This window comes from Astatotilapia calliptera, chromosome 22 (assembly GCF_900246225.1).
Source record: "Astatotilapia calliptera chromosome 22, fAstCal1.2, whole genome shotgun sequence".
NCBI lineage: Eukaryota > Metazoa > Chordata > Actinopteri > Cichliformes > Cichlidae > Astatotilapia > Astatotilapia calliptera.
The window spans coordinates 20,073,350-20,145,438 of record NC_039322.1 but is presented as its reverse complement, the minus strand read 5'-3'; the positions used below and the strand labels follow the sequence as shown (position 1 = coordinate 20,145,438).

The following is a 72,089-nucleotide window of genomic DNA, read 5'->3' as shown; positions in this document are numbered from 1 at the left end:
GTACATGATTTCACAGCGGATCCATATTTATGATGCCTCTGAGGGTCTCTCTGGTGTAACAGTAGGTCATTGTGTTGGTGGAACATTAGCCCAACTGTTTAGCACTGCATTTTTCCCACTGTGACTACTCTATTGTTCCTACTGATTGACAGATGTGACTATGTGTAAGAAAGAGATGCTTCACTTTGAATAAACTGATCAGCTTTACATCTGGTTCTGTTTTGTTGTCCCTGGTTTCCAAAAGAGGATTTCTGCTGCGTCGATGCACATGGAAACACTCTATAAGCATTTCGACTTTGGCCCTGTTTTTGTTTTTGCTGTTTTATTAACTGTTAGCAAGTAGGCATGTACCAATTTGTGCTACAGTCACCATTCCTGGCCCTTATGATGGCTAGACCCGATCAATTTCCCAAAGTTTGTCTAATATATTACTCTTCTACGCTGGCTAACTGTTCAAAGACATCTTTATATTGTTCCCAAAAATAATAACTAAGTGACAATAAAATCAGTGAAACAATCTATGGATCAAGTTCAAACATCTGCTAATGTAAATAATCAATAAACTGAATGATTAAATGCTGTGTTTTGCTGTTGTGTGTCTGCAGGGTGGATTTCTTTATCCCTGATGTGGAGAAGGTTGGAGGCTTCTCCATGTGCTCCAGCCCAGGTCTGCTGCAGAGGGAGGGAGTTGTTGAACTGGCTGTCAAATATGCCAAACACCCACCAGCCCACTGGGTCCACACTACAGTGAGTACAATAATCACGACCTTTATGGTATCCAGATCTCTGGTTTTGTATGAAAATCAAGAAAACTGAAAGGAATATTATAAAACAGCAGAGGTTCAAAAATCATGAGGCTAAGACCAATAATGGATAAGGTGTTACAGCATTACAATCCACATTACGACATAATCACACAAGTGTTGAATGGAACAAGATAAATGAGCTGATATTTTTAGAATTGTTTGATGTGTGTGTGTTTGCATACACCCTATTATCTGCGAACAACCATTAATTGAGCTCTCTTGTATCTTTCCTTTTGTGTCATTTATTTATTATAATGGTGGATTTAATTTTAAACATGGCTCAAAATGTCACACAGTGAGGTCAGCAAACATGAGTCAGAAATTCAGACTGCTCTAAATGCTCAGTGTCAAACAGTTTCTTTGCTCCCAACTCATGGCTCTTCATGATGTCATCAAGAGCAGATGGAGATAATTTTGTCATCTCAAATAAACACCTCTGACTGTATGTACAGGAGGGTTCCCTTAAACAGAATAGAATAGAGTAGCCTTTTATTGTTATTGTACATGCAATGTTCCCTCTAATTTTTCACGTGTCTGAGCGAACACGCAAACTCCCCGAGCGGTCCCTTGGAGCACTGTGAGCGACATCAGACGTGTGCACTGTGGTCACGCCAGCATCAAATCCATCCAAGTTACATGGTTTATTAAAATAATCAAATTACAGCATTTACATTTATGTTAGACTACTTTTAATTAACTGCTTTAGCCCATTTACAATGAAAATTTTTTTAAAAATCTAGTCATTGACCTGTGTAGTATGGTAACACTATTGGAAGTAAAAATAACTTGAACTCCAATTTTGAAAACACAACTTTCTTTCTTTTTAAAAAAAGCTTTGACTTGTATTATGAGTCTGTGGTCTGGTTTTACGTGGCCTATCAACACAATTTAAAAACTGGTATAAGTCCACACTTTTTCCGTCAATTGTTCCGTCTGTCCTGCTCACATCTCCAATGGTTGTACACGTTGTCATTAACGTGGCTTCACTCCACATCAGCCACGCCGCTTTGCTAGCTAAAACACAGGTGTCGGCACATAAGGACGCTGTCATAGCTGTCAGCAACGTTGATTAACTGCGTATATACGAATGTGAATCGCATCATTGGCTGGACTATGGGATATGGTGGCATCGTTCTAATCCCATACTGGAGCAGCCAGTTACTTACTGACTAACACTGCAAAACAGAATTGTTAAAGTATTAATTTTAATTTCAATGCAGGTTAGATTTTTTTCTTTTGTGCGCAACACAGATTTTCTGTGCGCAGAGACCGTGCCAGCAGTGCGCAATTGCGCACGTGCGCAGCTTAGAGGGAACATTGTGTACATGTATAACAAAATTGTCGGTGATCTGCACCAACTCTGTTGGAATAAAATATAAATGGTAGACCGCAGGAATAAATGACAAGGGTGACAATTACTTTTTTTAAAACAGGACCAGATAGGTATGGATAGCTTTTTTCCCTTTTAATATATGAAATCAAATTCTAGAGCAAATATATCACAACAGTGTGTGTGTGTGTGTGTGTGTGTGTGTGTGTGTGTGTGTGTGTGTGTGTGTGTGTGTGTGTGTGTGTGTGTGTGTGTGTGAGAGAGAGACAAACGCATCATTTTTAAACTCCACTGGTGCCAGTAGTTGTATGAATATTAACAGCGTTTTCTTCCAGCTCTGTCTCCCTTTCTGTAGTCTACATGTTTGTTTGCAGCTTCTTTGTTTGATGATGGGCTCAAAAAAATAGCTTTGAGCTACTATGCTGTGTGTAAATAGGAACGAGCGATGTGTGTTTGAGGGTACTGAGACTTACATCTATCAGCTCTGAGATCACTTTATGATCCTTTTGTTTGATATTGTGTTACAGGGATAGTGTAGGGACCATCACAGCAGATTACGACTGCATGCATTATCATGTGGGCGAGTGGTCATGTGTGCTAAAGCAGATAAAGGCATATTTAGTGCTCTCCTCGACTTCAAAAGGCCTTTTGTAACTTGTAATATCGGCTGCACTCGTACAGCAGCAACATCGATTTGTAGTGCGTATGATCTAAAATTGGCTTTTTACACTTGTTGAGGCTGGTTTTAGATGCAGTTTGTCTCTGAAAATTTTTATTTCAGCTTCTTATCACGGATGGATGCGAGTTAGCTGGCTTTGCAGTTTGTTTCAAACTCCTTCCACTTCTCCGTCTCTCCCTCTTCCTCTCAGTGTACAGTGGGCTCCAGAGTGGCCATGCGTGTCGGCGGGGAATTCTTCTTTGACCCATCGCCATCTGAACCCTCTGTGGATTTGCTGCTGGTGGCTGGAGGTGTAGGGATCAATCCCTTGTATTCAATTATGCTGCACACAGCAGATCTGCTGCGTCTCAATCGAGCTTCAGGTGGCCAGGATTACAACATAGGCTCCGCCCACCTCTGTTACAGTGCCAAGAACACCGAAGAGCTGCTGTTCAAGGTATGCTTTAGAAAATTTCCATGTGTGTAAAATCTATGAGAAGGTTTGTTTGTTTGTTTTTATTATTTTAATAAACTTTTATAAATGTACAACATCCTACCTTCTGTGTTCCCAGAATTCTATCATTGAGGTGTGCCAAGAGTTTCCTGACAAGTTCTCCTGTGACTTCCATGTCACGCAGCAGAGCACAGACGTCGACCTACAACTCCTGCCGTTTGTCAACCGTAAATACTGCACTTTCGCTTTTCTTTGTTTGGATGAGATGATTGAGTAACTGTCACATTCAACCACAGCCTGTCTTGGTTGATTTATGTGTGTCATCATAGGCTAAGTCTCCATGTAGGCGACTGAGATGGGATAGGTGCCGCAGCACCGCGTCTTAATTAATTGATTTGCTTCCCTTGTGTCTCATCAGATGGGAGACTCACAGAGGAGGTGTTGCGGAAACACGTGGACCCACAAAAAACTCTGTGTTACTTGTGTGGACCCCCGCCAATGATTGAATCAGTTTCAAAAACCCTCATGGACCTCAGCCTCCCCAAAGATAGGATCTTCTTCGAGAAGTGGTGGTAGGGGCCCTCCTACAGCTCCCAGAAACCAATTCCTGCCTTTTGTTGTCATCAGTGGGGAAGGTGTACATCTGGGAGAATGGAAAGCAAGTGAAATGTTCCAGTGATCTGGATTTCAGTATGAATGTTTGTGTAGATGAGGAAACTCATCCTCTGATCCCTGCCACAGCAACCCGTGCTTGATTTGCGATAGACCGCTGGGACCGCCCACGCCTCAGCTAGCAGCTGACACACAAAGACAATAGAGATTATTTATATTTCCTATAGTATAAACCAGCAAGATGAGTGAAATTCCAGTGTCCTGTACATGTGTGCATCTTCAGATCTGTTCACATTTGCAGACACTTCTGCTGCAATGTCAAATCAGGTTTTCAGCGAAAAACTGTGTTAACAAGGGGACCAAGAACCAATGTAGAGGGGAGAGACTAAAGAAATAACAAAAATGAAGACCGCTGGAAAAATCAGCATGTTTGAAGGGTTTTAATTGTGAAACAGAACTCTTCCTTTGGGAAATAAGCTTTTGGTGTTGTTGAAAAGATTGATCTGTAAAATTTAAAATTAGATTACAAAGTTGGACTGTATGAGTGTGAGGAGATATGTTGCTAACTGAAAAATACTCCAATACAAAACAGTTTGTAAAATAACGACTTTTTTTTCACAGTTTCTGCACCGATGAAACGAGCGCTAGGTAAAGTGTAACCAGAGAGATTTGGAAGTGATAGCAGATGGACTTATTGGGTGCTTAAGTTATTTAAAGGAAATGGAGGGATATTTGAAACATTAGCATTGTGTACTTTTATTTTACGCTGTACATTAGCGTTTTAATGACTCTCTTTTAACGCAGTACCTCACCTATTTGATACAATGTAACTTAGAAGTATTACGGTGTTTATATTCAGTGTACTGACACTTTTTATTTAAAGAGCCGCAGGTTTTAGAGTTGCATCAAAGCATTTGTTTTTCACATATTACTCCTCAGCTTTACACCACTGATCATATTTTTAGATTTAAAACTTCACAGGCTCCCACACATTGGCCAGTATCCCCCCCCCGCTTTACTCACTTACGCTGTTACCACATGCATGCGCAGCGCCCATCCCCTATACAGCCTCTTCTTCAGCCACAGGCATTCACATACCCATAAACGGTTTCTCATCACAGGGTAGAGTAAATATCCCATGGTGCCATGTAATGGAACCTCCAGGTGGTCTGCAATTGGCTCGGATCACTGAACATCCCTCAGAGATGGTTGCAAGCTTCCTGTTGTCATCTCTCAGTGGGGGGTTGTGCCGTTGAGACTCAATTTTGAGTTGTTTGTGCATTTCTTCCTCATATGAGGACAGCTGTTTATGATTTTAAAGGAAATAAAGAAAATTGAGTCAAGTCCGCCTGCAAAGACTTTATTGACTCTTTTTTTTTTTTTTTATATGAAGACCTACATGTTACACTACTTATACACAACACAGGTGGTCCAGGAAATGAGTCGTAAATATCTGATTTTTAAATTACACATTTTCTAAGGTCAAGTTTACCCAAATTACAAAAAAAGTGTTAATTAATCAACAGCCTCTAGTAGTTTCTAGCCCTGTAGACAGTTAATTTGTTTAACACAGGCTTTGTTATCTTTTCCTCTGACAAATTGCAACCAACACCTTATTACAATAATAAAAACAAAACTCAAGACTTCAGTGCACTTCAAATCCCGACCCTTGCTGTTTATCTGAGATTCATACTGATAATGTTGCAGGATAAAGGTTTATAAACCGTTAGTTTTTTCTATATTTCTGCACAAATTAGATCCAAACTGTTACCGGATTTTAACAAAAGTCCTAACTACTGATTAAATTTTTAAAAAAAGATGCTCACTTATTAACTTCATTTAGTTATTGAGGAAAATGATCCATGATTGTATGTCTGTGTGTGGCAAAGGTAGGTGAAATCTGAACCTAAGAATTTCCAGTTTTAATCAGCTAAAACTTGACTGTGTGTGTGCTCTCTGTTTTTATTTATAGAACTATCAAAGTCTATTCTTCATAACTCACATTTAGGGAAGTGAATAATTACCCTTTGTCGCCGTACGTACAAAGGAAGGAAGGAATTTCTAAGGATTTCAGAATAACAATTGTTTACGCTTACCACCCTGAAAAAGGATGCAAACCCACCCACTAGTGTTGCCCTCCCCAGGAGTGGCTGACAAAGAGAAAGGAGTACGAACCCCAAAGAAACCCAGGCTAACTGCTTGGATAATGTTTGTAAGTCTATCATCAGGAGAACACTGAACAATAATGGTGAGCTGCAGAGGAGTGTAAGGCGAAAAGCACTGCTCTCCAAGAACACTGGTGCAATTTACTAAAGATCACATGCACAAGTGAGATTTGTAGCTCAATGAGACTAAAATAAATTGTCTTTTTGAAAGCACCCCATTGAAGGATAAGAACCTCGTCTGATATGTGAAACCTAGTGTTGGTAGACTTATCGTTTGAAGCTTTTTTTGTGGCATCTAGGCCATAATGGCTTACCAGTGGCCCAGTCATACCAGTAAATGGTCACTTTCCTCAATAGAGAGTGTCACATAATATTTTCTACTTTTCACACTAGACAAATTTGATGACAGATCATGTTGTTACAGAAATATGGAAAAAAAACTAACTTTTTCCTGCACCTGTGAGAATTTAAGCCATCTGATAATTATATATGTGCTATTATTATTCATTCTAAACAAATCCTTCAAAATAGGGTAGATTATTAACAATCGTGACCGAGATACGTGAGCAAAAACACACATTTAAGCGCTCACAAACTGGAATCAAAACAACGTATCAAATGATTTAAATACCATCAACATCACTGAGCTGCATCCTTGTTACTCTTCCGCCGTCGCATAAGCGAACACAAACGGATCGATTCAGGCTGTAATGCAGTACTACGCACTTGTTTTTCCTCTTAAATTATACTTTTTTTCATACATATAAAAATACAGTGAGCCCATTGAAATCAAAACTCACAGTCCTATTACAAGAATGTAGTAAAATACAACAGTGTGAAAGAATAATACTTAAGGCTTGGACTGGAGGCTAACTCTAGGTTGTACAGTCTCATTTCATTTAAAGACACATAGCAGCACCAACCCGAAGCAGAAGACTGCACAACACTTTTCCCATTTACAGGAGCTACGACCTCAAAAGGCATTGTGATAATGCCCTAAACAGAGCAGATAGAAGCGTTAGCAACAGAACGCAATATGAATACAGTGGTTATTTCTGGGCTTGTTCACAAAGAACTAAAAAAAATGCAAGTCAACAAAAAGTTGAAAAGCTTTTTTATAGACTAACCAGCTTTTAGTGCCCTTTGCCCGCTTTGTGCCGAATATGTCAACAAACACCAGAAAAGAGCTGTTGTCTGATCCGCTCTTCCACCCTCGCCGCCTCCTTGGGCCCTGCGTTGGCTTCCTGATAGAAATCTGTCCATCTTACTGACTTCTCCTGCTTGGGCAGTGGGATCTTGTCAATGTCAGTTTCCTCTTCCTGGTCTTCAAGAGAAGCTCTGCTCTTCGACAGGAACAAGAAGTCCTTTTGATGTGGTGCATCCTCTTCCCCTTTATCCCCACCTTGCTGCAGGACTGCTCTTTTGCGCTTTCCGCTGTCCCTGCTCTTCCCTCTTCCTCCCGCCTCCTCTTCCTCCTCCTCCTCCTCCTCCTCTTTTGAGTTTCTTCTTAACCTGTCCATCTCTGTCTCTATCAAAGGGGACCTGGTTTCTCTCTCTTCTAGTAATTCTCCAGTAGCACTTTTCTTTGCCTTGCTGCGACCCCTGAGGTTCAGCATCTGAAATCAAATACATGCGTTTGAGACAGTTTTGTGCTTTGTGTCATGTCTTCTTCTTTCTATCTCTCCAGACACCTGACAAAGTACAACAAAGCCTCTTTTATTGATGCCTTCTTCCTGTACAGTTTTAGGCCAACTATTTGCCTATTATTAGACTTTTCCAGAGTGGATTTATATATTCGCTGTACATCCCATATTTAGAAACATGACTTTTTAATGGCACCTTCTGTGACATAAAGTCACGTGCCCTAAAGGCACAACAGAAGAAGAGTGACAGGTTTGTTGCGAAGATTGAAGAAGAAGAAAGGGAGACAAACCTTGAAGTCTTTTCTCTTGCGCTGCAAAACGGGTCTCTGAAGAAAAAGAATTTGCTTCGTCGACAAACTCCCGTCACTGCACAAAGACAGAGAGCTGCACTTTTACTACTGTTAACCTGCTACGCTGTAGTGCGAGAAGCGTGCACGCCACTGTATTTACTGAAATCCAGTTTCTGCATGCTGCAGTTTGTAAAAGTGACAGGTTACAAGACAACAGCAGTTCAATGACAGCGTTACTGCTCGCGAGCCCTGGCTGATTTCAAAAGCGGTTTCATGTTGTGATGAGCATATGATCAAGATTTGTCAGATCTTGGACCATCTGTCCTGCATATCTAAGCCACGCTGTCAGTCCTAATCCTAAAAACAATGAGGCAGGCAACATCTTAGGAGAAAGAATCAGTCTACAAAGCGTAGTCCTTGCTGAGTTTAGGTGATACGATTCAGAGCACGTACTGACTCAGTGGATCTGGGTGCATGGTAGGACAGTTGTGTGTTTTTTCTTGGGTACCTGTTTGTCTTGACAATGGGTGTGGGTAGCACGCACATCAGTCTCCATCCATACGGAGCTAAAGACTGAAGCAGTGGGATGTAGTCTGTCTTCACCATAACACCCTGGACAGAGGAAAGAGTGCTAATGTCTCACATATAAAGAATGCAGTCATACATATATGCATGCAAAATGCAAGCAGGTAGGTAATGGCACAAGCTTAAGGCCAAAATGGTTGCTCAAAAGAGCACATTTTATCTAGAGCTTTAAAAGCCTGAAAAACCTCACGTCAACAACTGTCCACTGCTCAACTACGATAGCATCATAAGAAGTGTTTGCAGTTTCCTCAGCAGAGGTCTGGAGGATGAACACGCTATCCACAGATGAAACCCCATTAGCTGGAGAGAAAAAGGGGACAAATTGGAGACAAGAGTTAGATAAACACAAATGGATAAATGGGATTCAAAGAGGAACTAAAAACTAAATCTCTATTCTCCAATCTCTCATTTTTCATCCCCTGTTCCACTCGACTTAAGCCTGCTTATTCCATGGGTGGCTGAACAGTGACTTATGGCATAAGCCGTGGACTTTCTGCACATAACACCATGCATATCATCCATTACTCAACAGTGAAGCATGGATCTACAGCCTGAGCTCAGGCTGTAGATCCATGCATCCATGAAATGCAGTGTCATAGATTTAGTGGGTGAGGAGTTTGTGCTATTGTATTGGTTATGTTAAAGATGGGTGCTTTCCACACCATGAATCTATGCAAGCATATAGTATGAAAGGATTCATTTAGATTAATTACTGAATTGGATAAAAATTAAGCCAAAATGACTCCATACTTTCAGTTTTGAAACTAAAATCAAACAAGTGAAAACAATCAATTAAAGACATGAAAGGAGTGGAAGCACAACCTTGGTCTGTCAACTTTTATTTTACGTATGACAGTACATGGAAAAATGGTGTTGCATTGCTATGGTTACAGGACTTACCGTTATCATCTCCGAGATGGAAAAACCCATCAATGAGGTGTGCTCCGCTGTTGAAATGCTGGGTCAAGTGGTCGAGCCAGTGTGCATCAACTCCTGTGATTAGCCCTGCCTCCTTTTGCACTTGCAGTGGCACCCTGAGTGAGTAGAACCTCATAGAGCTGTTCAGCTCTTCTGTGTGGTTGTACAGTGCAAAGAGCTGCATTCCTACAGGACATGCAAACAGGTAAAATTCACAAACGGAGAAACAACCCAACGAGTAAACAAGCAAACAGGATCCTGCGTACTTACTGGCCTGCGCCAGTGGCGAGGTTGCCCCCTTGTCTTCTTCGGAACTCTTTAGCCTGATGTGGTTGTTGTTGTGCGTCGTCACTGTGCTCTGCCCACGTGCACGAGCAGACTTTCTTTCACTGTTACGATCCAGCTCTGGAGAGCTGAGCCAGCTGTCTGAGCTTGAACCACGTCTCTCTCTCTGGTCTGGAAGGCTAAAACGTTTTTCTGTGCATCCACTCAAGTTTCCTTTAGCTCCTGGTACACCATGCTCCTGCGGCCTTGTTGAACCTACTGTTTCTGGAAGGGTCGGAGTTAGCCCGTTCCCCTGGGTCTCTGCAGAGCTTTGAACTATGTCTAAACCAGGTTTGACGTGATTTTGAGGTTCATTCGTTGACTCTTTGAAGCTGATCTGTGAGGTAAGAACTTGTTCACTAGACTCTCCTGGGGCGGGGCTAAAGTCTGGTTCTCTTGGGCCCAAAGTGCTGTGCTCCTGTGGATTACATTTAAACTCACAATGATCTAACTCAGAGGAGCACCGATCAGTTTCAGCACCATTTTGACGAGGTTCTGTAGGATCCGTTGGGCTGGTGTTGGCACTGAAGGGGTGTCGATGTATGGGAGAAGGGCTTGAATGTAACGACGACAGCTCGTCGGGATCCCAATTTCCTAAGAAGCAAGGTCCTCCCCCCGGCTGCTGGAGAAAGCCCACAAACATCACACCTTGCTCTGCTACATCCTGAATCTGCAACGGCAATATATGCACACCCATACGCTCTATTATAACAAAGCTGAGCGATGCATACATATAAAGGATGTCTTTCACTGCACCACAAATAAATTTGCAGTCTTTTTTTTTTTTTACTATAGGCAAACAAAGCCTCATTTACACACAAACAAAGGCTGACATACGCAGACTAGATATTCTGCAAAATAACAACCTACCTAATCATCTGCAAAGATCAAATATTCAAATGACAAAAGGACCTCATTATCTCAACGCACCCGTGTGTGTACATGTGTGACAGAGTTTGTGTGTGGGTCTGTGTATGTGTGCGCATGCTGCTCCCTCCCACGGAGCTCTGGTGGTTAATTGTCAGCTGATATTTGGGCTGACAGTTTTAGACAGACTCGACAGGAGAGAAATCAGATCGCAAACTAACACTGAACAATAATGAGACACATCTTCCCCTATTACCCGCTACTTTTGACACTTCACTCGTCCATACATGCATATCACATTTTTAAAAACACTCGCTATTACCAACACACGCGCAAAGTTTACACACAGATTTATCTGATGAGTATGTCCAGAGGGAGACAGAGTGGGTACCCTAGTGGGGCGAGAAAAAAAAAGTATAAAATTTCAAAACTGAACACACACACACACACGCGCACACACACACACACACACATATATATATATTCCATCAGTCTGCCTGCTCGATGCAGCTCCTGGGTTCTTATCTCGAACTCTCTCTGGCAGCTTGTGATCTGATTGGTTATTCATGTCACGCTGCCGAAGCCTATCATATTATACTCAGTGATGTGCATTTCCATCCAATCAGGTTTTCCTTTGTGCTCTCTGGGTGTTCAAATGCCAATCTATTCAATAGTGCACATTTTCATTTCCCAATGTAGAACTGTTGGAGAATTCATGAGCAGAAAGACTAAAAGTGAGTTTAACAGCTGATAAATGCCAACCATGAGGCTCTGTGTTGGCATGCCATCTTTGGGGCTTACTTCTTTCTGTAGTTTACAATGACACTCTCTTCGTTATGTTCCTTCTCCTTTGGTTTCCTTGTTACGGGTTTAGCAAACAGTGTAATTGGAAACTAGTCAAAATCCAGTGTCTTTTGCTGATTTCTTCTCTTCCATCTTTTTTTTTTTTAAACTCCCTCTTGGGTCCTACGTATGACATCTGGGCTTGGGTTTTTGTTCAGCTCCTGTCACAACGCGTTGTTAAAATCTCTTCAGCCAGGTGAATTTGCAAGATTTTAAAATGGAAAAGCCCCATTTGAAATGAAGACGATCTGCATGCTAGTACCAAAGGCAGAGCTACCATATGGCACAGACAGGCAATTATAGGCAGTTGCCTGTGGCCATATGAGCAGGGTAATATTTCCTTTACCGTCACAGTCGTGCTGTGCCAACGTGAAACACACAAACACACAGAGAAACAGTGCAACAGGTATGGAGACAGTGAGCGAGGAGGGTAAGTATGGTAAGGCAACCATGAAAGAAGAAGAATTTTAAATATACTTAATGTCTTCCTGTCTTCTTCTGACCAAGCAGGAAACAACCTGTGTGCATTTTTCACAACAAGGCCTTTCCTCCAAATACTTGTAGAAACATGAGGACCAGCATTCTGCACATGCGGCTTCAATAAAGTAACACTGGATGATGTTTTGGGTATACAAGGTGATGAAAGTGACATACTATTTTACATCTATATGACACAGTGAAGCTTGAGCTGCCTACACTTGCAATTGAACTCACCCTCTTGACGTAGCTCTGGATGACTTCTGGGTCAGCGGCTTGATGACCAGCCACACAGACATCCGTCTCCAGACGATTTCTTGCCCATCTCAGTTGGCTTTTCTCTGAACTAAAGGGTGAGAAATAAATTTAAGGTGAGAAATGTATACTTTAGCTAAATTCTGCTCTTGTGAAGTAGAAAATGCCAGAATACGCTGGCTCTCTAATGACATTGTGCTAGACGGTCTCATTTAGTTTTTTATGTCCTGGTCATTATAGCCACAGCATGACAAAGTAGCATTACATAGTAGCATTAGTCTAAAGGAGCTACAGCTATATAGTATCTGGCAGATGTGCTCCTGTTCACAAGCACTCATTGGCTCAAAATGATTGCAGCAGAAACATAATGTCAAATCTGATACAGGGAGAATTTTCCATTTTAGGAGAACACACATTCATCAAAACCACAAAAGACTTATTAGACAGAAGAAGGACTGAATTTCCTTCTGCTCCCGCTGCAAGACACCATCATAAAAGGAGTATTCAGATACGCCTCTTCAGATTTGGATTGAGGTCAGTGGGAAGGCCGTGGTAATATCTTGCGCTCTGAGGCGTGAGCGACATTCTCAGCTAGATTTGAAACAGTAGATCTGTCATATTTTTTTTCCCTTTCATTTTTAGGGTTTTTGATGAAAGGGGATGGTGGTGATGGGGAGATAAAAGGCAGAGTAAAGGGGACGAAAGGGGGGTGACGAGGACAAAGGAAAAGTGGGGGACGGTCATCACTGAAGAAAGCAGATGAAAGGATGGAGAGATGGTTTCTCTCTTTCAGTGTGCCGTTCCCCTCTGGCGAGTGCTGATGATGCAATCAGCCGTCTCCACGGTGACAGGTGCCAGGAAGCAGCAGGACCACTTGGCAGGAGGGGCATCAAAGGAGCAGCTTGGCACCTGTCGGTACACTACAGAGTGTGTGTGTGTGTGTGTGTGTGTGTGTGTGTGTGTGTGTGTGTGTGTGTGTGTGTGTAAACCATTGCTTGAATTCACACAAGAGGAAGAGAGAAGGCTAGCCAAAAACTGCAGACTAAACAAAGTAATGCCTTTAATTTCATGGTGTATAGATGACAACCAATGGGAGTTTACAAACTATGTAATCAAAGCTCTCTGAATAAAAGACAAAGGAATGATCCTGTCTACATGAGACATCTTTATTCAAATAATTATTTTAAAAAGGTTCTAGTAAGATGATGACTTGTTGGAGAGAGCATGAGCTGTTAAAAGGATCAGATCCTATCCATATATTTTGAAAATGGAAAAACAAATAGTGACAGAAATGGGATGCAATAAACTACCACCATCTAAAAACAATATCCAAAGAGAGAATTTCCTCTTTGTTCAAATACTGGTGGGCTTATAGACTGCAGCTCTGTAGCCATGCTAGTTCCAACATGAGACACGCCATTGTTTTTATGCTAGCACCACTTCCTCATGCTAGCCTGCTAACCATAGACCAGAGGTGTCCCAGGACCAGAATCACCCTGGCAAAGACTCCAGTCCAGCCCACTTGAAGACTTTGGAAAATGTGAACAGTATTTTCACCACTTTAAAGCTTTTCTTAATGATAAAGACCTCCGCCATGGCACTTCATATTACACCAAAGTAATCAAGTAATGGGTAAAAAAAAAATTTATGACAGAAGATATACATTTTTTCCCCACTACAATAGAAATATAACATTTTCACAGTGAAGAAAAAAAAATCTGTCATCAAAAAAAATTGAAATGTAACTTTTTTTTTCTTATATTACAATATTTGAGAGTGAATTTGTGTAGTTTAACTTCTTCACACTGACAGAAAGAGGAGTTTCACTGGTCCGGCCCACTTAAGATCAGAGTGATCTCTACGTGGCTCAAAGTGTAAAATTAGCTTGATATCCCTGCCATAGACAGTAAAAAGCATGAACATAACTTCCAGGTCAGAAAAATAGAAGCCAATGCAGAAGTGCCTTGAATCTGAAGGCCACTAGATGGGAAAGCTGTGGCTACAAAACCCTTGAGGTGTTCCTCACTCACCTCTCTTTCCATCAGTAATGATTAAACTCTGGCTCTCTTTCACTGTTTGTCTTTTGGCCTCTCTCTCCCATCATCCCCAACCTGACGCAGCAGATGGCTGCCCTTCCTTGAGCCTGGTTCTGCTGGAGGTTTCTTCCTGTTAAAAGCGAATTTTTCTTTCCCGCTGCCACCAAGTGCTTGCTCATAGGGGGTCATCTGGCTGTTGGGTTTTTTTCTCTGTTATTGTAGAGTCTTTACCCTACAATATAAAGCACCTTAAGGCAACTGTTTTTGTGATTTGGTGCTATATAAATAAAAATGAATTGAACTGAACTGATGACAGTGCTAAACCTTAGTGAATCCCTGAAACATAAATGTTTCTCTAAATTCAGTCGGGCAGATTTTTAGGTAAGTCACAAAATGGGAGAAACATTTTAAACCTCTTATGGTCAGACTAGCCAACCATTATTCTTCTACTGGGAGCAACTGAAGTCATCATAAAATTTAGTACTCCACAAACTATAAAACTGATCTATCCTCTGGGTCTGAAAAGTAATATGCAGCAGTGCCCTAAACTTATTTTGTTTCTAACAGCCAGTACGGGAAACTCTTGTCCAAAGAAGTTTGATCATATAGAAGACCATGGGAAATGTACCAAACGTCTGGTTCAATATTCCTCAATAATAAGGCCTCATCATATCTTATAGACCTCATAGTACCATCGTATCCCAACAGAGCTCTTCAATCTCAGAGCGCAGAGGCATATTTTCAATTTCCAGAAGAAGAGCCTTCAGTTATCAGTTTGGACTCTGAAGACAGCCACCCTATCTACTTTTAAGATTAGGGCCCAAACTTTCATTTTTGATAAAGCTTAAAATTGGGGCTGGATCACATGACACTGAACCCTTACTTAGTTGTGCTGCTTTAGGCTGGCTGAGCATTCCTCCTCCTTTCACCATTGTTCATTGCCAGCTCGTTTTCATGCCACAGTAGCATTTCATAAACTTTTCTCTTCTGTCTCCTAAAGTTTGTGTTTTGTCTGTGCTCCTTTTTTTTTCCTCGCTCTTTCTCCTCCACCACACAACCAATTGCAGCAGACAGTTCACCCTCCCTGAGCCCAGTTCTGCAGTTTCTTCCTGTTAAAAGAGAGTTCTTCCTTTCTACTCTCACCAAGTGCTTACTCATTGGGGATTGTCTGACTACAGGGGTTCTCTGAATAATATTGTAGTGTCTTTACCTTACAATACAAACAGTCTCAAGACAACTTCCTGTGCCAAAATGGCTAAAAAGCTAGCACAGGCAACTGGAAAAAACAGGAACGTCAACATAGGATAAATGAAAATCAGGAAAACAGACGGAGAACGTTGGGAAAACTTAATATGATGCAAAGATAAAAATGAAACCGAGCCATCAATAAACACATCAACAGGACTACACATATGATGATATATACTCATAAATAATGAACAGTGTTAGGAGAGCTCATGGTTTATATTTGGGTTCATTAACTTCTTTGATGAGACGCTGAAAATGAACTCAGGTTGGAAACATGCAAGAAGTGAAGAAGAACTGGGTTACAGATGAGACAGCTACACGATTTAGTCTCAGTACAGTATATTACATTTATAGTCAAGAGTGAGAGAATTGGGATACAGAGCTAAAGTTAGCCATTTTAAGTGGCTGACTCACCAGCAATTAAAAAAAAAAAAGCAGGTGAGGAAGCTTGTGATAATGAGTCTCAATTGGCTTCCATGTCAAAACAATGAAGTCACATAGGTTGGCAGCTTCAAACGAGTGCCTAAATGAGGCTGCAAATTAATCATCTTAATTATCTTAATCAATCTGGAGTGAATAATCTTACAGGTTACAATTTCTTCCCTAAAGCTGGGTACAGTTGCTCATAGGCATAAGCATGTTTAATAGGTTTACCTCGGTGTCTCTCGGACCAGCACGGCCCGGTGGAGCTGGCGCTGGATGTGTGCTTGGCGGGGCCCGCAGGGGTGAACAAAAGGGTGGACGGCAACCAGGACAAAACCCTGTGTGTAGAGCTCCCTGACTTGAACCGGCAGCTCTCTGACCGAGGACAGACAAAGGACTGATGACACCGGCACCTCTGGAGGGAGGAAAATGGGTGAGAGGAAAGGGAGAACAACAAGGTTATACAAGGATAGGGTAATGGGAAATAAGGAGCAGGTTGTAAAAGGTGGCAGAGAATTACATAGGAGTGGATAAAAGCTGAAACAAAGAGGTGGGGGCAGAAAAAAAAACAGAGAGGTGGGGAAAGAGACAAAGGGACAAAGGGTGTGAAGGAACAAAGATGGAGCATGTTTCATTATGATAATTCACACTGAACAACAACACATGGCATCTTCATGCTAAATCTGAAACTAATTACACCGGAACTATTAGCCTCTGTCCTCACTGTCACCAGCACAGTCTGGCTTTTGGAAAACACACACAAGTGTGCAGGGACACACACTGTTATGGATGGACAGATGCTGGAAAGTGCTTATTAGGAACCACATTCGCCCATATTAACAGAGAGTTTAACACATCTTTCCCCCCGACACAGACACACACACACACACACATCAAAAGGTTTGACAGACAATGCTATCACATCGCCTGTTTGGGCGTACGGTATTAGCAGCAATCGCTAACACAGAGCCGCTTCTCTTATTACCAAACACAATGGAAAGAAAACCCGTTTACTTCAGTGGAAATGGTTAGCAGAGCTTATCGTATGGAGGCAAATCCACCAGGGAGAGCGCAATGTTTGTGAGAGCGACCCTCTTGAGGTCGGTGCATTGTAGTAAGGCTCTCTGCCTGTTTACAGGCTTTTAAGGAAGCATGCACATGGCTGGGTGTTTGAGCGAAGCCAGGTGTGTGAGAGGGAGGAGGGCGGCAGGGAGGGGAATAAAAAAAAGAGAGAAGACAAGTAAAGAAAACAGCAGACAGAAAGAACGAGTCGGTTAGCAGAGCTGGGTTGGAGAAGGAGGAGAGCAGAGAAAGAGAGCGAGAGATGAGGCTGTCTGTTTGTGCCTGAATGCTTGTCATCCTTCCCCATTCAATCTCATTTGCATGGGTCTGGAGAAGAGAAAATAACCTGAATAAATTAACTAGACACACACACAAAACACACAGACATCCACACATGGAGAGAGAGAGGGAAAGAAAATGTGCAAACCATCTCATTTTCAATTTGTTCCTCATCATCTGGCATGTTCACACATACACACACATACAGACACCCAAGAAGCTGGCAAGTATGTTAGGGATACAAGCACATGAGGACACATTCTCCTGACTCCCATCTCAGTGAAACAATAGGAGAAAGAAAGGGGAAAAAAACTCCCAGAGAAAATCCAACCATCACATCATTTTGGCATAAATGCTTGGAACCACAAGAGCCTTTCATCAGGCAAACACTTAAAAGGGTGTCTGTGGGGACTTATCAAAAGCAGTACAGTGATAATAATAATAACAGCTGGAGACTGGGGTAGGGTGGTGGTGGTGTGGGGGGGGATAACAACGATCCTGTCACCGTAAACAGTCATTAGCCGTCATTAGCCCTGCACGGCTGGCACTCACCCACCAACGAGATGCAGGCGAGGCATCGCAGCTAATGCCGACAGGAATACAGAAAGTTATTAGGGTGTTCTGCAAGTGCTTTAGGCTGGGAAGCGACTTCATTTATACCGTCTGCCACTGTGGGATTTAAAAGGGAGGATGCGATTCTGCTCCAGAATGGGAACGGCTCAGGGCCGAAAAGCCGGCTGGAGTTTTGTGGTGCCAGGGAGGTTAGTGTCAGAAGGGTGAAAGAGTCTGATGGGTGCATCAGTATCAAACTGTCTTTTTTTCTGTGACTTTTGGGGTTTGAAACTAAGAGGGCAAAGTGCACATTTAAGTAAGTATGAGTGTTTTTATCAAAATGTCCATCCACACACTACAACTGCTTAAAAGAGAGACTAATCCAAGGATACATTGTTTCACGGGCACAAGAAGCAACTGTGGGACAGTTCTGTGGATCTTCTATTTTTATCTCAGCTTTGACCACATCATTGCCACACTGGGCTAAAGGCAATGTCTCACTTTTTGACCCATGATTTCACAAGCTACATGTAGAGCGTGAGAGTCATCCCCTTCCTGTAGTTGCCTGAAAGGGCTTATTAATTCCTTGTACAAATCCCAGAATTTCAATGTGTGACTGTAAAGCATATTTTGCAGTGTATGTGTGCCACAGCATCACTGTGCGAGCGAATGCGCGTGTGCGTGCGGGCCATCTTTTTGCCTCTGTTGTCTGAGTGTGTGCGTGCGTTAGGAAGAAAGCGCTTGCGCTAAGCCTGCTAGGTGATGCATGCGGATTACTACTTACAGCCACCCTCAAGGCTTATCCCCCTGCTTGCTGGAGGTTCACGTTTATTTAAATAGCCTTCTAATGACTTGCAGAGGTTTTAGGCGAGAATATGTGCCAAAACAGTGACTATAAAATAATCAACTTCCAGGAGCCTGGAGCTCCCCCGCCGTTTGAGGAATGTAGCTCCAAGTTATGAGAGTTGCCGGTCAGTATCTGAGTTTTGACAATGGAGGAACGATGTCCTCAGTACACACACTTTATGAGAAATGTCTCAGAGAAAGCGTCGGGTTCACAAAACATGGCTGACAAGTACAAACCAGAGAGAAAAGGTTTTGCTGTGGTGAGAACACAGTGTGGCGCTTAAGGCACATACAGTGCCCATGTACTTGTGATGCTGTGAATTCCAGTCTGGCTCACTTTTGACACATAGCATCTCTCTGCCATCTTTGCTGGCATTCTCTCAAGGCCTTTTGCCAATAAGACTGAAACTGCAAAAAAAAAAAAGGGACGATTTGAACTACGTCAGGCTGACAAGCTCTCCGTTTTGAAAAATGTTGATATGCTTACCTTGAAAAAAAATGCGTCAGGCAATGTGCAGATGCCACAAGTGATGGATCTGTGGCATGCCAAATGCATCACATGAGATATTCTAATAGCAAGGCCATGTAAGGAAAAATCTGCCATAACGTTGTGGTGTGAGTGAAGTACAAAAAAAATACTTCAATTATACACGCAAAACCATTGCAAAAACTGTGCGCATAACTCTGCTCGAAAATAAACTTGCCCACAGGTATGCAAAAGCACCGCAAACAGCTCCAGCTACACACACACACACACAGGGACACACACAGAGCTGAGCATTAGACACATGTTGTAAGTTTTAATGAGCCGAGTGGGTCTCCATCTCTGCAGGGCAGCAGAAAGTCATCAGCAGAGTTCAGCTCCTCGCTGTCTGCTCCAGAGACCAGCGTTAGTCACACAGCATCACACCTAACTTCCTTCCTCACACGTCGGCAGAGTCCTGGCTCCCGCTCACTCGTTCTCACACCTCTAGCTCTCTCTCTCTCGACTTCTCCTCTCTCCTCACTCACAAGCTGCTCGTTCCCCTCCCCGCACCAGACCCAGCGAGCATTCACCACAACTCTTCTTTTTTTTTGTCCTCTGTTCTCTAATAAACCACCATGACTGCACTCTCCACTCTTTTCTACCTGGTTTTCCATTCTTTTCCATTTCTTCTGTTCATTACTGAGCAGATCTTCCACACCAAAGCCGGCCGGGTTTAAATGCCACACCTGGCTGTTAGATTTCATACATTCACGCTGACAATGTCGAGGTAACCGATCAGTGTTACAGCATCGATAATGAAGATCATCGTACCTTTCGCCAAGCCAAGACGATCTGTCAAGCTACAGCAGACCGGTGATTAGAGAGTAATAAGACCGCTGAATAGAAGGAGACATTAGAATGGAGTCACGTGACGAGACGCGCCTTGACAAACCAAATAAATGGCCATGTGTGAACCGCAGGGCAAATGCCCGAAATGTTGAACATATTTCTCCTCATCCTCCTTGGATTAATCACAGGGTTGCCGTGACCCGGAGCTGGGCTTAGTCACATGGAAAACAAATAATATTTTTCTTTTTTAGCTCAACCACTGCGAGAGCTCAGAAAACAAAGGCTGACACTGTATCATCAGCAACATTGTTTCTGGTGAGTTTCATCACTCAGCGGTCAAAGGTCAAGTTAGAAATCACACTGTGTTCCTCCTCACTCTGAACATTAAGTTCCTCTTCCCGAGAACACAACTTAGTTTAATAAACAGCCATCCAGTCTCCCATATTTCACAGCGGCACCGGGGAAAATATTTGTTTTTCGTTACTGTGGAGGAGTCATCAAGTCACGCTGGCAGGGAAATAATACTATTAATGGAAGCCAAATTGAATTAAAGCACGCATTTGACCGTGGGTTTCCTCAATGACACAGGCTGACATACAGATTCCTCTATCTGCCTCCTACATACACACAAACACATACACGCGTACACACACAAATACAAATAAATCCCTTTGCTGGGAATGAGGTCTCTCAATCTCCACAAACAATCAGATAATCCTCCAGGAATCCTTCAATTCTCTTGGTCTCTCTATCACAAATGGAGAGAGAGGGGCCGGCATATACACTCTCACAGACACACACACACACACACACACAATCAATTCATAGTAGCTGTGTTTATCCTAAAATAGTCTACCAATCTTAAGCAGCTCAGGTGGCGTCAGTGAGTTTACCATATAAATGACCTGCCTGTCTGTTGAACGATAACACTAACTCTGTTGACTAAGTGCTATGAAGTGTTTTTTTGTGTGTGAATGTAGCACCGTGGATGCTTATATGATCACCGTGTAAGAGTGTGTGTGGTCCTCCTGCATCTATATGTGTGTATGCTGCGGCACATGTGATTAGACAATTTATCTGCTACCGCCTTCAGCAACAAGGAAGACAAGCAATCCTCATGTCTATTGTCTGTTTTGGTCACCACCATTTGGGGTTGCCATATTTCTCTCTGCCAACACTAGAGCCTAACCCACTTGCCAAACATAACAGGGCTGGCTGAAAACGAAGCCGACTGGCAACCGGACCAGTGCCACTTGGCTGTGGCTTTGTGCCTGCTGTCTGTTACACTGTTGCATTTGAAACTCGAACAGAAAAAGGATTTCGGTGAGCTGCTCGCACCTGCTTCTCCTTGTCAGGTGATGGGTCTTAGAAACATTAAGCCATAAGGCAAAGAGGCTTCGACGCAACGGTTTCTCCTTCACACCCCTATTTTTCCCCTCACGCCTTCTCTCCACAGACCACACCGGCATAATGGCAGAATTAGTATTTTTAGAAACCAAATGCCTCTTGAGGATTCTCATCAAATGTTCTAAAGACGCAGTCAGCATACACGCCCACGCATTATCATACACACAATTGTTCATATTTGCAAAACGGTGCAAACAAAAACGCGCATTTCCAAAGGCGGCATGTCGCGCACACTCGTCAGCTTTACTACACTGTCACTGTGAGAGGGAGCAGCAAAGGGATGTTAGAGGGCACTGCTGCAGCACAATAACAGCTGAATCTCAGAATTAGAGGCTTTGAACTCACTGCAACAGGAGCTGCACACAGAAACAACTTCAACTTATAAGCCACTTTCTTCCCTCAAGATACTTAATGTAGGAAAAAAAAGACAAGAGCTGCTGACCTAAACATTTCACTTGACTGTTTAAAGTTAGAATAGCTACTGTGGCTATTTTACGAGTAGTACACACACACATGCGTGCGCACAAATCTGTAACCAGAGTTCAGGATGACAAAGCAAAGGAGAGTTCGACATAAAACAGCAAACTACAGCAAACAACCAGGCTCAGTTTAAAGAATTCCTCCGAATCACTTTGGAATGGCCAAATGTGAAGGCACATTCCTAGGAGCCTCCTCCAGACTGGAACTGGGACAAACCAGGAATCAGATCTAAATGAAGCTTGCCTGCTGCATATCAGGGCCAAGATTTATTCTTCTTATTTGAGCTGCGTCTGAAATCTCTATCAGTCATTCATTTAGTCAGTCACTCATTCATTGCTGTCATAACGATTGTTAGCAAGCAGAAGGATTCGGGAACTAAAATTTGTAAAGGCATCTTTAGATTCGCTCTGCCAAGAATCAATTATAAAACCGATCTATCGGTTACAAAGGAAACAAATACTGAGAGAGCTCTTGTTAAAGCCAATAGCTATTAGACTAAGCTGAAACAATATGGAACAGACAGATGATACTGCTAATGGGTGATGACTTAGTTTCTTATTTATGGTTCTGGCACTTAAGAAGGAATAACTCTCATCATCTGTTTTAACTTTTGTTACTGGTTAGCTGGAAAACTGAGTCAAGTATCCTGCAGCTCTTCCTTCCTTCAGTTTTGGCCTCTAGTAACCGTGGACTGTATTTGGCTATTTTAGCTACTAATTACACACCTATGTTTGCCAGCTACTCACTCACTCGCTTTAACGTCAGTTTGGCACTTGGCAGGAGCTCATAGTCAGGTTGTCAGAGCTTTTTTTTCACCGTAGAAAACAGGATGGCATCAAAACCGTAAAGGCATAGGTCGTATAACTAATATAATGAGCTGAAGGATGCTGATAAAAAGCTCCACACAGCTGATGTGACCAGCGATCTTGCCGTATGTGTTTCAGCAAGATTACGCAGGGCCAGCTTGAGCTCTCAGGAAGAACAAAGAAAACACCTGTACACATAAATGGGGATATGTTTCTGTCTGTTAAACAGAGATGACTGACAGGACGTGGAGCTGCACTTCATACCTTCTTTTCCCAACAGGAAATCCAGGAAGTGGTAGGTGTAGGCCACTCCTACTTTGGTCTCCACCTGAGGACGTCGGAGGGTGGAGTAAATGTTTCCTGGGCTGTGCCTCTCTTCGGTCTTGCGCAACTTTGGGAGCCTACACCCCATATCTCTGTGTGAGGAGAGGAGATGGGTGAGATTAGAAAGCTTGTTCAAAAGATCTGCGATGATAAGAAAAACAAACAAACAGAGAAGCATGGAACAAAGACTTGAGTGGGAGACATGGAATCGATTGAGTTTCTAAATATACAAAATGCATTAGCACTTCCAATAAAGTGTGTGATAGTCACACACAAACCTAAATCCATTTTTTGGGGGGGAGGTAATGTGTGTATCTAAGGTTTGCACGTTCATACCTCACACAGACACGTGTGCTGCTGTAGCGCACTGAAATATGAGAGCGTCAGCCATTACCTGTTTGGTGGGGTGTGATACGGGCATCTCCTAATCAAATAGGGCTGATTGAGAGCGACATGTTTGATCAGAACGAATTAAAGGAGAAATGAGACTGATTTCCTGCCCTGTCAAGCAGAGCGACACGAGACTAGATAGAAAGAGGAGAGGAGAGGGCAACCAAGGTATTAGGCATGTTGTACAGCTAACCAATTTATATGTTGATCCAAAGCTTGCCTTGAAGCACAAAGAGATCCGTGTTCTTTTAATAAATGTAAAAAAAAAATTATGTAAGGACACCAGATTGCCTTGAGAACAGGTGATCGGAAAAACAGCTCAGTGTATGGCTTGAAATTTCTCTGGAAAATGCTATAAATAATTGGGAACAGAAAGTAGAATTACAAAAAGAGGGGGGCAGAGAAAGGGGCTAAATGACAAGAGACTGGGGGGCGTGGCCAAAATCAAGCTAATCAGATGTGACAGGGTTGGCACTCTCCAAACATCTCCACAGACAAGCTTAATATTCCCATCTACCACGGCCCGTAAGAGTCACAAGATGAGGCATCTGCATATCTATGGGTGCGAGTGTGTTCTTGTGAGCGTGTATATGTGTTCCCCAGGGCCAGGTCTATATCTGTATCGCCATATCTGTTCAGGGAGCATGGAGAATGACACAGACGCTCCCATTGGGCCAAGTGCATGGACATTAACTCGGCTAACGATCCCAACAGACTACATTAAGCCTGGTTTGCGCATGCATGCATGTGTGTGTCTATGTGTGTGTGCGTTATGTGGGTTTGGGTGACTTACAGTTTTTATCGTATTGTACATGCATTACATGCATACAGGTTAAAAAGTTGCAAAAAATAAAAAGGGAAGCAGCTTTGTTATATTTTTGTAGGTCATCTGTCTTAAAAGAGTACACTCCGTTATAATAAATTTTGCAAAGAGAACATAATTAAAACTCATCATTCTTTCAATAGAACATGCTGCTTCATAATGAGGACAAATGAGGAGAGATGGAGGGATGATGCTTTGGGGGAAGGACAAGGAGAGAGTCAACAGCATATCTTATCAGATTGTCTCCCTTTTCCTCTTGACCCTTCTTAAACTCCCATAAACCATTAGATCTTCGCTGTCTCCTGTTCTTAATTTGCAGAATGCTCGCTCTTACGTCTTCTGTCCACCACCTTTGATTAGGGCCACTCCGTGCACACTGCTGGCACAATGGCCTTGATTATCCTTACAGTAAACTCTTCATTTTTCTCATTCTTGCTTTTTGTGTCCGTCTGATTGCCAGTCTTGCAACATCCTCTTTCTTGTCACCAGTTCTGACCTCTACATTTGCTTCATCCAACCACATTTCTTTTCTTAACATCTCTCCAGTCATGCCATTTCAGTCCTCACCTTGCCCGACCTCGCTTCTCACTGTGTCCCTCATATCACCGTGTGGACCCCAGGAAGAATAGATACTGCTGTGCTTTAGCTGATGGGAATTCCAATAAACTAAACCTTTGCCGCATCTATTGCCATGTGCCACTTCTAATCCTTTCTGTCTTTACAATATAACATTACAGTGTGCCCTTCCACACCCCCTGTCCTCTAGCCATCCATTCCCTTTGTCTGTTGTCTCACGAGTCTTCTCCCCTGCAGAGCCTACTAAGTCCCGTAAAAGTATTACAGTGTCTCCAGACAGGCAAACAGACAGTCGAGTAGGCCCCGAGTTATGACTGAGTTACAGCATGTACATCCACTCCTAAATATTTTCCCTCCTGGGCTCTACTTTAATACACTCTGTCTGCTGACGGGGGTAAAGGTAGGGTAATGTGGGGATGTTTAGCAGACTTCATCCTGGCTGGTTAGGGAATAGGGATTTAGGTTTGGGAGTAGATGGTAGGATCAAATTTAGGAGGGAGGAGGAAAGATGGGGAGTACAATCATATAGAAAGACAACAGTCTTCCATCACTTCCCTTGGATCTGCTCATCATCCGATTCCAAGTTTTGCCCCACTCCATGCAAAATCTTCAGACACATCACATCCATTCAAAGTCTCACTCCATTCACAAGGCACTATGCAACAGTGGGAAACCATCACCACTTGGGATAACACACTTACCGTTTTGATAGTAACAGCTGATTTAGTTGTTCTTAAATAAATTGTGATTGGTCTTGGTCCTGACTGGCCAACTGCTCTATTCTATTTATTCGACACCTCATTATCCCTTTCGTTGTATTCTGTATCTGTAATTGGACGCAACACTGAAATGAAAAACCTAGGTTGTAGTGCAACAGAAACTCGTCTGAGTTGAAGACTTGAGGCCTTTTTCGCTACACGCGAGGCCTTTTTCTCTACATGTCGACTTCAAACAGAATCTCTCGCTTGCTGTCGCGCAAACACACAGGCAAGAAAAGGCCTTGACAGCAAAAAAACATCCATTAAACGGGTAGAGACAGGAGAGGGAGACAGATAAAAGGAGAGAAGAAGAGAGAGAGGAGAGTGAAGAGGGAGACAGACAGGGAGTAGCAGAGGGCTTCTCATTAGAGAATCTCTTGTAACAGAGAGTTTTGAAATGACAGCAGATTTACGCGAGAGCATAATCCGTCTGCACTATGCCACCGCTCTGCTAACTCCTGTGCCACACGGGAAGGGGTGGGAGGGTGGGGGTGTGGGATGCCCGATTTCCAAGTAGCAATATTCATCGGCAGCAGAGTGAGAGCTAAATGATGGACGCAGGCTGTGGGAATTTCACAGTAAATGCAGATAGAACCACTTGGGAGTCACCACAATGGTGAAAAGCTGAAACTGGCATTTTCTGTCTGATACTGAACACTGTTATTGTTTTAGGTCTAACTCAATAGCATACCTGCATTAGGCCCCTCATAATCTATTGTATTAGTCGCTTTAGCTGAAAACAGTGGCATCTGGTGCGGTCTTCTGCAGCTGTTGCACATCTGCTTCAAGGTTTAATATGTTGTGTGTTCAGAGATGCTCTTCTGCATAACCTGCTTGTAAATAGGGGGAAATATCTGAGTTACTGTTGCCTTCCTGTCAGCTTAAAGTAGTCTGGCCATTGTCCTCTGAAATCTCCCATCAACGAGGCATTTTTCCCCAAGGAACTGCTGCTCACTGGATATTTTCTCTTTCTGGACCATTCTCTGTAAACTCTAGAGACGGTCGTGTGTAACAATCTCATCAGATCAAGACCAGCCCATCTGGCACCAACAACCATGCCAGATACAAAGTCACTTAAATTGCCTTTCTTCCCCATTTTGATGAACCTCCCATACTGAAGTTCATTTTGAACATCTTGACATATCTACATGACTAAATGAACTCTTGTTTTAGCGTTTTATTGTTTAATAAACTAAATAAAAATAAATAAACTAAAAAACAAAACAGATGCATATAAATGTGACACTTCTTGAATGTGTAGGAGTTTTTTTTTAAACAACCTTATACACAAATACACCCTAAAATCATTTACTGACATTTGACATCTTCCCAAAAATACAATAGAACAAAAGAGGAAATCCTACCTGTGTGCGTGTGTGTGTGTGTGTGTGTGTTGACTGATCAGGGCAAGTTGCCAATTATTTAAAAGCAATGGAGAATGTCAGAGCTTGGCTGCAATATATTCCAGTATGTGCTGCTACAAAAATAGAGATGTTTCCATCATACACAGAAACATGGATCAGCATATTTACAAGTAAATCATCTGAACTAAAAGGTCAGTCCTCTGACTGCTGGTAAGGCTCAGATTCAGACAGGTTTCTCTCTCTTAGCTCTTTATGCTGTCAGACAGAGCAGACACACCTTATATGGTCATCTCAGGTGCACAGCTCTGGATGTGATCCCCAACCACCAGCCATTCAAATCTTCTGCTTATGAGGGGCAGCCAATCACAAGAAAACTGACTTAAAAGAAGAGGGAGGGATGCACTCTGGGCCAGCGTAAAATAAGCAAGGATTACTCTAAACTGTGACTTTAAGTATATTATTATCAGAGTAATAACATTAATATCTCTTCGCTATTTGCTAGCATAATGAAATACTAACCAAATTCTAATGAAAACCACATGCTTATTTAAACCAAATGATTACAGTAGTCTAATTTACAGTTTCTGGGATAGTAAAAATATAACAGGGGCTTGAAATTGTACCATGCTTGTTACCAGAAGTTAAAGAAGAGTGTTTGCTTATGCTTGCTGCAAAAGGCAGCTTATAGTGCTTGTTATCTTGTGTATCTGTTGCACTAAAGTGATTTATAGCTACAAAGAGGCAAATAAAACAGTCACTGCTAGCTTCTATTTTACTTTATGGGCCAACTTTAAAAGCCACAATTTGCACTATTTGTGAGTGGATGGCATTATAAATAGGTTAGTGTACATGCAGAGTTTTGTTATTAGTTTATCTTATTCCCCTTTAAAATCTATGTATTTGTTGAATTTATATATATTTTATATAAAATATGTTTCAAATATTATTTTTCTATTTTATATGACATATTTTAAGTCCATTGTTCAGTACTTTGATCAGTGGTTACTGTTTTTAAAACGCTTTATAAATAAAGTTGGCTTGGCTCCCAAAATAGTTTGGAACTCTGATTTAAGTCACGCAGTTTACGCAGTTGTTTAACAATAAATCAAGGCACTATAATGAAAACTGCATGCTTATTTTAGCTATCTTACATACATGCGTTTGCACAGTATTTCACTGAATTTCAAAATTAGAGGTGACAGACTAAGCCCTGGGGCGACAGTTCACCTCCCACTGGGTGGGGAGCTCCACTCAGATCCTATTCAAGCATGATGGACGCTGATCATCAGGAAAGAGAAGGGGAAAAAATACAATGAGGCAAAAGGAGACAGAGAGAGTGATAAAAGACAGGCAGGGAGCAGAGAGGGAGCATGTCAAGTTGCTAGGAGCGAAGTGTGACTCCCCCTAAGCAACAAAGTAGTCACCTCAAACGGTGTTTTAATGAGGATGCACTGGGAGGATAAAAACAAATTATGACATTGATGTATTGGTCTGTCTCACAGCTTCTCGCACAGCCTATTTTTCTTTTCTTTTCTTTTTTTAAAGCACAGTTTATGAACAAAGGAAGATGGCTTAGACTGGAGCATCAATTTACTAAGCCCCGAGGTTCCTGAATCCATCATACACGGGCCTATTAGACTGGATATCAGAGGAGCGAGAATAACTGGTGACACAGAGAACATCAGGCAGCTCTTAGCACGGCCAGTATGATAAACTGGGTGTCAGTCACCGCTGTTGCTGTACAGTGAGCAGTCATACATACCCGTGTAACTAATCGCTGTCCCGTGCATTTTGTGAGCGCAGCCTAGCTTGAAATTACATGTTTCTGGTTTTCCTTTCCCTCCCCCCCTCTCTGGTGTGTTCAACCCCAACCACACACACACAACACGTGGCTGGCTGGTGGAGCCCGTTAACGGCGGTAGTTTAGTGAACGGGAAATGATACATGACAGGGCGCTTACGCACCAAATCCTTCACGATGTGACGCGCGCGCACACACGCACGTGCGCTTTTCCATCTCCGCTCGGCACATTTAGCTTACTCCGTCACGCTATATCTTGAGTTCACTTCAACCTGTGACAGTGAGCAGAAGGCTTATTCATTTCGTTCCGCCATGAATATAAATGGCACACAACATCACACAAATCAAATGACTGTCTGAACGTCTAAACCAAAAGCATTTCTCTAGCTGTCACCGGTGTTTTATAGTGCAAGGCTCCCAAATCTAAAGTAAAAAAGAACTAAAGAAAGAAGGATTTCTTACTCTTGGAAACGCAACCCCGCCTTTTAAGTTGTTTTGAAAGCTGTACGCTCTAGAAGATAAGTTACTCAACAGTGAGAAAAGTTATATAAACATTATGTGCACTTTAAAAAAAAATGCGCAAACTCCAAACGCCAAGAATCATATATACATTGCTCCCATTACTTTACAGAAATTAAAGAAAACCCTATAGTTGTTTTTACTCACGATCACGCAAGTCCCGGTCTTACGGTGTACTGGAAACCTCCTCACGCTTGAGTCAGTCTACGCGCTTCCCTCTCCTCTCTCTTATTTCTTTGCCGTGTGCGCTCCAGTCACTGCTGCTGGAATGAGACGCACTCACTCTCCTCTCTGACAGCTCCAATAGGTAGAAAACACGAATCCTTCATTTAGAAACAACTGACTTCACTGCAGGCTAGCGATAAAGTCCCTCTTCCTCCCTGCAGCAGCAGCGTGTGGTGGAGACGAGTGAAGGAGAGGGCGGTTTATCTCATCCTCTCTCCTCCTTCCTGTTGTTCCTCACTCGCTGCTCTAGGTTTGGATTCTCTGAAACACTTTAGGAGAAATATGCACCCCTTTAGATGAGGGAGAAAAAAAAGTTACCTCAATGACTACCCCAGGGTAATTTACAGATGTTTTTGCTCCAATAAGTAGTCACAAGTCACATTCTGGGTACTATTGGGGTCATTAGGCTCTGAGACTTTTGTTTTTCCAAGGGCTACCCCCCTTTTAAAATTCATATTTCATAAGAAGCAATCCAGACTTATCCATAATTCAGAAACGTCTGACTGAGGGGGGTGGGTGCGGTTTGGTGGGTGGCCACAGGGCTGAACAGAGCACCCTGGGGAACCCTGTCACACCACCAGACTGTGACAAAAACAAAAAACTGTGACCAGGAGATGATGGGCTTGTTGCCAGGGAAAGACAGGCAATCCAACCCTGACTGAAAACTAGCAGCCACAGACAGGCTTATGAGGCCTGGGAGCAGCAGCTGCAACCGGTATGTTGCCTGTCTGTACCTCCACACAGATCACCAAAGTATGACAAACAGGAAGTTTCAAAATAAGCAAGAGATGGAAAAACATTAACAGCCTCAAATGATAACACATTTCAACTTTTATTTATCAACAAACCCTGAAAAACATGAACAGTAACAACCCTAACAGTGCTGTGCCCAGGCTCTCTGAACAAAACAACACAATCATGTCTGCGCACAGCAACAAGACCTCAGAGGTCAATCTCCATATGTAACTACACAGAACTGGGTCAAAGAAAAGCCGTGATGTACACCACACACCGATGTGCATTTTCAATCACACAAAGCTACTTCTACTATTAAACCTCAAACACATTTTAAGTGCACTTACTGGAAGAAAAATGCCTAAAAACATTTCTCAATTATGACATATCTGTAAAACACTTTGTGTAAACTGCACTAAAATCCCAAAACAAATACAAACTAAACCCTAACAGTGAACCTTGTCTTAAAGAGATGAAATACAGCATATTGTTTTAAATCATGTCCTTCATTTTTTAAGTATGAGTTGATTAATGAGTTAATGTAAACAAAAATTATGCCGTGATTGTCCTCGAGTGTGGAACCACTGGACAAACATTAGACCAATGATGAAGATGAGAAGTAAGTAATAATGATGAGGCGACTGAGATTGGTTTACTGCCTCAACCTACACCCCATGAATCTAAATAAACAACCAAAAAAAAAAAAAAAAAAAAAAAAAAAAAAAAAAAAAAAAAGAAAGGAAACAAAAGGAGGGTGGTGCGCTCCAAATTAATGGAATGACCAAGTGCTCTTATGCTATAGTAAACAAGTTAATGAAGATTATTAATCTGAGGAGCATTAGACCAGAACTTGAGTTAGAAGACAAATATGCCAATGCTGAAAAAAACAGATTGAGGTCAAGACATTGTAGTAATATACAAATATATACATATGTACAGAGAGCCCAAGCACAGGATAAAACCCTCCAACCAAACATTTAAAATAATTCCAAAAGTAAATTAAAACTAAAATATAAATAAGCACAAAAGGTGGGCTTAAAAAAGTCGTCCCGTTCTATGTTTGGGATACTTAAAAAGAAAGAAACAAAAAAAAAAAAAAGTGATCCCATGTGCCAGCTGGTTTGGTGAGGGTGCTTTGCTCTTCCTGTGCTGTCACTGTGATCCATGTGGGTTAAAAGCAGCTGACTGCAGGTCAGCACTACAAATTGTAATTGTGGGATGAGATTAGCTGAAGTGTAAAGATCATGCAGTTTGGTGTTAAAATGGCTCTCAAACGTTTGAGGCATGGAATGAGAGGCGAGGGCATTTGGAAAACAGCCTGAAGAGTTGGGTTACTCCAGATGTCCAGAGTATCAAGGTGTAATCTTGTCTAAATTCTGACTCCCTGAGGCCTGCAGAGAAAGGACAAATAAATAAATCACAAGTAAGTAAAGTTGTTTTCCCAAATCACACAGACAAACAGAAAAAGTATTTTTAAAAGCGTTGGTCAAACATTTTTGCTTTGTGTGACTTCAATAAAGATTAACAAAGTTCTTAGGAAAATACAACCATTTGCAGTGGTTCTGCTTTACCTGGCATGGTTCTCAGTAGCTGTGGACTACAGCACAGTCAGCATGGTCTGGACTCCACAGTCCACAAAGCTCTGGAAACAAAGTGTAACACAAGAAAAAGAGTTTGGTGGAATAATCCTATAGATGTGCTTCAAAGACATGAACAACTACAAAAACAAGCACAAACAGAAAAGCACTGGATGTGTCATGAATTGTCAAGCCCACAAAATTAACTTTTGTGGAAAAAAGGGAAGGTTAGAGTGCATTGTTGAGCCATTCTTCAGGATGCCAACACAGGCCAGACAACACCATCTAGTGGTGTACATGGACATCACAGTTCTGGACAACAATGACTTTTGTTCCTAGGGGGGCAAACCAAAAACGGAGGGAAAAGAAAAGAAGGGAAAAAACGAAAAAGAAAAAACAAGGTTCATCTGCAATAGTTAACCAATTCTCAAAGAACATCTGTTTAGTCTTTCTTTTTAATGACTTCTATTCTTACTCCTATTCAATGCAGTCACCTGATTGACAGGCCGTGTCCTCTGGTCCGGCGTCCAGGGAGGTGGGGTGTACTGTGTATGAGGGGAGAGGCGTCAGCTGTCAAACAGAGGGCAACAGACAAACCCAGACTCGCTACTATAGGAGGACGGGAGGGTATGTTGGATTGTGGGGTAAGCAGGGCCAGGTGTACTTTAACCAGATTGAACCCCTCATCTCACATGCAGGAGCATATGTGCAATGGCTGCGAGACCCTTTGTGTGGGGGTGTGTGTTTTTGTGTGCGTGTACCTGATAGGCATAGGCATTCTGCGCGTAATTCACTGGCATCTGCGGGATCATGACCCCTCCAAAGTTGGCATAGGAGTATGGCTGCAATCAAAGCCAGTAACAACACATGAAACCACAGCACAGAGTTTGTAGAGTCAAACAACATACCATTTACTGAATAACCGGCCAATTTGGAGATTATTTATAACAAAGCTACTTACAATTGTTGCCTTTTCAATTAAAGTTATACATTATTGTACACTTTGCAACTTTATTCTTTGTGAGGATTAACCAACTGTCTCAGCAAATACATGTTCCATTTTATATTTCAGAAGTATTATCACTGGAGAAAACACAAAACAAATATATATATATATATATATATATATATATATATATATATATATACACTTAAAAAGAGACTCCAACTAAAAACAAAACCAACATGACAATAAAATTCTAAACATTTTACAAATTACAATGATAAAACTTGAATAGCTCCGTTTGTTAAACTCACATTCATTAAAATAGGTTAACAACTTCACTGAACATCATCGCACTAGTTTCTTGGCATTATTCCATCCATGCATGTTTTTTTTCTCCAGTAATTGCATGGAGTTTCTCAGCTGTGACTGACAAATCACATTGCCCTCATCTTCCACCTGTTTTCCTCCTTTTCTAGTGGTCTGTTGCCGTTTTTCCCAACCACATTTATTTTGATGTAAAAACTTCTTTTTTTTCTCCCCCCACTTGTGCTGTTTCACTGGATACAACAAGTACCATCTCAAATGTTTCAGCCTGCTTTTTACTTTATCCCCCATAAAAACCACCACCAGTCCCAAGGAAACACTATTGTATCAATTTCTACATGGAAATTCTTTTGTTTTTGCTCAAGCAGCCGCCTGACTTGTGTTTTACAATAGCTTTGGCACTTTCTTGATGATCAATCTAAAGGTAACCATGTTTTCTTATCTAAAATTGGTGGTTATGGTAATATGTAGTTTGTGAGCAAGCGCTTATCGATTACAAATGATCAGCATTTAACAACATTCAATAACAATCTGAAGGTAATTTCAGTGTAAGATACCTGATTGTATGGGTTGCCTCCGTTTATGATGGGCGAAGGTTGTGGCACCCCACCTCCCATGGGTGAGCAGCAAGCACAGTAGAAGTACTGGGTGGGATTCACCCAAGGAGCGGGGCCAACCAGACGCGACGGCATCGACCCTGGATGTGGGGTGGGGGGAATCAGTTTGGCATTAACATTATAAACCCTATTTAGTGAAAACAGAACAATAAGTACATGCACTACCCAACAAACAGAATACATACGAGAGACCCTTTCTTTCATGATGGCAGGGCCCAACTTGAGTTTCCGTCCCTTAAAACTGATCTGTTGCTATGGCAAAAATATTTACAGAAAATATATATTATTATTATTCCACATTAGACATATGCATAGACACAAAATAGATCCAATGACGGGCTTCTTACCTCAATGACTGACTGAATGTTGACATCTTCACTGAAGTACACAAATCCATAACTAGGAACAAACACACAAAATAAATCAGAATATCCAAATATATCAAAGAAGTAATAACATTCAGTCTGAAATGTAAGTAGATTAATAAACTTCACTAATACTTCTACATGTTCAATAATCTGATCATCACACTCCAAAATTTAACCTCAGTACGTTGAAACAGAAAGTGAAGCAATAGTCATTTCATTACCTCTTCAAAATCTGGGAGCAAAACCCGAATTACTCTGAACAGAAAAAACTTACCCTTTGCAGATTCCTCCACGGTATGTGATAATCTTTACTTCCTTAACAGTACCATATCTTGCAAAGAAGTCCCGGATTTCATTTTCATCCACCTAAAGATTAAAACAAGTGAAGAGAGAAACCAGATTTTTAGCAGACTGGTAACCTGTCCAGGGTGTATCACACCTGACTCCACAGGCTCCTGACAAATCTCTTCGTTTTCATGTGATTTTCAATAGATTTATAAACAAAATTCTTAAGAAAATACCCAGAAAAGTCCTATTATTCCCAGGCCATCTGAGAGATGTAATCTCTCCAGCATGTCCCAGGTCTGTTCTGGGGTCTCCTCCTCCTTTCAAGTAGTGTCTCTACTGTGAGCTGCAGTGCCTGGCTATTGCCACATGTTCTAATTAATACGTTTTAAAAGAACCATGTAGTTTGTTTTTTTTTTCTTCTCGAAATGTGTGCGGTTAAAGAAAGCAAATTATTTTTCTTTAAATTTTTGCTCGATATGTTAAACCCCGCCCCAAAAAAGGATTATACACAATTCACCAAATTTAGAGTGGCATGTATGTATAATTTTAAGTGATTTAAATTTTAATTATTAATAATTTTTAATGTCATATTTTAGCTTATATTGGTAAATGGGCTCTAGTAAACAGGATTCACAAATTGTAACATATAAGAAAAAGAAATTACCTCTTTTACAAGCATCCTTAATAGTCTGCGTTTTTCTACCCTACTCTGTGTTCCACACTATAATCAATCGAGTCCTTTTTAGCCACTGAAAATACATTCGTATCACTGTTTTGTTGCTTTTCTTGCAATTTCTGCTGCCCTATGACCAGCTCTGTCTTGAAATTAACACTTCTAATATTAACTAGTATTAAGCTAAATAAGTAAAGGATATTCAAGAGTTCAAAAAACAACTGCTGCTTCTGCCCTATGAAAGGAGTATTCTGTGTGACTCAAAATGACTTTTTATCAGTAATGAGATATGTTAGCGTAAAGGTCAACAAGTCTTTTACAACAACTTAAAATACTGGCGTTTTTTGGCAAATGTCGGAAAATACTTTCTGGCTTGACAGCTTCGGCATTACCTTCATGTCGATCCCGCCAACAAAGAGGGCATTAGGAGTCAATTTGCCCTCAGGTAAGATGTATCCATTTGACAACTTCAAAGAAGATAAGGTCTGGTTAGCGCTTCTGGGCTTGTTGATATCCTTAAAATTTTAAAAAGAAAGAAAACAACAAACAAGCCATTTCAATTCACAAGCTTATATTTCGGGAATATACCTATCTCTACAAGATCGCGAGTGTGCCTAACATGCGTTCGCTACTCGGAACTGCCACCATGTGATGGCTGCTGGCCCAACCACTAAAACCAATTTAAAAGTGCAGACTTATTTAAGTTACAAAACTTTACTGTAGATTTAGCATTAACTACCCTTGTAAAGATCATATAGTGTCTAAGCCTTATTTTTAATGCGATTTCCCGCAAAAAAAAAAATCAGCTTGTTCAGGCACTGATGCTAGCAGTAGTGCACCGAGGTCTTCGACATATAAATCTTTAAAAAAATAGAAACTACAAAATTATAAAACAGTATGAAAACACAAGTTTGTTTCGTAAGCCATGTAATTTATGTTAACATTACCTTTTTTCCTTTTTTTTAACAGTTATTGTTAAATGTGGCTTAAATGGGCTGTTAGCTAAAGCAAGTGCGCCTTTTTAACTTTAGCAGGCAAGGTCAAGCTATCAACTAGCTAGCTAAGAGAAAGTTAGCACAGTGATGACTGGTGAGCCGCCGTACCAATTAAGAAGTTAACAAGTACAATAACCTGCATCACTAAGACTGTTGTGCTACACTTTCGGGTGCAGAAATTTAACAGTGGAACTTACCATGTCTAAAACCTGACCAGACACACTGAAAGGTACGCCGTCGACCTTGTTCTGCCCGACAACAGTGACCTCCACCCGTGGTGAAACCACGCCCACCCAGTCCACGTGACTAACTAAAGCAGGACGTGAGTAATGTCATTATTTTCATAATTTTGTTAAGTTAAATAGCATGGAATAATGAAATAGCTGCAAATTAAAATCTCTCAATCGTATGTAAACTTATATGAAAAGTTTTGATGACTCACAATTTGACTCGGTGCTGTGTTTTACATATGCAACAGAATTTATGTGAGATATATATATATATATATATATATATATATATATATATATATATATATATATATATATATATAGTATTTTGTATTTTGCATGCACTATATGTATTCATCGTTTTATATCAATGTTAATGCTATATCAGAAGTATATTTGATGTGTGGTATATTCTATCATAAGACATTTTGTTCGGATACCGTCCCGAATGAGATCAACGGTGTTTCAGTTTATGGTACATGATGATTATTCTTGATTTAAAGCCTTGACAGAGCAAACGGTAGCCTGAGGTAGAGTGTGTGCAGATATGTGCAATATGTGAGTGGCGGATTAATACGTGCTACAACCGCAGCATTTCCAAGCTACAGGTTACAACAGCTGGACTTTTAAATTGAAAATCTAACCTGGCACTGCTCAAAAATCTGCCAGTGTTGCCAACTTAGCGACTTTGTCGCTATATTTAGCGAGTTTTCAGACCTCCTTAGCGACTTTTTTTTTTTCTAAAAAGCGACTAGCGACAAATCTGGCGACTTTTTCTGGTGTTGTCGGAGACTTATTTATGACGACTTTTTGCTGTGAAAACGCGTATCGCTCTCAACAAGCAGCGGGTGCTGCCGTGGGCATCTCGCCCGTGCCAGAGTGTTCACAGGTGGAGGATAGTCCTCCCCCAGCTGCAGGAGTTGTTCACACCTATGCGTCCAAACTGCAAATGAATCGCGCATGAGCGAAGCCGCTGCTCCCGCCCTGACCGTTCAATTCTTCTTTTACTGTTATGTTGTTTTGTGGTGCCTATTTCGGGCACTTTTGCCGGTTTTCTGAGAAACCATCCTACTCTGACAAAACGTCCTACCCGTATTATAATTTGACAGTGACTTGCTACTAAACCTAACCCTACCCATAACCTTAAGAAGTATTCCGGATGGGTGAAAGAAAAAGAAGTTAATTCGGCGTTGGTGTAGTGCGCATGCTCCGCGTCTGCGCAGAAACATTGGGCAGGATGTTTTTTCAGGTAGGATGGATTCCCAGAACACCTGTCCAAGCCCGGATAAAGGAGCAGGGTTGGAATTGTGACATTAAAAAAAACAATAATTGCCAAAAGAAAATTAATTTGTAGTTCTAAATACATTCTACATGCATTTAGGACGTTTTCACTGACTTTATGTGACCAATTATGCAAATTAGGCGATGACGTCATTTAGCGACTTTTAGGACAGCCAATAGCGATTTTCCTTACTGAGGAGTTGGCATCACTGAATCCTGCTAGCATAACATTAAAAAGACCGAAACGAGGTAACTGACAGCACACCTGCATTTTTCCGGCTTTAGTCTTTAAATCTGACAAGATGTGAATGTGAATTTATATCATTTTTGCTTCTATAGTCACAAGTTCCCATGCTTTTATTTTCCTTTGTAACAGAAAAGCTGAACAAAATGGAAAGGCTGAAAAAAGTAAAAAAAATAAAACTAAAAAATTACTCTGCCACGGGTCGCTGAACTCTACTTGGTTTATAGGGGAGAGAGAAATTGGGTTAAAATATAGGCTTGTCAATGTCCACAGAATATACGTGATGGTTAATGGATAAATTTAACGTTGGCTTCCAGTTTATAAACATTTGGAAGGGAAAACTTTGTCGTGTTGGTTCCAGCAACAAACAAAAGGCTCTGGCCTCTAACTGCATCAGTTCCTTCTTTCTTGCCTATGCATTTATCCTTCTTTAATTTACAGCATGTTTGTAATATTTCTTTTATCAGTTAATCCTAATTGAAAAATAAGCACTGACAGATCAAAACAATTGGTTTATGCAGAATGCAAATTACGGTAATAAAGCTTTAAGTGTGTGTTTAATTGTCTTTGTGTTCCAACCAATGCTTCCTCTAAGCTGCGTGCGTGCGCAATTGCGCACTGCTGGCACGGTCTCTGCGCACAGAAAATCTGCGTTGTGCACAAAAAAAAAATCTAACCTGAATTGAAATTAAAATAAATACGTTAACAATTCTGTTTTGCAGTGTTAGTCAGTAAGTGACTGGCTGCTCCTGTATGGGATGCCACCTTATCCCATAGTCCAGCTAATAATGCGATTCACATTCGTATATACGCAGCTAATCAACGTCGTTGACAGGCTATAGCTGTGTCCCAATTCAGGGTCTGCACGCTTGAAGTACGCGCACTACGCGTACTATGTACGGTGCGTACTATAAGTACGAGAAGTACGGAAGTGAGAGGCTTGTGAAATGGGACGGACTAGCCTTCGTTGGGCTGTTCAGGTTGCCTAGCAACCATGATACTAACCGCGAGAAACGTTTCATACAGCATTGTTTGACATAAATGAAGGAGAAACAATGTTTTGTTGGTCATTCGTTTTTGTCATGACATCATTTTGATTAGTTGAGTATCTGAGGCTGAGACCACGGGACTGTAAAACATGATAGTTGGGCGTCATTTCTGTACTAAACAGTCATTTCAAGATTAGTTACTAAATAACAATTAGCTAATGTTGGTCATGAGACTAAAATCATCTCACTGTGGTAATGTAAATATAATATGTATTGTCAGATTATTATGATATAGATAGATAGATAGATAGATAGATAGATAGATAGATAGATAGATAGATAGATAGATAGATAGATAGATAGATAGATATTACATCACTGAGCTTGAACTCTGGGTCAAAGATTCAAGTTGCAGTTATTTATATTTCCTATCACCTTAAATCTTCACTCAAAGACAAGTATCTTTGACAGTGTATATATAGATTTATTATACATATGAGACAAGTATTGTTCGTTTAATATGTTGGCATTATTACATTTGGCTCAATGCTTACATATATGTGTAAAAAGGAAAATGTACGAGCTGTGAAAACTGTTTCTGATAGAATGAAGAGTAGACTGATATATTAAATATTCCTTTATTGGGTGAGAAAATCAGACCATGTCATAACTGCTTAAAGTCATACAGAATAGATATCAGAGCCTTAAACAGGCTGACTTCTGCTAAATGGGTCAAACTGGGCAGAAAGTCTACAAACACATAACATCCTTATAGAATATGATGTAACACTATAGATCAACTTACCTCAGAATATATAAAGCATATAAACAATTACAGCAATATGATGCAACAAACACAGCAGTGCTACTAATCCAAAATACTCAAAGCTTCATAGAACTGAAACAAACATTTATTTTTAGGTCCATTCTGCTGCTGATACATATTGAACTGAATATTAAACTTGTTTCTGCCTTTCATAGTGTTTCACTTGAAGGCCCTGAGTACTTTCTCCCACACTGAAAACACTGGAATGTAGGGGTGCAACGATACACAAAATTCACGGTTCGGTTCGGTTCGATACTTTGGTGTCACGGTTCGATATTTTTTCGATACAAAAAATGTTCATGCCTTTTTAATTTGTCATTTATTAAAATTATAAATATATATTTTAACTCAAAAGTACAGTTTTTAAATTTAACCCTAACCCTTGTGCGTGTTTTTTATTTTGACAGCGAATGCGCACCTGTGGACCACTTATGTGCAGCCCTGGTTATTTAGCTCATCATATCGCAGCCACAGAAATTCTTTTGTCCATGAAACCATAAAGCTGCACTTTCTTTTTGCCTTATAGTCTGATTTGTCATAACTTCTCCGTTTTGTGGTAAGCTTTTCTTTGGCTGTCACTTCTTCACCCTGACCTGTCTTATTTGGCTCAGCAGAACTGAAATGCTTTTACACGCTCACTCACATAAGCTCAGCGATTCTCTGCGCGATCAACCTCTCACATGTGTAAGCTGCGGGAGATTTCACTTGTCATGTTTGCATAGTAAGCTAACGATTAATAAGACGATGTCAGAGGAATTGGTGCACAAATTATCATCACTCACAGATCAGTGCTGTCGCTCTCTATACACAGTTCGCACGATTGCAAAGTGAAAGCAAAAAAACAAGCGCAAATTCAAACGCGACTTCAATATGTCACATATTGACAGTGGCTCACCGATGCCAATGACATAATTACCCAGCTACATTTCTGAAAGAATGCAAAAGCATTGACATATATTTTTCCTACAATAGCCCGACGGGCAGGGAAGAGAAAGATTTTGGTAGCCCGACTGAAAAAAATCGCTAGCTCCAGGACGTCGGGCTAGCGATATTGCGAGCCCTGTATCTGATTGAGGAATCACTCATCTTTGGAAAAGAGAGTTTATTACAGAGAAATGGCTCTTTCCAAAATAAAAGCTATACTATCCGCTTCTTCTGGGCTATATTCTCAGCAGCATAAGGAGAATCATGTGCTAACAGCTGTCTAAATGACTCGGCTAAAGTTAGTAGCATGCTTGCTTTTTTTTGTCTGCTTCCACTTGTCTTTGCACTAGGATGATGTCGGCGTAAATGTGCAGTCATATTCGTTGTGTTCCCACTAGTGCTTTCAGGTTAATCTCGTTGAAATGACCTTAACGCCACAACACGGCAAATCTCCGTTAACGAGCTACCGCCGATCACTCCGTGCATGGGGCTAGACGGCCAACACGTTAACGAGCTAACTGCGCTAACACACTAGTTCACACCAATGTAATTGAGCATTGCATGGCACATCCAACATACTGTTTTACTTTAGTCCATGACTCGCTTACCTTCAGGGTCATACGTCACATGAAAACCAAAATAATTCCAAACGCCAGATCTGAATGAGGTTCAATTTGCCTGTTGCAAGTAGAGCTTAACTTCTGTCTCGCTAGCTTGCCCTGCGCTCTTCCTTCTGACTATGCTGTCTGTGTTGAGCGCTCAGTGGATCTGCGCTCAACAGTGCAGCCTAGGCGGAGTAGTCGAACACAGATTCACTGAGCGCTCAACACAGACAGCATCGTCAGAAGGAAAATTGATAAAAGAAATTACAAATGTTGTATTGTTCGATACATATGCGTACCGAACCGAAAGCACTGTATCGAACGGTTCAATATCGATACGAATATCGTTGCACCCCTACTGGAATGATAAAATTATTTGAACATTACCTAATGAGACTGATTTAGGACAGACAATTAGTTCTTTTAAACTTTGCTAGCAGTCCTTCACAAACAGGGAACAGTCTGTCTATTCTCTCCATCTGTCAGCTGCTGCTGGCTCTTCCTCTTCTTCCTCACACACTGCTGAGTTTGTCCTGGTGGATCATCAGGGGTGCAAAGCCTCACAGATGATGTGCAGCAGTGGGTCCCTCAGTCTGTCCTCACTCTGGACACTTGCAGTTGTCACACATGGAAATCAAATGTGTGATAAGCTGCAGGATTCAAACACAAGTGTAACTTCTAAATACATGTTCATACTTTTATTACACAATCAGAGAGAAAGAAAAAGAGAGAGATTGCAGGACAGACAGGTGACAGTCTCAGGTGTACACTGTTACAAAACAGCACAAGAGAAGGAGGATTTAGTGTTTGTGTTATTACGAGTGCTAAACAAGAAGAGTTTCCAGATGGTACAGTGGACACATGTGTGACTCCTGTGATTTCAGCTTAACGAGTGAACCGTCAGCTCGTTCAAACACACGTTAAAGTCCGTTTGGCTCGACACCACCGAACAGAGGCAGCGATATAACAAAGCTAACATTAACAGTGCAGTGAATCCTGCTTGTGCCGTGATATTCAGGACTGCAAACTGAGCAGCATCACTGACTTTCAGCTTGTTGTGTTTGTGGATATATGACTGACTTTAATTATCCACAGAATCATCAGATTCTCTGTAAGATTAAGGTCGACTATTGAACGGCGTATATTTTGAAGTAAAGGCTTTAAAACCAAGTTAGTACAAACATCACTAATGTCACATAACTTTCCCGACATGTGGCCAACAGTAATGATTTAATGTTCTTCGTTATTAAACATTCGCACATAAATAAGTGACATCATATTCAGTACTTACTTTTGACAGTTCACTCTTCGGACGCTGCCGTCTGCCGTATTTTGTGGCAAAATTATCCACACCCACCGCCGCACTATGTATTGTGGGATATATGGGACCGCGAAGCGTGCACCGGACCACGCTTGATATTTGGGGAAATCGACGGCGCATTTGGAGTATGCATTTGAAGTACACTTTGAATTGGGACAGCCGTCGTCGCGTGGCGGTGACGTAATCGCACTCAAGTACTTCAAGCGTGCGGTCTCTTAATTGGGACACAGCGACCTTATGTTTTTTAGCTAGCAAAGCCGCATGGCTGATGTGGAGTGAAGCCACGTTAATGACAATGTGTACAACCATTGGAGATGTGAGCAGGAGAGACGGAACAATTGACGGAAAAAGTGTGGACTTTATACCAGTTTTTAAATTGTGTTGATAGGCCATTTAAAACCAGAGTTATGATAAAAATATCTGCAATGTTTAGTTTTCTTCCTGAAGACTATCCTTGTTTATATTTACTGTGGGAAGAAATGGTAAAAACAGCGTTTTATAAGGAAAACGCTCGAAAGCACTCTCCGCCTGTGAGCAAAAACAAAACCAAAAAAACCCCCACCCTTTCCTATTGGTCGAAAAATGTACCACGTCGACCAATCAAAAAATGATATGGCAACATGGCATTTAGTTGTTTAGGAAGGGGGAAAGTTTTAGGAGTGATGGCGGTGTTTTGAGATGTGAGAGATTTGTGACGTTTAGCACAAATCTTGTGTAGTTAGTGTGTAGTGTAGTCAATAGTTTTGTTGTGTGTGTCAGAACAACGAGGTGACTGCTGAATGTTACAGGTGTTACAGGAGTGATACATCTCCTGTTGTCAGGCCTGCAGGTATCAGGCTGTTGTTGTCCTTTATCTCATAGTGGACAGAAATTGTTTTTTGGTGTGGCATCAAATTTGATGCAGAACAGCTGATTGTTCTGTAAATAGTTTGAAATGTTTATTTTTTTTAAAAAACAAAATACCTTGGCTGCATTTTTAGGTAAACAGCTGCAAGAAACTTTGTTGTTTGCAAAACTCAGTTACTTTTTTTGAAGAACTATATAATTAATTGCCCAACATTGATCATTATTTACTGTATTTTGCAGACAGAGTTACAGGACTCTTTCCCAGACCACCATACTCATAAAACTCAAAGCTTTATACAAAGAAAAAAAAAGAAAAAAGAAGAAAGTTGTGTTTTCAAAATTGGGGTTCAAGTTATTTTTACTTCCAATAGTGTTAACATACTACACAGGTCATGAACAATTTTTTTTAAAATTTTCATTGTAAGTGGGATAAAGCAGTTAATTAAAAGTAGTCTAACATAAATGTAAATGCTGTAATTTGATTATTTTAATAAACCATGTAACTTGGATGGATTTGATGCTGGCGTGACCACAGTGCACACGTCTGATGTCGCTCACAGTGGTCCAAGGGACCGCTCGGGGAGTTTGCGTGTTCGCTCAGACACGTGAAAAATTAGAGGGAACATTGCATGTACAATAACAATAAAAGGCTACTCTATTCTATTCTGTTTAAGGGAACCCTCCTGTACATACAGTCAGAGGTGTTTATTTGAGATGACAAAATTATCTCCATCTGCTCTTGATGACATCATGAAGAGCCATGAGTTGGGAGCAAAGAAACTGTTTGACACTGAGCATTTAGATCAGTCTGATGTCTGCTGTTGCTCACAGTGGTACACGGGACCGCTCAGGGAGTTTGTGTGTTTGCTCAGACACATGAAAAATTAGAGGGAACATTGGTTCCAACCCTCACTGTTTTCATCCGATTTACAGATGGATGACGACTCCATTTTTAATACAAGTCAGAAGAGAGAATATTCTGTTCCCCCACCTTTGCCCTTGAGCTGTAACAGCGAACCCTCCGAACTCAATCAAATACGAATAATGTTTACGGTGCCGCATATGAACTAGTGCTTTAGAAAAGTCAGTTAAGTAATTGTCTGGAGTTAGAAGCAAAAATCCTTGTGCCACCTTTTAACCTTTTATTTGAACTCAGATCGTCTTAAGGCACAGCGAATACCAAACCATTCTCCAGATCAAATCATGGACGCTGGCAGTTCCATTTAAAGAGCAGCGTCACTACCGAACCCCCAGTGAGTCCATTGGAAACAACTACAGGCCCTGGGCTAAGGATCTGAAAATTAATCAGCTCCAGCGCAGACGACACACTCTCCATCAATCCTTGGCAAAACCAGCGGGGTCTTGTATCCTTTTGAGCTTGTCTCGCTGTGGGATTAAAAAGGGAAGGCTTTGTAAAGCGATGTGAGACTGCAGTATTCTTTGATTTGCTATCTGATAATTTAGTACTTCTTAAGACTTGCCTGAGAAACTTCACTTCAGCATATATTTTTGATCTTAATGAGGCTTTTAGCACTAACACCACCTGGAAAGAGAAAAGCAATAACCCCAAGGAGCAGGTAATTATACATTTAAGCAAACAAATGACATCAGTAACTTAACTTTAAGGTGTTCTTCTTCTTAAAACACTTGATCTAATTCACTCACCCTTTCATAGGGATGCATCTCCTCATCTATCATTTCAGGTCCAGGTCTAGAAGCTTGCCCAGACCCAGCAGGCGACCTATGAGTCCTGAAGAGCAGCTGGACACAATGCTTGAGCAAGAGAAGATGATCAGGGCCACTCAGGCAGAACCTAATGACACAGACCTGGAAGCAAGTATCACTTAATTTAGTGTGTAATTAGTCAGACGCTGATTTAAACCCCTTTTTTTAAACACATGTATGACCTTGACTTTGCTGTCACAGAGGTAAATATACTACATCAACACTGTTCCCAGCTCAGTGTTGGCCCCCCAGCCCTGCCAGCAGATGATCAACATCGTGCAGCTGCTGTCTCCCAACACTAAGGATAGTAAACCCCTCCAGAGTTGAGTGCTGCCATGGAAGAGGAAGTCAAAAGAGATTATTACTTCAGCTTGAAAAGCGTAGGTACTAAACAGTGATAGTAATCCTTAGTGATTGCACACATCTCCACTGTTAGCATTTGTTCTATAATTAAACAGACAAAAACTAATGATTCTTTCATGATCATTTGACCAGTGAACTACATTCTCATGGACCCATTTGAACGTCATCGATTATCCATATGCAGTGTCCCTCAGCTTTTTCCCCAGGAGGTTTTTTCGTGCAGTGTCCAGGGCAACCAGCTACAGGGATGTTAAGTTGTGGCAAAGACAGCATCTCTTTGCTGTCACTCATATTATGCTCCTACTGCAGGAGGTGTGGCTAAGCAGGTAATGTGTTCTTCCTGTTCACTTAGATTATGCTGTTTTACTTGCAGTGCATGGGATATTTTCAGTGAAGTATTTCACTTGTAAATTGTCATACTGAGCGCACAGGAAACAACCTCATGCCTCCCCCACAGCTAATTCAGCTCAGTTTCTAAGATGTAAAGCTAAAATGTTATGCCAGATACAAAGAGAAACAGCATGAGTATTGTGGTGTGAAGCTGAATTTCTGTACTAGGTTGTATTAATTAACTGACTGAACCAATTAAAAGTGTAACTTTTAAAGTGTGAAATGCAAGTCATTATCTTTGATCTCCTTTCAGCTTTTCTTCCTTGAGGTTTATCAAGCTGGAGGACCTTTTTCTCCTCCAACCTCCCCCTCCTACCATCTGAGTTTGAAGTTTGTCCAGAGACAGTGCCAAAGTACAAGAGACAAACTGATTCAAAAGTGAGTATTGCCAATTTAACAGACTGCCTCAAAACAGGCAGCCTGTCACTGAAACTTGTATGCTAATGTCCACACTTAATAACTGTAGTGTAGCTTTACGCTGGCATAGAGCTGCAGTATGTGCCCAGGCAAATCCAATTGTAGGTGCTGGCTCATGTTTCAACCCTGTCCACTCTGTAAGGCCCATGTCAGACTCCTTTTCAGGGATCGCTTACAGTGCCACCTTTTGGGATTCCATCAATACCTTTGTATGTCTGTTGTATTTCAGGTTAGACCATTTAGCAGTCCTCTGGGATTTCTATCTAGAACACTGAAATATAAGCCATTGTAATCTGTAGAAATTAGCATGTGTATGTTAATTCCTGTATGCATAACTCCTACCTGCATGGTTACCTTACCTTTAAATAATGTGCTCAAAGGAAGAATGTTATCAATAATGTATTTTGCACATGTGTTCCTCAAAACACCAATAATGACTGACACAAATAAACAAGTCAGTGGCTTTTACTACATGTGGACTTAGGTTAGACAAAGCATACACTTCCACTCTGTTCTGTGTATTGATGAGCTGTGCCTTTTCCATGTCCAGGCATTCAGAATGGAACCAGCGGTTACAGTTATCACACTGAATCTGTGAACAACAAATACATGAGTTTTCATAAAGACATAAAGTAAATAAGTACATAAATAAAATAATTTGAATCAGAAGCAAATATGTCATCCTAGACAACAAAACTATTTTTAAAACATTGTACCCAGTCAGTGATGGAGGGTCCTGGATTGGGTGGTTTCACTGTTGCACACATAACACAGTTGTCACTGTTGAATACTAATACATGGAAAAATATACATATATGTTAGTGTTCAGCAGTTTGACACGAATAAATAAATGAAACTTAAAGATGTTACACACCTGAGGCCTCAAGTATTGTCTGCGGCAATGTCCTTTGTGCCTGGCCATCTCTTTTTTAGTTGTCAAAATGTAATTTCAGGTTTCTTTGGGAATGCGTCCATTACAAACAAACAAACAAAAATAGAATTAAAGTGAAAATATCAGTACAGCAGGTACAGTTTCTGTTGCATGATAAAAGTTACACACAAAATGATCCTTCTCTTCTTTTTCATGAATCAGACAGACACATGAATGAATCTCAACATGTTTTTGAAGCTGTGTGAGAATGCCCTGTGATCTATATTATGTTACATGAAGTTAAAATACATATGTTCTTTTAAATCTACAAATTGTGCTAATGTCTTTCTCCTTAAGCATTGTAAGGGTATTTTTATTTTTGGAAATTGCTTGTGTCTAGTTTGGAAATACTTGTTTAAATAACTGATAACCATGGATTTTATTACCCTTTCATCTCCAACCATATGTTCAAATATAGAAACAGATGTCCTCCATAAACAGGTGAATGCCCTATTCAGATACTAATCCTTTGTAATTCATGTAAGATGACTGTTTTCTAACAATTCTTTATTCATCTTTAGTGCAGTTTATTAAGCTACAAATTAAAAAAAAAAATTATGTTAGAGGGCAGTCTGTGTCACGCAGTTCGAAAGCACCTTTAGATAAAGGCCCTTGGTCCTGCCACTTTTCTAATGACATCACAGAATACCTAATATTTTGTTATAATAATAAAGACGTAAATAATGCATAATTACCAGAATCTTTGGGCTACCCGGTCAGACTCTTCCTGCTCCAAAGACTTTCTTGAAGGATCGCCCAAATACAGAGAGCTGTCATTGTACTGTGATAGATCTAGTTTTTAAAATTACATAAATTATGAACACTGTTAATGGAAAAAAAAAATTAGTGTAACAAAAATGTTGCTAGTACTAACCAGACTTCCGGTGTATATTTCCAATGTGTACAAATGATACAATGGCTTTGTAGTTGTCAAAGTTCACCTGTGACACATTAGAAATTCATAACAAATCTGCAGAAATACTTTTTCCATTTATTTAAAGACATTACAAAATTTCCAAAATCAGAAATCTCTAATATATGAAATAAAAATTTACCTTGGACAAACTTTGCCTCCTGATGATTTCTATCGCTCCAAAGATCACAAAATAAAAAGCAGGTATGGAGGAGATCAAAACTCCAGACATCCAGAGGCCCCCAGGACACAAGAGACCAAGGAAGACCAACAGAGGGGCAGCCACGCCACTGTCCCAGAAAGAGCTGAGGAGAGTCCCAGATGAGGGCTCACTCAGCAGCCGCGGAGCAGAAGCCAGGGGGACTTGCAGTGACGTGCCCGTGAGCTCCGCTAGCAGCCAGCTGTGCCTGAGTGACCGAGCCCCAGGCCGAGAGGCCGGGGGCACCCCACCTCCGAAGTGGCCCGAGCGAGCCCCAGGCTCCAGGCCCCGATAAGCGGCCGCCAAGGAGTGAGCCGGTGTGTACCTGGACGCCCATCCCCGGACACAAAGAACCACCAACGCACCGATGTCTGAGGGAGTCCGCCACTGGCAAGGGAAGTGGTGGTAGGGGGAGATAGGCCTCCAAACCTTGGAGGGCCTGAGATGTCCCCAGAGAGGTGGCGCCTGACACCCAACCTGACATATAGACACAGACATACAGGCACACACAGATACAAACATCCATTCCCACCCTCATGCTCTCATATGCACTTACTCCACACTCAACCAACGTGGAGACAGACATAAAGAGACGTTGTACACACGATCACACTCCCCAAGCGTACTCTACAAACCGGGTCTAGGTACCCTTGCCCCTGGAGGGGGGAACTGCACCCAGACCCAGGTGGTGTTACCCTTTTCCCTGCGGTGGGGAGAGGCAGACCGCCCCGACTCCGCAGCAGCAGGGAGGCCCCACACTCCAGACCGCAGTCGGACGGCCAACTCCTCCTCCTAGCCCCCCCGCTCCAGCAGGTCGCAGAGAACGGGGGTGAGAGAAGACTCCAAACCTCCCTCCACCCGCTCATTGTAGTGTTGATGCATGTGTGTTCTAAGGTGCATTTAAAACCCAGGAGGGCATGGAGCTACCTGCCAGAGAGCAGCAGGTAAGCGCATGGTCCCTCCTGCTAGCCCTCAATGTCTAAGTGTATTTAACCTTGAGAGGTGGGCAACGACGCCAGGGGTGGGGTGTACACCCTGATGGTACTTTGGATTCCGTGTATCGTGCCCACCCCCAAGATCCTATATGTATGTGTAATGAGAGTGTGAGTAATGTGAATGTCTAAGTTGTGGGATAAAATTGAGGCAGAGGCAGCCAGAAGGGGACAGAGGGGGGGGGGTAGCCTCCTCTGCACCCTGGTGACATACCCCTACTCCAAGGTCCTGCATGTGTGGGTGGTTGTGGTGGAGCAGGAAGAGGGAGGCAGCTGGAGATGGGGAGGGAAGGAAGGGAGGGGCAGGTGACCCCTCCCTGGGGCCAGCTCCCCCGCTGACCCCAGTAGGCACCCCCATACTCCGCGACCCGCCAGGGAAAGGGGGCCCAGGCCCATCCAGACCGGGGCCCAGTGCAGCAGCGCCTCCCGGCCCCACAGAGCCCGGGACAGTCCACCCAACCCCACCACAGAGAAAACTGCACCCACCCCACCATCCACTCATCTTCCAGACTACATAAGACAATAAACACCCAGGCTGAGATCTTCCTCCACCTCTCCTGTATCTCCCCCTCCTGCAGAGGGAGCTCCTGAGGAGAGGAAAGCTCCTGCAAGATGTGACAATCTCCCCCACCAGTTGAAGAGCCCCCCTGGTGGCTCGATGCACCGGTGGCACCCTCCTCCTAGGGCTGGGCCCCCATGCACCCACCCGCCCACAACCCCGGCAACACACCAACCAGGACCCAAGCCCCCGAGGCCCGGCCCGGGCCCCAGCCCAGAGACGGAGCGCCCCCAGAACCTCACGCCCATCCCGGACCCACCCAGGGGAAGCCAGGCTACCAGGTCAGTAACCCACGTCCATCAGCACAGACCCTCCCCTAGCCCCGCTGCACGCAGCCGCGAGGAAACAGTCACCTGAGAGCCAACAGAGCCCCCAACCGGGCATGACCGCTACCCCGGGTTGAGCCCCCCAAGGAAGATGCCTCCGGGGAACCCCCCGACGCCCTAAGCCTGTCCCTACCCCCACACCAATCACAACAGTGAAGGCGGGACCAAACTATGACCTCCCACCCCCACTAGGTGATGGAGCTGATCAAAGGAGCCCAGAGCAATTGATCTGATGTGGTGGCAGAGGCTGTATCAAGACTAATGTAATCTAATAGATAATTTCTATATTGGTTAGAATTAAGATTATTTTTATTTTTCCTGTTCATGAGGACTGTTTTCTTGGCTATGCATAGGGCAGTGAAAACCATATGGGCGATATTCTTTTCTGAAGTGACATTATCTAAGCTGCCCAACAAACACACTAAGGGGGAAGTTGGAATGTTACATTTCAGACACTTCGATAAGTCTTCACATATCTCGCGCCAAAACTTCTGAACTGGTGGACAGAACCAAAGAGCGTGGATATAATTGTCCGGTGAATTGGTTTGGCAGTGTGAGCTGTTGTTGGTAGACGTAAAGCCCATCTTGAACATCCGATGACCTGTATAGTGCACTCTATGTAATATTTTGTATTGAATTCATTGAAGATTTTGTTTTGTTTTTAATACTAGGAGTACATACATCTCCTACAAGCCAGCTGTGTGGTCTAAGGGACAGGAGCTCACTGTGACATATGATGAAGTCGTTACCTCTAATTTGAGACAGGACCACAAAGACAACTTCTGTTTCATGGTGTTTCCACAAATATGTGAGCTGTGAGTCAACAACAGAATAGTAATTTGTTATGAGTTCAAAAACTCATTCTTCTGAGAACATTCATTGTACCGTAATAGATTACAATGGTTTTAAATGTAATTTAAAAAAAAAAAAAAAAAGTACATCATGCAACAACAACAAAATATCTCCAGATTTTACATGATTACATAAATAAAGTCCAATAATTGAAATGCGTTTTATTTGTGATGTTAAACAAAATTCAGAAATTCATACTTGTCTCATTTACTCTTGTTCTTGTAAAACACTTTAATGCTGATATATTACACATAATATTTGTGGGGTGTGTTTGATTAGAAATCATAACAGCTGAAAAAAAAAAAAACATAGTTTGAATCTATTTAATGACTGCTACTTTTTGTGGACTAATTTATCATTTTATTTTACTTTAGCAGTGGATATCATGCGCACTGTTGGGTCATTCTGCAGACATGGGCCTACCAAATGAATAAGCGTCATGCAAGGTAGTTTCCCTGCTTACCGCTACTTGTCCTGTCTTTAATTTGCCATTTTTGGCAAAGAAGACATTGCTCTCTGCTTTGATATTACATCCACCAGTGGCAAATAGTGCCTTTGTAAGTCTGCCCATGTGAGAAAGAGTTCAATTAGCAGCATTCACAATTGCAGCCATTTCGAAGGCACTGAAATCTCCTTTCCAAAATGTGACTGACGCTTTCTTAGCCATGTATGTTGCAGTTTTCTGGCAAACAGCTACTTGTTCCTGGCTTTCATCCTACAAAGACAGACATGTGACAATAATCAGACTCATGTACGATAATAACACACAACGGTAGACATAAAATAAACGTAAAATACCTGGTTTTAGACAATATCATGTTGTTTGAGCTGTTCCTGTTCCAAGGTTTTGACAGGAACCGTGGGAGTCGTGTCTTTCTCTGTTAACAAATAACATTTTTGAATGACTTCTTTTGTTTATTTTATAGAACGACGAAAGGATAATTGTGAGCTTAAAGAATTGAAAGTCCGGTTGTCATTTAATTCTTGAAATTAACGGAACATTAAAACATACCTCAGTTTTCTCTTTTTTCAGTGGCAAGCCTGTCACTAATGGTGACACGTACACACTGTCATGGCTGGCAGACCGTGGGGATGTGGGGAAATCAGGACCCACAATGCAGGACTCTGGTGCAGAAAACAGTGCGTTTATTGACAGTGCTGTGAATATTACACAATAGATCCCCGTGCGCTCCCCTGACTCCCTTGTCGTGTCTTTCTACACCCGAAGTCCGTGCTCTGTATTTTCAGCTCCCGTGTGTCCGCACACCCCGTGCTTGCTGCCCTCTCGTTTCCATGCTCCGCCTGGGGGGGAAATAACAGAGGCAGCTGTCAGGATACACAACTACAGCTTGCATACACTCAAAAGACTTTGCTCAGTAAGACAACTGACATGCCGTCTCACACAACAATCGCACATCAGTAGGAGCTCAATCACACCCTTAAATAGCTCCCCTGACAAGGCTGATCAACTGCAGGTGCGTGGCATCATCTTCAGGTGTGGCCAGCCACCTGGCAGGGCCACACCCACCAGGCCTGAAGGTGCCTGTAGCCCGGCCTACCGGATACAGCCGCACCCACACACAAACACCTGCCTATACATGTAAGCATGGAAACAGGGACAGCAGCATAGCAGCAACCATACATATAAGATATTATACAAGTCCACAACTGCTCACGGACCCTGGGTCACTCAGACTGTGTTTGTCTTTCCATTTCTCCATGCCTGTTGAGTATACAGACATACTTTTAATGCTTACAGATTCCATCACCAGTTGTTTCTGTACATAGGCAAATATTTTCACTGGTTCTGACTATGTTGCTCTATTTGTATAAAATATCATTTTTAGTAACAGGAAATTGTTCATACTTTCTTGATATTTTCATGTTTGCATATTCAAGAAGGAGGGCATCGTGCATTTTTTGATATATGTCAACAAAGTCATCAAGCCGTGTCAGTCTCCTTCTCTGGATACGGATTCTTTTCATATCCTACTGGCTTTTCTCCATGATTCGCTGGCTTCTGTTGTCTTGTGTAAAATGATGTAATGTAATAGTACATAGTGAGTTAAACAATCTATGTATTTCAATTTTATCTACAATTTCTGTTTCTTTTACACTTATTCTTCTCTTCATGATACCTGGTTCTTGGATTGCTGAATGTCACCATGGAGTTAATCAGGATCAGTACCATGACGTCCAAGATCCCCTGAGGAGCATCCAAATACTTCAGAAATATAAGTAACAAACCAAAGCTACTGACTGACAAATCTTTACTGAGTTGTCACTTTTACAGTTATTTATAAATGACAAGTTATAAAAATAATACAAAAAATAAAATGTACCGAGCATCAGTGCTGACCACAAAGTTGCATGTGGTAGAAGGTGATTTACGAGACCTGAAATACATTTCGGCATAAAAGAGGTTTCGTTCACCCTCACAGTCCAGTGTTGCACTGTCAACAATTTCCTGGAAATGGGTCTTCAAGGGGGCGTTCTGAACATCAGTCTGTTAAACTTATATATAATCAGTAATATCACAAAGCAAAAAAAATAAAATAAAATTCTTACTTTCATGCAATGTTAAATTCATTAAAGTATGTACATATGAAAGCATGTTTTCATAATTATTTCATTTTTTTAACAGATTATTGAGTTTTAAAAATACATTGTTATTTTTAATAATATAAAGTAATGAATTGTTATGGGACAGAGACAAATAAACACTTATTACTAATATTACTTTACTAATAAATATAAGTTAACTTTGTAGTCCTCAGCAATCACAGTCTTTTCATCCACATCTAGGGTCCCCCTTTTTTGCATAAGGAGTTTCAGGTTGTTGTAATGCTTTGTTATATTCCTTCCACTACAAGGACTGCGAAACACTACTGCTGCACTATGGACAACCTCATCCATGTCTTTTAAGTTAGCACAACATGCAAGCAGCCCAAATAGATGCATTCCAAGCCTGTAGTTCTCTGGAATGCTGGGGAAAGAAAGAAATGGAATCACTGTTAGTAGTACCTTTAAATTAGAAATGTTATATTCTCAAAGAATTATTGATGTAAATGTGCATACTGTTTTTTACAAAGGTCCTTGGCATTTTTCATGACGTGGCTCAAATACCGATGAAGAAAATGGTAAAATGGTAAATGGCCTGTATTTATATAGCGCTTTACTAGTCCCTAAGGACCCCAAAGCGCTTTACATATCCAGTCATCCACCCATTCACGCACACATTCACACACTGGGAATGGGAACGTTGAATGTCTGTGATGAATGTTTGCCAGTGAGCAAGAGAAAGTTCTTCTGCAGCAGATCCTCACAACTTGTTCTGCAGAATGTGATGGAAATGGATCAGAGGAGTACTAGTGATCCATCACACATGAACATGACAGGCCTTTTGTAGGCCCGATTTACAAAAGCTCTCACCAGATCTGTTTGAAAGGCCTGCAAGAAGTATGTTACAGAGGCTGTAATATGGTCACACATGACATATGTAGCAACAGGAAGAGGAGGTGCACCTTTGGATGGGTTTCTGACAACCAATTCATACACATAGTATGGTGGCATTCCAGCACTTTCTTTTCTTACTATAGCATCAAAGTACACAATGTCTTCTTTGCATTGCTGATACAAACTGACAAGGTTTTTTTTGACCACCTATCCAGGATGTACTGTCACAGTTGGGACAGGCTTGAGCAACCCCTTTACCTTATATTGGATAAGCAGCTAAGAAAATGGACAAATTGACACAAATATAATTTGCGGATACAAAAAAGTATCAAATATATTTATATGTTAATACAATTAGAACAATAGAATCGAAATATATGATCTAAAAAGAAAGCATTCTCTTACGAAAGAAGGAAAGTCAACATCTGATTGTAAAGAATTAAAAACAGTGTATCTATTAATTACAGTGTCATCAGTTCACTGTGTTTCCGGATTCTTCTTTCTGTCTAATGATGAGCTCCTGGAGATTCTGCCACAGACCAAAGACCCCCTGTGTGTCCAACCCCACCTGAAGAAGTGTTTTAAAGGCATTGCGAAGCTGGAATTTACTGAGGACATGGCGATTACTGGCAAAATATCAACTCTGAAAAGGAGACAGTGCCCTTGACAGAGAAGATTTATCCAGCTCAAGCTAAGGTATACAGCAAAACAGTGTTAGCTAGTAACACAAAAAATGCTATTTTGCATATTTCATATATATAAAAAATAGATATCTAATTTACATTGTTTCACTTTTTTTTTTTTTTTTTTTTTTTTGCAGTTTTTCAGTTCACATAGTGCAGAGGCCATATTTTGTTACTTTTTACTGTTATCGCTTTTAGGGTATGGTGGGAAAATGGTTGGTCAGCTGTCCTTTTTTTCACTAGGATATGTGAAAAGAGTGAGGAAATTACTAAGATGGTCAGAGGCACCCCAAAAACTACAGAAGAGATCATGACTGAGCTTGAAGACAGCAGAGCAAGTCTAAATAAACAGAAAACAGATTGAGGACCACCTTCAAACAAGGTAAGAAATGCAGCTTTACTGTCTGTTTTCCCAGCTTCTTTTTAATGTAAATACCAACAATTCAAACTGACTGCCCTGTCCCCATTTGACTGTTTCAGGGTCTTTAGCTTTAACCAGAGGCTGCAAGATGTGCAGAAAGAGATACTGGCTTTTAAGAAAAAGAAACTGATGAACATGGAGGAAATAAAGAACAATGTGAGAAATCTCACTCAAATCACTACCAACCTGGTGGACGCTGTCACTGAGCTGGAGGTCAGAGAGGCTACATTCTTACTTCCCTTAAAGTACACATGTTATCTTTTCATTTGGTAATGTAGCTTAAATAGTTTTTGTACCTGTTAAAACATAGACCTTTCTTTATCCTGTAAGGCCAGAGGGTGTTGTTGTTCTTCCTCCATACAGCATATCAACAAAGAACAGGCTTTGCTAGATATGGAGCAGACATGATTTCTTCATTCCCTCCTTGCTTATAGAATAAAGCAGCAGCACTACTGTTCATGTTGTTCCAACATTTTGCATGCAAAAATAGTGCCACTGTGACTAATGTGTAATTACATAAACATGAAACTCTGCAGATGGCTCACTCCTGCTGCTTTATAATGGATGCAGGTGTTTTACTTTGATTTTAATATTTGTATTTGAATGCGTACTAGATGTAATAATGGGGCACTGGCACTGCTAAAATTCAAATTCAAACATCTGTGGGATTAGCGTGCACTTCCGTTTAAAAAGCGGTCTGAGTAAGTGATATGCAAGCTCTGTTTCCAACAAGAACAAAATTACTTGACCTGCTTAAGCACAGCCTCAGGCAACGAAATTACAATATATTCATCCTTTTAGTGTATATTTTTCTGAATTTCCATTTTTATGCTCTTCCATGCTAATATTACAGTTATGTACATCTCTAGTCTTGTATTTATTCTTTAAAACATTTATCTGAATTTAGTCGTTGGTAAATTCTACATTAGAAATGCTATGACTATGAGATACAACAAAAGCTCATTTTAAATGCAGTTGTGTTATTCTTACTGATACTTTCCTAAATAGCAATGGGAGGACAAGCTGCAGGACGTATGCAGGACATACTAGATGCCATGTTGAAGTGTCAGGCTATGTGGCTCTACCTTGAGCCCATCTTCAGCTCAGAGGACATCGTTGCCCAGATGCCTGAGGAGGGACGCAAGTTTGCCATTGTGGACAGCTACTGGAACAATATCATGACGGAGGCGGTATAATCCCTATGACACTGTCAAAAGGCGTTTTAGTTTCTGTAATTGGATCTCGTGAATTTTGTTTCGAATTCTGTGTGATAACACTTTCCAGGTTAAGGATACGCGTGTGTTAGTGGCTACGGGCCAGCCCAACATGCTGGAACAGTTGCAGGAGTCCAATGTGCTTCTGGATGACATTCAAAAAGGCCTCAATACCTACCTGGAAAAGAAGAGGCTCTATTTTCCAAGGGCACTATCAGTGGCACTGATAGTACCTCCAGATATTTGATATTTCAGCTATTTTGACTCCCATTTGTAGGCTAAAATACACATTGACAGTCTATGTTTGCTAAATAAAATTTAAAAAAAAATAGAACTAACGTAAAGCAGAAGCATCTACAGTGCTGTAGATGCCTGTAGGAAAATCTTACATTAATACAGAAAAATAAATATGGAAGAGTTACTTAATTAATTTACTAATATTAGAAATACTGTTAAGGATCTTCTCAAGTGGCTGTTTCAGCTTTCTTTGTTCACTGTGTTTCCAGATTCTTCTTTCCGTCTAATGATGAGCTCCTGGAGATTCTTTCACAGACCAGATACCCCCTGTGTGTCCAACCCCACCTGAATAAGTGTTTTGAAGGCATAGCAAAGCTGGAATTTACTGAGGACATGGCGATTACTGGCAAAATATCAACTGACAAGGAGAAGATTTATCCAGCTCAAGCTAAGGTATACAGCAAAACAGTGTTAGCATGTGTTGTGTTACTAACTATTTTACATATTTCATATGCATAAAATAGATTCCTGTTTCATATCTGATTTACATTGTTATACTTTTGCCGTTTTTCACTTCACATAGTGCAGAGGCCATATTTTGTGACTTTTTATTATGATCACTTCTAAGGTTTGCTGGAAAAATGGTTGGTCAGCTGTCCTTTTTTTCACTGGGATATGTAAAATGTATGAGGAAATTACGAAGATGGTCAGAGGCACCCGGAAACTTCAGAAGAGTTACTGTCTCTTAACCAGTACATTAAAAACACCAGGGATGTGACCATTCACAAGCTGATAGACGAGGTTGATGAGGCAACCAGGCATCTCAGCTTCCTCTTCGATTATGCTACTCTGACTTGTATGCCCATCAAATCTTTTCCTAACAAAATAAATGCTTACTTTACTCTTTATCTTGTTTTTAGGATAAGGAATGCTAATGTATCTGTCTTGAGGTCGCTACCAACTGTCAGATTTAGGCACCATGTGTAATGGGGAAGCTCAGGCACTAGTCGAACACTGCACAATGCCCAGGCGCTCCATGGTCGCAAACTCCTCCCGAGCGACAGACAATTTGGCGGGGTCACGCGTGAACACCAGGTGCCCGACCGTAGTGATATAAATGGTTGCTGCAAGTGGAGAACCCAACGCTCAGAAGTGTTCGGCATGTTTAAAACACAATAAAGTGAGAAGATATGTGAAATAGTTGTTGAAGCTAGGTTAAGAAGATGGGTGATGATCAGCGAGCAGCAGTGCGACTTCATGCCAGATTATTTTTTTGCTTTAAGAGTGTTGATGTAGAAGTATAGAGAAGGTCAGAAGGAGCTGCACTGAGTCTTTGTGGATCTAGAGAAAGCATATGATAGACCCCTCTAAAATATAGAGGGGTTGTAAAATATGATTAAAGAATACTATAACTCCTATCATCCTTATTCAAATATTCAAATAGTGTTTTCAGTTATTTTATCAAGAGTTCAAACTTATCTGAATTTTGTTTCATGTAGATTCCCCGGAAGAAGTGGGTGTTGCAGTGGCCTGGCCAAGTTCTTATTTGTGCCTCTTCTATATATTAGACCAGCCAAGTGTCTGAAGCCATCCAGACCAACCCTCTGCCTGTCAGTCTTTAAAAAAATGTAAAAGTTGAAAAAAAAAATCCAATTATGAAATGATACTGTGTGGGTTTCTTTAAAACTTAAAACTTCTTTTACATTTGTTTTTATTGGTTTCATCTTCCAAAGGCCTATGTGGAGAATTGCAATGCCCAGATTGCTGACATTGTAGACCTGGTGCGTGGGAAGTTCCCTGGAGGGGCAAGGATGACCCTTGGTGCTCTTACTGCGATTGATGTTCATGGTAATTTCTAAATATCAAAAATATTAGATTTTGTTTTAACATAAAATGTTATCTGTGTTTAACCTGTTTTGTTTTTTCTCTCCTAGCTTGAGATGTTGTGGCAAAACTTGCAGAGGACAGTATCTCCTCACTGAATGACTTTGTGTGGATTTTTCAGTTGCGTTACTTTTGGGAGGATGGAGAAGTGATGTTGCGGATGATTACAACCTGCTTGAAATATGGCTATGAATATCTGGGCAGTTCCCCCCGTCTGGTCATCACACAGCTTACTGATCGCTGCTATAGATAACTTTCAGTTGGTTTGGTCACTTATGGTTTTAGCTTGAAGTGCAATGCTATAAAATATAAAAAGAGGACCCAGCCGAAGGCAGAAGGTCGCGGCCGCAGTCGCAGGAGAAGGAGAGAGGGCCTTCGGTTCGTGGGTGGCAGACTATTCCAGGTGGTAGCAAGACGCCAGCTAAAAAGCTTAAGGCATGGAACAGTGGCGAGCGGAGTTTGGAGCTCCTCCCTCGCGGGGTAAGTCCCGTTTGTTAAAATGCATAAAGACATCCCCGGTAAATTAGGAAGGGTGACTGCCGCTGCTTTCCTGTGTCTAGCGGTAACAGAGTGGCAGAGGACACTACATGAGGACACTGTTGGCCTGGCCCCACTGGTGGAGTTCGGCAGACTTTTAGTGGCCTTAAGTGTGGCGGAGACTGATTGGGACCCTTGGGGGCTTCAGCTCGCGGACTGAGGACTGGACTTTTGTTATCCTTAGTTTTATGTCTTTTTTAAAAATTATTCTTTTCCCTGATCGGGGTATCTTTATGCTGTAAATAAAGTATATATTTTTATTAATTATTTTAACCGGGTATTACATGTCTTTCTGTTTCCGTGATCATCCCCTGCTGCTCGTCCCGTTTAGAAGGGTTTCCCTTCTAGCATACACCTGTGACACTAGTGTGTGGTGTTCAATTGATCAGATGGTCTGGACTACAAGGCCATGAGTAAATTCTTAAAAGGACTTGCTCAGTCGGGAGCTTGGGCATGTTTGAATTAATTTAATCGTGTTGAGGTAAAGAATTAGGCCAAATGTGTGTACGAATGCGTGACTGAGATACGTTTGTGCCAAATGAGAACCAGTTTACAATTGAAACGAACCCTATTTAAACCTAATATAGTATAAATGCTGTCTTCCTCTAAAATAGAAGCAGATTCTCCCCCTCGAGCTTACAGGTGGGTCCTGGGGTGTTAGAGGGATCAAAACAACAAGAAGAAATGTACAACCTTGATATGTCAGAGGGAAAGAAGATGGAAAATTTTAAAGTTAAATAGATCACTAAATAGGGAATAGTGTTTGCTCTATTTAGTGTGAACAGCACTTCAGTATTTTTTTAACAATTTTAGTACGTCTTCATATTGTTATTATACGAACATATTTACATAGAAATGTCTTTACAAGTCTACTCACAATATAGATTTTTGCGTGTCACGGGTGGAAGTGCCCTCTGTGGTGGCTCAGCAGGTTCTCTGTCAGGGACTGGGTCTGTGACCCAGCGTTTTGTATTATTTTTGTATTATTTTCTTATGTTTATATTGTGTTCTATTCATGTGCTGTTCTTAAGTTGAGGGTTAATTAGTTATTTTGTATTTTTTGATTATTTATGAAATGATATTAAGTCTATTATTATTATTATTATTATTATTACCTTGAATTGCAGTATAGTTTAGGTTCTTTTATGTCTGCTTAGTTATGAGACTCTTCGTGTCCCCTGGTGTAAGTCTGTCCCAGTCTTCTGTGTCATGTATTTTCTGTCTCTGTGTTTTCATGTTGCTCATGTCATGTCCACATGTTTCCTGTTTTATTTTGAAAGAGTCTTGTGTTCTTGGTTCCTCATGTTTAGTTTTATTCTCCCTTTTGTAATTATTCTGTTAAGCCCCACGCCCCAGTACCGGGGGCAAAAAGAAGGAGATCACGTTTAATCGGTTATAACACGGGGTCAGAAATAGAAGTCCTGACATGTGTGGTATCCACAGAAACCTCTGAATCTCAGCTAAAATCTCATATAAACCATTTCTACAACCACCAAACACAAGGAAAACAAGCCATGATTAAAAGAGCTGTTACCTAAATGCGCAAAAGTCCGCTAAACAAACAAAACAGAACCAGAAATTCTTCAGAGTTAATGTAACCGGTTTTCTGACAAAACGTCCTACTTTGTCAAAACATCCTACTGTAGCGTAAATTTATAGTCATGTCTATCAATCTGATGAAATTTCACAAATGTTAGCTTTATTTTGATACCATGATTGTATACACAAAGTTTGTAATTGCAGAGAAATACTCAATTAATTTTGGACATTTCATTATCTGTCTTTATCACCATGAACCCTGGTTATGCTGGCAGGGCTGAGCTTCCTGACAACCTAAAGGTACATATCAGACCAGTTAATACAGTTATACAGTTAATACAGGCTAACAACACTGTTAACATAATATAATATAAACAGTAAGGTGAATAAAATATACTGTATGTTGAGCTGGCAGTCTTAGTCTTCCAGGCTCTTTCCATACCGTGGCTATGATGGCGCCAGACTATGGTCTCATTGGTGAAATCTCACTATTCTCTATGGGCTTCATGGGGAAAATATTCCACAAAATGTTTTGGTCTGAAAATTATTTTAAGAAGAAGACTTGTTTGGTAAAAAAAAAAACAAACAACCCTCTAATTCAACCCTTCCTATCTTATTCATAGCCTTTTCCTTTTTTGTTTTCTTTAGGTCACGAGCAGTTGTCCAAGCATTTCACTACATATCGTACTGTGTATGACTGTGTACGTGACAAATAAAATTTGAATTTGAATTTGATTTGAATTTGAATTTGAATTCAAATTTTACTGACAGTTTGGCCCAGAAGATTGTGGCCACCTGTCGTTTGTGCTCTGAGCAGCTGTCTTCTCAGCATCACTACGACTACGGTATGCGAGCTGTGAAATCTGTGCTGACTGCAGCAGGGAACCTAAAGCTGAAATATCCCTAGGAGAATGCAAGCGTGCTGTTGCTTAGAGGGCTGATGGATGTCAATGTCAACATGGCCAAATGTCTGGCGCAGGATGTGCCACTGTTTCAGGTGTCAGATTTTGTACCACGTCCACTGATAGACTGAGTCTGTTAGCTATAAATCAGGGCATGTTAACATATCATTCTCCTGCTGCTCCCTGCACGGCATCATCTCTGATTTATTTCCTGGAGTTGTCCTTCTAAATCCAGACTATGACCTCCTCCTCAAAGCACTCAGTGACAACATTGCAAAGCTTAACCTCCAGCCTGTTCCATGGTTCATTGGCAAAATCATCCAGGTATTGATTCAAATTTATAAATGTTTGCAGAATAAATTTTACTGTATATACAGGTGTATGAGATGATGTTGGTGTGTCATGGCTTCATGATAGTAGGGGATCCTTTAGGAGGAAAGACTTCTGTCTATAAAGTTCTTACTCCTGCACTTGGAGATCTTTACAATGGCAAATATTCACAGTTTATAGTATACACAGTTTTTACTGTGATTGCCAGCAAGTTTCTTTGACCGCCACATTTTTGCTTCAGACTGACCCATTGCAAGCTATTGATTAATTAAATGTATTTATGTTATGTTTTTGTTCCTCTGTTTAAATTGTTATGCAAATTATCTCCATTTAGCCAAGTTCATGGATGAATTTGCAGTGAATCTTTGCATCATCAACCCCTAGGCCATGGATCAATTGTATGGTTGCTTCGATCCAGTCAGCCATGATGGTGTCCTGGCCACCTCCTTCAGGGATCATCTCCACCTATCTCCACCTCAGAAGATTGACGGTGGATAATCTTTGATGGTTTGACCTTTTGTCCCAAAGATCCTATCCACTTGGCACAAAGCCTATACAAACTGTATTCCTGCATGATGGGTTAGTAAGAATGACTTCTAATTAATAATTGGTTGGTCAGAATGTATTCATATTTCTCACTGTGTGTGTATGTGTTTGTTTTAACATTTCTGTCAACACCAGATGAAATTTGTGCACCAGAAACCACACAGAATATTGTCAGCCAGCAGATAGCCATGTGGTTGCAGGGTCTTTTCCTATTCACTGTGGTATGGTCTCTTGGTGTTATCATAACTGGAAATAGTTGTAAGAAGTTTGACGTCTTCTACCGCAAACTGATCATGGACATGTATGATGAGCACCCTCGGCCCAAAACCATCAAACTCAAAAAGAATAATATCTTTCCTAAGAGAGGTAATGAAAATGTCTCACACAATCCCGAGAGGGTCTCTGCAAATGGGTCAGGGCAACGGAGGTTTATGAGTGTGTAGCCAAGGTTGTAGCCCCCAAAAAGTAAAGATTGAAGCTGACTGAGAATGAGCTGGTTGTGCAGATGGAAAAGCTGGCTGTGAAAAGAGCTGAGCTAAAAAAAAAAAAGAAAAAAAAGTGCAAGACCATCTACAGAGCCTGAATGATGACTTGTCAGCCATGATTAAAAAGAAGAACGAACTGGAGGACAACATCGAATTGTGTTCTCAGAAACTGATCAAGGCAGAGAAATGAATAGGAGGACTGGGGGGAAGAAGGATAGGTGGACAGAGGCTGCAAGGCAACTAGAAATTAGGTATGTGAAAATACGTATATGATGTGCTCATTTTTACTGTTAGTTCAGATGTATGGTCATGTGTGCCTGAGTTTTAGCATTAATCGGGTTTGTATCATATTTGTCTGTCTTACCTTGGGGCTTTTACTGTAGATTATCGTGTAGAATGCCAGGCACAGTGGCATATTGTATGTAAAGAGAAGAAAATCCCCTGCTCTGAGGACTTTACCCTCACTAACACCCAGAGTAGCCAGGTGGCTTCAGGGCATGGCAAATTGCGAGATTGCCAGTGGACTCGTTCTCCACAGACAATGGCATTGTTGTGTTTAACTCCCGTCGGTATTAACCCCCTGCTTTTGGCCTGGAAGGGAGCTACAAAGACTCTTTTATTATAAATCTGAATCATAAAAGGCTTTAATAAAGTCTGGCTTTGTGTCATTAGGTCTGCTGAAATTTGACCTAGATATGGGGGGCAGTAAGACCCAAACCATCTCCCTTGTTCAAGGGCAGAGACCCATAGCAGCTCGAATGATTGACAAAGCCATCAAGGAGGGAACCTGGGTGGTACTGCAGAACTGTCATCGAGCCACCAGCTGGATGCCCATTTTGGAGCGGCTCTGTGAGGAAACCTTTACTCCAGAGAAGACACACCCAAGCTTTAAGTAGCAGATTCTACATTTTTTTTTATTAATTTATTGCATCAATAACATAAAAAAACAAAATTATACATTTATGCTTTTCCACTCAGGTTATCGTTAACCAGTTACCCATCTGATAAGTTCCCAGTCAATATCCTGCAGAATGGGCTGAAAATGACAAACAAGCCTCCTAAAGGGATTAAAGCCAACCTGTTGCACTCATACCAGAGTCATCCCCATCTCTGACCCGGACTTTTTTGGTGGTTCCAAGAAACAGGTCATTTGGCAGAAGCTCCTGTTCGGCCTAACCTTCTTCCATGCTCCAGATGTTCCTTAATGAATATGAAGAGGTTCCACTGGAGGCCCTTACATACCTTACAGGTGAGAGTCAACATAGCAGTTTACTGAGCAGGTTATCAGTTAACACCAATGAAATGAGCAGCAGCAAATGAGGAAATGTGATTTTTTTTTTTTTTTATGTGACCTTTTTTGTGACATTGTCATCTGTTAACTCTACACTGTAAGATATCCATAATTTTCAGTGATATTAGATGGAGCATCGATATTATCAGGCCATTATTCCCAAAGTACATACAGTTGCATTTAATAAAAGAACACAATAGCCACAGATTTTATTGTTAACCCAGAGGTGTTATGTGTCACCAGCAGTTTTAAGGGAGGACCCATGGTGCAAGACACTTAACACTTAACATTTATTTAATTAACTTCATGACAAATGATACAGCCATAGAAGTATTTCATCAGACAAAATTATAGTGGTGAGACAGGACTAGATATACCATGAGGGGTGACAGAAAACAAGACAGGTTGAAGCAACTATGGTGGAAAATAAAAAGGTGGGAAACAAAGTACAGCAATTAGACACAAAGAAAGAAAGTTTAAAAGCACAAAAGTAAATGTCACTGAGATGCACACAGAAACAACAAGGGGAGACAAACAACCACAGCTGACATTGAGAAAATGTCAAATATGAGAAGGATAACAATTAAATAAAAGAGGAGCAGCCAAAACTCAAACTCTTAACAAAACATCATGACAGAAGGATTAATTAGTTTTTAATTAGCAAATGTAATATATGTCTGTAATTAAATCTAGATTATCTTGAGCCTTGGAGAACCAGTCTGTCCATGATAGTCCAATCTGATAAAGAGTTGAATACAAAAACAATATATTTATGTATTCCAGACTTATGTAGACTACATTTGAAGCCTGCCAATTTCTGCTGATCCCTGTGTGTTCAGACTTAACAGTAACACGGAAATCACCAAGGACAATCAAGAGACCAATCAGCTCTTAGAAGGAGTACTGCTGACACTTTGCAGGCAGTTGGGTGGGGGTTACCACCCAACTGCCTGGGTGGTATCATGAGGCTTCATGTTCTTGTCTGTTTGTGTTGTAGGAATTAGTAGATGAGCTTGCAGAGGACATCTTGTCTAAGCTGCCCACAGACTTTGGCATGCAAATGGTGATGGATAAATACCCAGTCAAGTATGAAGAGTCCATGAACACAGTTTTTTTAAACTCAATTTTTATTATAATTTACAACATTGCAACTTGTACTGGTCAATGTTCACAAGTAGGACAGTTACAGGAAAAAAAACCCCAACAAAAACAACCAAAAAAAACCAAAAACAAAAACTTTATGTAATATTAAATAACACGTGACAATCTTAGCCATAAATGAACAAAACGAAACAGACCTATGCTAAATTATTGAAACAGTAAAGCATGTATGGGTCGCCAACGCTCAGTAAACAATTCTCTCTGAATCCGCAGAGCATATGTTATTTCCTCCATTTGGTAAATTTCTCTTACTTTATCAATCCACATATTATATGAAGGTGGGTCAAGATTCAGCCATTTAATAGTAATACACTTTAGTGCTGCTGTAAGCAAGATTCTTAAGAGATACTTTTTATTGTTTCCCGCTAAACCATTTGGTAATACTCCTAAAATGGCTAGCTGTTGGTCTTTTGTTAATGGTTGTTGGAAAACTGTATTGAGAACTTTAAATATGTCATTCCAAAATGAGCAGATTTTTGGGCATGACCAGGATATATGTGAGTGGGTTCCTAAATAAGTACCACAATTTCACCAGCAGGTGTCAGGATTTGTAGGCTTCATTTTGGCAATTATCTCTGGGGTTCTAAAATATCTCATGACCACCTTCCATTTAAATTCTCTCCACAGCCCAGAATTATGAACGCTGTTTTGAGGCAGGAAGTCATCCGATTTAACAGGTAGCATTAACTTGTGATGCCATGCAGGTAGATGAAGTTGGGAAACAAATGTGTTGTATTCACTGATCTGTTGAAATTCTTTACAATTCACCCTGAATCGCTCTCCCCTCCTGTCAGACTTACAGATGTGGTATGTGTCACGCTGGTAAAAATCAGAAAAGCTTTGAAGGGCCAAATTGCTATGTCTACTGAACTCAAGAGCATCTTTAACAGCATGCTGGTGGGCAAGGTGCCCGCTATGTGGGCGGCCAAGTCGTACACTTCTTTCAATCATATGCGGAGTTACATGACTGATCTGTTAGCCATGCAGGCTACAGTTTCTACAAGTAAGATTTATGATTGTTGTGAGTCACCTAGACCATGACCATCTTTGGAATATGACTGCCAAAATAAGTGTTGCACATACTAAAGAGTTGAAGGTCAGCAGCATACTATGTGCAGCTTGCTAGGTCTTCAGTTATTGTTCAGATATTCAGAAAAAATGCATGCAGAAAAAGTACAAGCAAAAACACTGAGAATATGTATTATTACTAACGATCTATTGTCCTGCATTTTAGCTGTGACTATTTTTTTATTGTCTGTCATAACAGAATTAGATAGATAACGGCCAACCTACACGTCTTGTGGCTCTCCAGCTTCAGAATTTTGCCAGGAAGTACAACATCCCCATTGACTACACCAGTTTTGAATTTGAGGCATGTATTTCTATTTCTAACTTCCCTCTGTGTTTTTGGTCATATTCACTCCGATTGATCTAAAGATATTTTATACTTACACCTTTGAGCTGTATTCCAGGTAACTACGGAAGAGTCGCAAATGGATGAAAAGCCAGAGGACGGAGCTTATATCAAAGGTCTGTTCATGGAGGGGGCACGCTGGGACAGGCAGAACATCGGAGAGTCTCTCCCCAAGATTCTGGTTGACTCTTTGCCCAAGCATAAACCAGGAGAAATGGACAAGTTTTGACATGAAAACATATGTATGTATGTCCTCTTTACAAAACCAGTGCCCGCCGGGGGACTTATACACATTTTATGCATCTTAGATGACTTTAGATTTCTCCAACCATTTTAACTTTTACAAATTGAAATATGCAAAACATCATACCACACTGTAAAAAAATATTCCGTAGAAAAACGGAAAATGTCCTGGTAATTTTCTGCCAGTACATTTTCTGTTTTTTTACGGAAGTTTGACGGACTTTTCTGTAAACGATAAAACGGAAAATTCTGTAGATTTACAGTATACTCTCTGTACTATTTACGGACATTTCCTTCAGCTATAAAACGGAAGATTCCGTTTATTCACAGTATATTTTCTGTATCATTAACTGATATTTTCCGTAAATAGAAAATTTGAAATTTCTGTTTATATTACTATTTCCAAGCACTTCTTTTCACTGTAACTCATTAAATATAGTTCTTTATATCCTTGAACGTACATTTCTATGCAATTACAACCTAGTACACCATGTACTCAAAAATTCATAAATTAAAACTTAAATTAATTTGTGCTTCGTACACAACAACATTGGTACAATTAATGTTAAATATTCTTTTATTCTCCTTAACTCAAACACTATACTTAAATATAATGACAGCATCCATCTTGTCATAAAACTACTAAACAGCTGATACATGAACAAAATAACTCACAAGCTTTCAAATTTGAGCATTTTTATTTCCTTAAAATCAGGTTGCCCTCATGTAAATGTGTTTATTTAGATTCATTCAAGTGGCTACCAAGTGTTTTCTTCAAACAGGACACCTGACAAACAAAAAATGTCATATTTAACTATATGTTCACATTTAATAATATCCAGAGTACCTTTTAGTTAGAATCACTGCCTTGTGGTAGTTTTGCCTCAGCCAAATGGTTAAGGTGTGGCTTACATCCATGTCTGTCCACTTATGATACAGTATACACATGTAGTCAGTTATAGCCAAACACCTTTGATTACTGAATTACATTCACTTCATTAATGAAGTGAATGTCATTCACATTTGTGTGAACATTTGTCTGAGAACAACTCTTTACCTTAAAATATAACATACTTGAGTCAAAATTTGTTGACTGTTTAAGTGGTGCCACATGAATAAAACTGAACAGATCTAAAGAAGATGTTCCTGAACTTTGGGTTTATTCGAACAGGACGGATGGATAACCACAGGACTTTTCACCATATGATAACTAAAACACAAAATAAATTAAGACAGATCACTGTCCCAAACTTAAAGATAAAAGTGTATTTACTGGACTTGTTTTGTCAGTGAGGAGCAAAGTATAATTAGAAGTGCTTGTTCTGATGAAAAGTTAAACTGTAAACAGCAGCGTAGTGAATAAGGATCTGTGTCATCCTCAGCAGTGACAACACTTAAACATCATAGTTCAAAATCCTTAATGCACACCTTTTTCTCCATGGTGTTCAAATGCTCTTAGCTGTTTAAGTAGAGGAAAAAGTCTGACATATTTCATGACCATTAAATGTTAGACAAGGCTCTGAAAACAAGGTTACGGTTACAAACAAAAACCTCTGCTTGTGCGCACAGACCCTAAATCACAACAAATAAGACAATAGTAAGGCAAATTACTACAAAGTCTTGTTACCACTCTTCATATACCAGTGTGACAAAGTCCTGAATCCAGCCTGCATGTTAGTCCATCAAGGTCCATCTGAGCTTTAAGTAAAATACACTCAGCTTTTCCTTGGATTTTCAGAGTTGCTCAGTTCATACAGGAACTGCAGCAGTCGGGATTAACGTGTCGCTGTGTTGCTCCTCCAAGTCAGCCATTGAGACTAGTCGCAATTTATTCTGAGAAAAAAAAGAGAAACAACAAGACATTTTTAAAAAGTTTGTATTTTTATTTTATTTTTTACCTAGAACATAAACAACATAAACAAAAAAGGATTAGGGCTGTGCGATATGACGATTTATATCAGATGACAATATAAAAATGTGTATGTTTCATATTATACACTATTGTTTGTTATGTGGTGTTGCAAAATAAACTGTTTATGGCAATATATTTTTCATGATTTTGATGGTCACTGTAGTGGCTATATTAATTTCTTAAAGTTCTCTCTTTCTCTTATACTTAAAATAACCACACTATGGACGGACAAGTGACTGTTTTTACGTGTACTTTCGTTACCAACAATGACGGTAAAACCATTGCGTGGCTCCGCCGTCCGCTTGTTTATTTTCCACATAAACCTTTCACAATAAAGCTCAAATGATGTACATTATTCCCAAACATCAAATTTCAGAATATGCATCAAACAAATGACCTCAAATAAAAACATGAAGTGACTATAAATGGCGCTTACAGTCACCACGCAGATGAAGGCACAGAGAATACCAGCATGACCAGCGAGGATGAGGCAGAACCAGCTAGCTCCATCAGAAGGACCAGACAAAAGAAATCGAGGACCTTATTGTTAAACGAGGGGCTACCTCTGTAGCATGGACATGGTTTGGTTATGAAAAGTCTGACACGCCCCAGAAAGCTATACTATGCAAATTATGCCACAAACTGGTCCCCACCACCACTCAAACACGACAAACCTCTTTAACCACCTACACAAGAATCACATGAAAGAGTATGGAGAGAGTTTACGAATGAAAAGCAAAAAAGAGCCGTCAGGTGCTCAAAATAATCCTTAGACTCAAACGTTAGAACAGGCTTTTCCTCGCAGCACGCCGTGAAATAAATACTCAGAAAGAAAATGGCAGCCGTTTAAACTCATGTCTAAAAATGTATAGTTTCATGCATCGGTCAAAACACTCGACTCCAGGTACACGACGCCCAACTGAAAACACTTCACATAAGTCGAGTTGCCCGAGAATCACAGAATTTACAGAAAATGCACTATTTTGTGATATATATCGTTATCAGGAGAGAAATGTCTTATATTGGGATGTGAGATTTTGGTCATATCACACAGCCCTACAAAGGATTATAATTCACGTAGAGTTGCATACACATAACACCATTCTGTTGCAACAAAAGCAGTTTATAATTAAAGTAACATACATACCTTGAAAAACGAAATCAACCACAACATTAAACTCACCTTGTGTTTGTAGAGAAGGTGGTCCGGGTTTTCTTCATTTCCTGAGACCAGCTGCTCTGGATTATTACCAGCTTGTATCTTCATCTTTTTTTTCACTTGGTGAAGTCTTTCATTGCTCTGCACTGGAAAACCAAAGTGTGTGATCAAAGGTGAAATAAGGGATATTTTTCCACTGCAGGACTTAGAGTCAAGTAGTGATAGCTGTTGAACCATTTCTCAAATAATCTGTAAGGATCTGGATTTTTAAGAAAGATACAAATATCTCTGCTTATATTTGGCTAAAAGCTTGATATAGACAAGGCATATAAAGCCCCTGCACACCAGCACTGCGCTTACATTATAGTTCAATCAAGAAATAGTTATTATTGATTTATTATTGAATTTTTTTTAGTAATAATTATTAGTATTTAATCATATTTGCACAGTGGGGTGACAAAAATATTCCACATACTAGAAATGCTGCTCAACATTTCATAAATTAAATTTTCAACAAATGCTGGAGTAAAAACACAGTTACAGGGAAAATGTGTCTGTCTATAAATATTAACTAAGCATTTCTATGTGCTACAAAATAGACATGTGCTGAGGTGAAACTATACTTTCAATAATTTTACCACTACAGTCTGTTAACCACCGAAATAATCTATGCTGGTCAGCTAGCTAAAAGTATTTACTTTAGCAGCCCAAATCAGAGTGCTGCTAAAGTATCATCAGCAAAAGCTAATGCTACATTAGCATTTGCTAGCGTCAGCCGGGAAGGTCTGAGGGTTAAACTAGGGTTAGTGTAACTTTGCCCGAAACCCTTTAAAGTGTACAGTAGAGCCAACTGTAAAACACGGGTATTGATACAGTACTTATGAGAGTCCTAGAATAATTTCTAGGACCATAAGTTCTCACTTTCCCCAGTTATCCACATCGCTGACTTTCGCTAATTAGCTAGTTAGCAGTCACAGCTGTGTAATACCCAGAGAGACACAGACAGCTAACTATAATATTTATGAAAACTGGTTCAGCCACTGAAGGGCAAAACTGGTGGTATCACAGTAAAAATTATTTTAACATTAACTAAAATAAAGCTTAAGTCATGTTAAACCTAAATAACAATTATTTTTTTAAAAATGAGTCAGCAAAATATTCCTGACTTGTCTGGAGACAGCCGAAACCAGTTAACAAATAAATTAACAATTCTTTCTAAATAAAAACGCAGAGTCTTTTGAAAATTATTATTTTGATAAAAGGAAACATGAGTTTTAATACTTACCACAGAAATTTGAAGGCAGTTTCTCCAACTTCAGAGTCCAAAATCCAGATGAAGCCTGAAAGAAGCCTAATGGCTGCTCTTGCGCTTACTTTTCCCTCCTTTTTGGGTTCTTTTTCCCACAATGCATTGCAGTAGTTGAGAAATACAGAAAAATACCTGTAAATGACTAATACGGAAAATTCCTTCACGTTTATACAGTAGATAGTACTGTATTTTTACGGATTTTTTTTACAGTGCAACACAAGAACAGAAAGTTAAAGAAAAATTAAATAAATTAGAAAAAACAAAACAAAAAGATTTTTCTTTCATTTATAAGGGTGGTGGGGGGGGGGGGTCACTTAAATCTTATGTCTACATTAAATAAAAGCATTGCAGTATTAAATAAAATTATTACAGTATTAACCCATAGAGATGCAGATGGAGACGTGGGAGATTTCCAAATACGTGGAATACTGTGCCTAGCTCAAAGGGAACAGG

General features: G+C 40.7%; 3 protein-coding genes, 1 long non-coding RNA gene and 1 pseudogene across 9 annotated transcripts in view; 2 read left to right on the top strand and 3 right to left on the bottom strand.

The window, feature by feature from the left end:
* oxnad1 (oxidoreductase NAD-binding domain containing 1) overlaps positions 1-5,203 on the top strand; it is a 12,024-nt gene extending 6,821 nt beyond the window's left edge. For all 3 annotated transcript variants that reach the window (XM_026156049.1, XM_026156048.1, XM_026156047.1), the window contains exons 5-8: positions 606-747; positions 3,006-3,251; positions 3,367-3,475; positions 3,667-5,203. In XM_026156049.1, the coding sequence (XP_026011834.1) occupies positions 606-747; positions 3,006-3,251; positions 3,367-3,475; positions 3,667-3,824 (655 nt within the window). In that variant the 3' untranslated portion in view covers positions 3,825-5,203. The remainder of the gene's footprint in view (positions 1-605; positions 748-3,005; positions 3,252-3,366; positions 3,476-3,666) is intronic.
* A 27-nt stretch (positions 5,204-5,230) lies between these two features.
* Positions 5,231-29,704, bottom strand: rftn1a (raftlin, lipid raft linker 1a). The gene is made up of 10 exons (XM_026156046.1): positions 29,383-29,704; positions 22,946-23,097; positions 16,166-16,349; positions 12,210-12,318; positions 9,732-10,455; positions 9,444-9,647; positions 8,734-8,843; positions 8,467-8,570; positions 7,959-8,034; positions 5,231-7,641 (listed from the first exon to the last, which is right to left on the bottom strand). The coding sequence occupies exons 2-10, from the start codon at positions 23,091-23,093 to the stop codon at positions 7,192-7,194; spliced, it is 2,109 nt and encodes a 702-aa protein (XP_026011831.1). The 5' UTR covers positions 23,094-23,097; positions 29,383-29,704; the 3' UTR covers positions 5,231-7,191.
* A 1,236-nt stretch (positions 29,705-30,940) lies between these two features.
* dazl (deleted in azoospermia-like) lies at positions 30,941-36,299 on the bottom strand. Of its 3 annotated transcripts, none has more exons than XM_026156873.1 (10): positions 36,181-36,299; positions 35,381-35,503; positions 34,302-34,393; positions 34,007-34,058; positions 33,845-33,911; positions 33,600-33,739; positions 32,534-32,614; positions 32,267-32,342; positions 31,767-31,837; positions 30,941-31,586 (listed from the first exon to the last, which is right to left on the bottom strand). In XM_026156873.1, exons 1-9 carry the CDS (start codon positions 36,181-36,183, stop codon positions 31,779-31,781), a joined length of 693 nt encoding a protein of 230 aa, XP_026012658.1. In that variant the 5' UTR covers positions 36,184-36,299; the 3' UTR covers positions 30,941-31,586; positions 31,767-31,778. The 3 variants fall into 3 exon arrangements, with proteins under 3 accessions (XP_026012658.1, XP_026012659.1, XP_026012660.1); XM_026156874.1 differs by having other exon boundaries at positions 32,267-32,317; XM_026156875.1 differs by lacking the exon at positions 32,267-32,342.
* Positions 36,300-44,290: 7,991 nt separating this feature from the next.
* On the top strand, positions 44,291-69,085 carry LOC113015253 (dynein heavy chain 3, axonemal-like; annotated as a pseudogene).
* On the bottom strand, positions 51,120-52,320 carry LOC113014988 (uncharacterized). Of its 2 annotated transcripts, XR_003271042.1 has the most exons (4): positions 52,304-52,320; positions 51,926-52,215; positions 51,712-51,791; positions 51,120-51,628 (listed from the first exon to the last, which is right to left on the bottom strand). It is a non-coding gene; the product is annotated as an uncharacterized LOC113014988 (long non-coding RNA). The 2 variants fall into 2 exon arrangements; XR_003271041.1 differs by having other exon boundaries at positions 51,926-52,311.
* Positions 69,086-72,089: the final 3,004 nt, after the last annotated feature.

Coding starts and splice junctions, on each gene's coding strand:
- rftn1a (XM_026156046.1), bottom strand. CDS start 23,093: ATGGGGTGTAGGCTCCCAAAGTTGCGCAAGACCGAAGAGAGGCACAGC. Junction 9,648..9,731: donor CTCGCCACTGGCGCAGGCCA/GTAAGTACGCAG, acceptor CATGTCCTGTAG/GAATGCAGCTCTTTGCACTG. Junction 7,642..7,958: donor GCAAGAGAAAAGACTTCAAG/GTTTGTCTCCCT, acceptor ATTTGATTTCAG/ATGCTGAACCTCAGGGGTCG.
- dazl (XM_026156873.1), bottom strand. Junction 33,740..33,844: donor CATGAAAGAAAGGGTCTCTC/GTATGTATTCTG, acceptor CCCCACATCCAG/GGTCGATGCCGTCGCGTCTG. Junction 31,838..32,266: donor GGACACGGCCTGTCAATCAG/GTGACTGCATTG, acceptor CTTTGTTTCCAG/AGCTTTGTGGACTGTGGAGT.